Raw genomic sequence first — 72,089 nt, forward strand, 5'->3', positions numbered from 1 at the left:
GGAGGAAGGTCACAAGGAGACCAGGTATAACTAAGAATGAGAAGCACGTAAGGTGTTATCAACATATTATCAACCTTAACAACCACATGAGCTTGCTAAGGTGTGTTTTTCCAAGAGGGTACTGGGATTCTCATTCCATAATAAATTTAAATTTAGTCTGTCTAAGTACAGTGTATTTGACCCATCACATATATTTATCTATGTAGCTTTCAAGTTATTATTTATTCATTACCCTATAAATTTGATTGAGTTGAACTTAGCGTGAATGATGGTAAACTAGAATTTTCTTTCTTTTAAATCTGTCCAACACTTATCATTCTAAGCAACTATTGATGCTAGAAGAAAAAGTGTGAATGCTAGTAGGTATGCATGTGAGAGATACAGGACTGAAACCTATGATAAAATTTGTAAAATTCTTTATAGTTTACAGCATGTTTTTCCATACATTATTGTGTTTTACTCTCCAGCAAATGTCTAATAAATATAATGAGTAGGCTGAGGTGCTATGTGAGCCTTGGTCTCCTGAATGAAAACCCAACAATTTCCCAACATTGAGCTATGAAAGCAGAAGAATGAAGTGATATCAAAAGTGACTTGTTTTTCAATGGATAGGGTTCACTAATACATTACAATCCCTCTCTAGTTTGTGGATGCCAAACACCACAGAACAGGCTGCTGCTCCAGGGAGGATGCCATGAGCTGCAAAATAGATCAATTGTCTTTTGTTTGTCTCTACGCTTTCACTAAAGCAGTGTTAGGCTCTGGGATTGTGTCAAGGATGCTACGATAATGCTTAAAGCCAATTGAGGTACAAGAGTTGTTCAAAGGATATGAAGGATTTGGTTTCCAAGTTTCCTGCCTCATCCTGGTGTGAGCAATGCCTAAGAGGACAGTCTACTGTACAACCTTCCTCCTTCTTTGTGATGGGATAGGAAAAGGCAATGGTGATGTTTGTGTTGGCTATAGCTTTATCTCTTTCAAATTAAATGAGAATGCAATGTTAAAGAATTTAGCGTAAGGTGAGCAACCAGCAAATATTAGCTATTATTATTAGTACAGAGATAACATGCTTAAAATTAGAATGGTACACGGGAGTTCGAAAACACTGATTAGTCGCTGAATGTTTATGTCACTAGGTGTACCAAAGGATGTCATACTTTTGTTTTTAAGTTCGTCACAATTCTAAGTAGAAATCTAGTATATTAAAATATTATCTGGTATATGATCTATTACTTAAGTTTCTAATTCAGCTATTTGTAGAGATAGAAGGTACATAATTTAGGGAGTCTTCGTTATTTTTCTGCAACTCAAAATCTGTCTAATAAAGTTGTTAAAATGATACTTTAAAAAGTCAGTATTAAATATTAAGTGAAGGTCTGAAATATTAAGGAGTTATTTTATTTTTATTTGGAAAAAAAGTGTCTAACAACATTGGGTTTGGCTTGAAACTAAAGTAACTCAGGGTCTCCACTGGCTGGCTCTCACCTGCTGAGCTAGAGAAGCACCTGCTGCAGCTTCAGACCCTTAACCCCTTGGTGAAGAATAGCCCAGAACAACCGTGCTGCTAGCCATTGCCTTCAGATATGAGGAAAGCCGTTGCAAAGAGAATTGGAATTGTACCACCAACCCCATAGCAATGAACATCTTTTGAGAACTTCCTATGTGCCAGGCCCTCTCTGAACTTTACATGACCCCTCAATTCATCCTCCCAACTACCCATTTGGCAGATGAGCAAACCTAAATTTAGAGAGTTTACATCATTTTCCAGAGGTCACACTGGTAGTTAGTGCCCAAGGGACAAAACCTTTCCTGGGATGGACACTCAATGAAAGTTGAGTGAATGTTTCTATCTGAGTGAGTGCCTGTATCCCAGGAGCTTTGGAGAAAGTCTTGTTTTAGAAAATGTTGCAAGCCCTTGATTCCTGAGGTGCCTAATGCACCGGACTTCATTTTTACAAAGCTAGTTTGCTCCGTTCCTTTCCAATGTCCAAGTGTATGTAGAAAAGGCAAACAAAACCCCTTGAAATTACAAAGATGATTTAGTCAAAACTTGAGCTTAGAAATTCATACAATGCACTTTGTAGTTTGGACAGGAGTTTTTTTTTAAAAACTCCCTTAATTTTTCTTAAGACCTCAGGTTACAAGAGCACAGTTACAGGCACAAATTACACAATCTAAATACTTTATCCTCCTGGGTAAGCCTGATAAACAACCACGGTAAAACACAGCTGCTTGTTGATGTGAGTCCATTGGGAAGTAGGTCTGGATAACCTGAGATCCAAGTTTGGAAGTAGAAGAAATGTACAAGTTGCTATTTTACTAAAGAAGAATTTAAGTTGCTCAAGGTCATACATACTGTTGGTTGGTTGACCCAGGTGGCCTCTCTCAGTCCAATGTTCCTTCCATTATTCCTTCACTTTTTGGAAGCAAGTATTGCTTTTAGGTCTACTTTGCCAAACTAAGTCCGATGCTTAATTGTGGCTATGTAGATCATCAACGATCATTTCAATAACTAGAAAATGATTATAATATGGTTTCGAAATCATCGTTCCCTATATCGTAACCTGTAAGTGCTCGGAAGGTGACCTAATCCAGACCATGTAAAAGATAAGCACCCGGTTCTAAGCCAAAACTATTTTTATTATCAGACATTCAGATGGACTAAAACATTGTTCAGGCTGATTGAAAACTGCTTAGCAGAAATCTGACCTTGGAGCAAGAAGAGTTGGGTCTAGCCCTCAAAATGAAATGCTTTTCCCCAGGCTTTATATCAAACACACAAAATATAACAAATACTTTTAAAGTCCTCTACTTTGTTTTGGATAGATTAAATAAGTAGAAAGGGAGAGAGAGCAGTAGATCTTATGTAGGGGGAGAAAAACATCCCATCAAATGGTTTTGCAAGCTGCTCACCAGTTTAATGCTCTCCCAAAGAACATATATATTAGTTCCAGAAGTATTGTAATTCTAATCCCTTATTATTTGTTTCTAAAAATCCTCCATCTTGGATTTTAACTGGTCATGAAAAACTATTAACAGATGTTTACAGAGTACAAGGATGATAAGTTTATGTAACTCTGATAAACATTTCTTTCAATAATAAAGTTATCCCGTCCTTGTTAACTTCCACATAAATCCATACAAGTAGCAATGTTCTGGAAGATTTCAGTAAGACTCATGATGGTGAGACAATCACAACTTGAAGACAGATACCTGTGTATTTGCAAAATCTTTTTCCAATAGCAATAATCTCTGCTTTTCAGTAATTGCGTACATATATAAACTTAGTTTACTTTATCAATATATACAATATATGTATACATAGAAACAAATCATATATATTAACATATAACATTATTATACATTATAATATATCTATTTATTAAATTACAATATATTATAAATTATACATATTATATATGCATATATGATATGTTATTAGATATTATATACTATATACAACATGTAAAATTTATAATATATTATGTTGTATGTAATATATAATATATTATGTACAGTATTTTATCTATTTATTTTTATATATAACTTTGAGAATTCTGGAGGTAGAAGGGGCCTCAGAGGCACAGAAAGATTATGACCTGTCACGTCTACAACTCCTTAGTTGCAGAGCCAGAATTAGAACTCATGTCTTCTGATGCTCAGGCCCATGGGTTTCTCACACTATCATTCACAAACTCCTAATAATTTCATTGTCAGTTGTCAAAAAGAGGCACGATTACCAAAAAAAAAATTCCCTGCACATGTGCATAGGAGACATATATGGATATCTCTGCAGCATTGTCTATGATACTGAAAAATTAGAATCAATTTAATATCCTTTGGAAGGAGAAAAGATCAAATTGGGCTTATTCATTTGACCCAATACTATAAAGTATTAAAGTAAATCAGTTCATCTTCTGTGCGTTAACATGTATTGACTTTGTTGAGGAAACAAAAATTGCACAACATAATAGTAAGATACCATGAAGAGGAAATTAAAAAGCATCCATACTAAACATTTTTATGTACAAATATGAATTCTGGTCCACAAATTCTTACCCTTCTCAGCATGTCTTCATAGATTGGAAAAGCTACAAGTAATATGAATAGAAGTTAGGTTTATTACTACTAATGAAAAGTTTAATACTTTTCAAAACCCCTTTATGTAATTTCTTCCAAATCTTGAGTTGTTCGTGTCAATTTCCTCATGCAGGGTCTATAAATAAAAGTTATATTTACTTCCTTTCTGTGATGGTCATTTTATCTGGGAGAGAGAGCTCTCATTTTGAAGATCTTTTTCTCCTGAATTAGAAAATCCTTCATTAATAAATTACATAAAAAGGGATCTGCTTTAGTATATTGACCAAATTCAATTAGATAATGATAATGCGATTTGCTTCTTTGTGTTATGGACGTACTACTTCAAATCATTAAATGATAGAAAATGCTTTAAGTGGTTCCTATTATAGACTCTTACTTTACAAATGAATAAACAGAGGTCCAAAGAAGGAAAATTACTTCCCTAAAGATATGTAGCTAGGAATCTGTAGCCCTGGGATTAAGATACAGGCTGTTGACTAGAGCACTTTAAACTACACACCACACTGCTTCTCCTGCATCACAAACTGTGTCCATACACTGCCCAATCCCAGAGACAAATTAATCAATGATAGAAACAAAACAATCACCAAAAAACCCCAATACTAGTTAATAGCTATTATAATTTCTAATTGGCTTGCCAAGTTTACTTTTTTACTGATTATGTGGAGTTTATCTATGTATGTATCTCCAACATAACCCTGAGTTTTGCCATATTGTATATGTATATATATTTTATATACATTGAGTTGTATGTATATTTGCAGCATGTGTGTGTGTGTGTGTATCTGAAATCTGAAGATTGTAATGGTACATTGGGAAAGCTTCTTGTTGCCCTATGTTTCTGAACCTCCATCTGGAAAACAATATCTGATACATAATGTATATGTTATGCAATGTATATGTGGGCTATTTAAAAACTAAGAGCACTATAATTGTCCTACAATAGATTTGCAAGTCTTAATTTTGAAGATGCTGATGCCCAAAGGGGGAAAAAAATTGAAAGATTCATGATGCTGCTTAGAATAAGTCTCCTTATGGGATTTTATTAAAGGTACAGCATTTAGTAAATATTTTCGTCTGTGGAATCCTCCACTATTGAAGAATAAATATTGATTAGTTTTACTTTCTGGCCAAATCATTTTTATTCATTGCAGCAGTATTGTTAACAGTTAGAAATTTCAGCATTTTCCTCCTTTAAGATATGTTATTTTTCCAAGCCCTTGATTTTTGGAATTACACCAAACATTTCTGGACATACCATTAGTCATAGGGTAATTTTTAAAAAGTGACTCCTTTAATTCTGGTATGTTGTCCTTATGAATGCAATCCTTTTTCCCTGTTTAAATTATGGTCCTTGTATATTTTTAAATTAGTAAAAAGAATCTTTAGACTGTAAGACAATAAACATTTTTGTAGAACCACTTTGATCTCAGATCTTACATAATTACCATTATATTTCACAGTGAGCCAGCCATATATTTGACTCGACTGACATGTTTTTACTCTTCATACAAATAATCAAAAGAGAAAAAAAACACTTTCTTATAGAAAAACACTTATATAATGCAATTCAAGTTCTATTTAGTTCATTTTGATTTGTTTGTTTATTTGCTTTCTCCGGGGCAAAAATATACTATTTTTTTATTTTGGCTTAGAACATTAAGTCATGACTTCTGATCTTGCCAGATAGTAAAACTAAACAATTTTGGCTCTAGCCAAGTTTTGGGAAAACTCAAAAGAAATTTAGGTGCAACAGGGAGAGATGTTAGTAATTCCATTTGTTCAGCTCTTGCTTTTAGAGTATTCCCTGAATTTTGTTACTGCGTTGCTGTGAATCATTGCTGCCAACTTCCACCCTAGAGATGGCTATATTTCAGATGGGTGAAATGATACTTGTAAACAAGTTTATAATCATTAATAAAGCTTATCAAACAATTTTAAGCTCTTTAGAAACACACATTCACTATTATAGTTGCCTATTTCTTATTTAATTACAACTTTTAATAGAGACATGACGACTTTTAAAATGCAATTTATAACAATTCTACACTTAAGTTTTTTTCATGATGTTTATCTTGTTTTTGTAAGTTTCAGGTGTCAATTTATTTCTCCCTGGACACACTGGTTGAAATTTCACTGTTGACTATTCCAGTGCACCCTTTAAAAATCCCTGAGAATATTTTTCTTTCAGGTTGACAACAGCCCACTCTGGGATCCAGGTGCAATATTAACAGTATGATGATTTTTTTCCGTTTTCTACACATGGCTTTTTCATACACTGTCTCTCAGAGATGGAAAATTCTGCCTCTTTTTTACATTTTATAGTAAACTTTCATCAGAATGACCTAAAACCAGGTCTTTTCATTCTAGATGGCTCAAGATTATTCAAGATTCATCTGTAGTTTGGTTCCCTGAATATCTTGGTGATAAATTAATCTAATGTCTCTTTTTAGAGTGCCTACTTCATGCAGAACATACACCAGCCACTGTGTGTAAGCAGCACTAAAAAACTGTGGTTTCCAATAAATGAAATCTATAGATGCGAGCAAGTGTCAGTGGGTCCCTGAAAGAACGTGCTAGAATCTGAGTAGTTTTGAGGTTTGTGGTGCTGTCCTTTAGAGTCAGGAGAGTATCTTCTTTCCATAAGATTAAAATAATATGTAACGTTATTCCCTCTCCCCCTAAGGTTTTCCAACTGTATGGTTGCTCTTCTGACACAAATGCATTGGGCCCTCCCATACCTCCATTCAAAAAGTAATGAAAAGACCCTTGTTTCTTAAGAGTTTTAAGTGCTGCAGCTAGTATCCATGAGGATAGTGAGAAAACATGGAGAACACAATGTTCTCCCCAAACTGAAAAGTTTTAAACATTGCCTGAAAATAATAAACACAATACCTTACACTTTTATACTCATTTCAAGTTGGAAAAGTGTATACACATCTATCATATTGTTTTACTCTCAAAATTAGTCTTGTAAAGGGAGAAGGGCATTCAATAATTGAGTGTCTACTGCCTGCTAAACACTGTGAAGTGATGATCCATGATACACAAGGCAATCCAAAGAGGTTAGACTTTCCTTGGGAAGATAAGACATGAACAGAAATAAATACAATAAAGATAGAATGTATCTTGTAATAAATAGAGGGAGGAAGGGAGACTTAGAATTATGTTCCATACTATGCCAGGAAATGAATATGTATAATCTCTTAATACCCCTCCCAACTCTATAGTAGCAATTTTATCAACAATTTATGGACTAGGAAATCCAGGCTCCCAGAATCTAACTTCCTTGTCTCAGGAATGATTTCAGAAAAAATGCAGTATTAACACATCCACATTTTCTTCTCTTAACACCGACCCTTCCATTCCAACAGCGCTGGTGTCCCTCAGGACTTGCCCTCAGGGCAGGTAAGGAACTTGTCGGTTGCCCTTGGTGAGGGAGGCTGTTTGCTTTTCTTAGTTGACTTAGCCGAATAAGACCAGAATCACCTCTGCGTTTGGCGTCTGACGTTAGATAGACTAACAGACTGTGAGTGCCCAAGGGGGTCCTTTGGACGCGTAAGCCCACAGAGTGGCGATGGCGTCTCAGACTTTACGGAGACCTGTTTTACCTGTGAAGAAAACGAGGCTCAGGGAGGGGAAATGACTTGACCAAGGTCATACATTCGACGGTGGCAGATGTGGGATCAGAACCAGGTCTTCTGACTCCAGCCCAGTGCCTCCCAGGATCTAATTTATTAACCCCTGTGTTAGCTTTGGAATCTTTTATCCGCTTCCCTTTTTCCTGTCGTCTGAGTGGGGGATGTCATTCCAGTCAATTAGCAGCCTTCTCTCGTTTCAAAAAGGGAAGAGTGGATAAGGGGTTGGGGAAAAGTATGTTTTCGGCCAGTTAAAGGGACTGATTTATTTCACCACCACTCATCCAACGCCCGCTCGGTGCCAGGCACTGGGCATCCACGGTACAGCAAAGACAGCTTCCAAAGATTGAAACTGGGTCTCTCCCAAGACCGGGCGTGCCCTGGGCCTTGACTGCCTCCTCTCGGAGCAGTCTCCCGCTGTCCCCAGAGCCCCCCCTGCTCGAGGAACCTCCAGCACTGGGCGCCTAGCTCACGGCCTCAGCGCCCGCGCGACACGCCCCCGGTCACCACGGCAACCGGGGAGGTACTGACCCTTGACCCCGGGCCCCACCCGGCCCTGCCCCGCCCCGTCGCATTCCCGAGATCAAGATGGAGAAGGACAACCCGGAAGTGCCGCCGCCCGCCTGGTGCTAGGAGCCGCCGGCTCGGCTAGGCCGAGACCCGCGCCCGCCGTCCTTCCGCCAGCGGCCCACCCCGCGGTCCTTCCGCGCCGGAGCTGCAGCGTCCCCCGCCCCCGGTCCCACTCCACCCCACAGCGACCCGCCCCCGCCCCCAGGCCCGCCCGAGAGGAGGAGCCGAGGCGAGGGGGAGGAGGCGGGAGAGGTTTGCGAGAGGGAGCGAGGCCGCACGAGCCGCCGGCGGTTCGTATTACCGGGGTCGGGAGGAGGAGCCCAGCCGGGCCCGCGGACCAGCGCCGGGCGGGCGGGAGGCGCGGAGGAGGCGGGCGGAAAGCCCGGGGCTGCGAATTGGGGCGGGGGCGCCCTCCCACCTCTGCCGCCCTCCGTTCGGGCCTTGGCGGCCTGGCCTCACCTGCCCGGAGGCCTGGGAGCCACCAGTCGCCGCCGAGGGCCAGTCCCCGGGGCCGGCGGAGCGTGGAGGTGCGGACGCAAGGCGCGGGCCTCCGCGCGGAGGCCTGGACTGCGCGGCCAGGTGATGGTGGGCCCCTGTGCTTCTCCAGAGGAAAGGGGACCCCCAGAGCAGCTGTGCCCCCAGGCTGCCCCAGCAAGCCGTTTGGACATCAGCCGTAGGGAAGTCGGGCAGCTGTGAGTTTGCCTGTCTCCGTTAAGTGTCCTTAAGATGCAGTGATTTAAGGAATCAGGCTCTCCCTGCGGGAGGGGCCCTGCCTGCGCTGGTGAACTCGGTGCAGAGAAAAAGGACAGAATGATGCTTTCCGAGCAAGCCCAAAAGTGGTTTCCGACCCACGTGCAGGTCACAGTGCTCCAAGCCAAAGATCTTAAGCCAAAAGGCAAAAGTGGCACCAATGACACATACACTATAATTCAGCTGGGCAAGGAAAAGTACTCCACCTCTGTAGCTGAGAAAACCCTTGAGCCAGTCTGGAAGGAAGAGGCCTCTTTTGAGCTGCCTGGTTTGCTAATGCAGGGGAATCCAGAGAAATACATCCTTTTCCTCATAGTTATGCACAGGTCCCTGGTGGGTCTGGATAAGTTTTTAGGGCAGGTGGCCATCAATCTCAATGACATCTTTGAGGACAAACAAAGAAGGAAAACAGAGTAAGTTATGTAATTTATTTTGAATTGGGGGGAGTTTAACTATTATCTCATTTATGGATTTCCTGTTCTTGGAAATTATTTGTCTATCTGGGGCATTGGTTTTTGGACTGAAATATGACCCAGTTTTAAACACCATATTTGCATGAATCTGAAGTAAAAATAGCCCTTGTGAAGAAACATTTTTTAAGTGGAGTCTTTAATGATCCATTACTCTCTCATTTGTTTGAGGTAAACATCTTCAATAGTTGAATATTTTGCGCAGGATTTTAAGTAAACATTGTTTCACTGCTTAATAAGAGGACTGGACCATAGTGTTGACCAATTAAAACAACATATATGTAAATTGTTACAATCTTTAAACATGAACAGTTTTTCAGAAAATGGAACATCAGAAAATTAAGTCTGCCAATATGACGTCTTATATATATATATATATATTTTTTTAATTGAACTCTGAAGCTGTTAAGTGGTAAATTACCAAATTTAGAACTCAGTATTTTATTTCATCATTATAAACACAGTTGACTTTTATTTTAGCTCAGATTTAAGGGTCAGTACATCTTCATGGAGTCTAAAGCTATTAAAAGAAAAGTTTTAAAAGTATGTACAGATATCCTCAACCTTGAATGCAATTACTTCAAAGTTAGTTCTGTAAAGCCAGTGTGTTTAGACCATATTAAATGCTAGTCAGATTGGAGACAGTGATTAAATTCTTGTGATGAAATGATTTAATGACATCTTCAATAAAAACATGGGCTTTTTAATATGACTTACAAACTTAGGTTAGATGTATTCTAATTTAAAAAAACCATAATATAAGTTAAAACTAGGATATATGTCTTAAATTGAAAATAGTATGTTTTCTGAGATAGAGATACTCACCCCTTGCTTAAACTTATAATTTATCTAGTCTGAGAAAACATTAAAGTTGATGTAATTAGTGAGAAAAATATAGGTTGAATTTATGAGGACTTCAGATTTCAAAAATAGCTTTGCTGTTTCAGTTATAACTGAAATTTATTTATGCTTTTAAGAAGAACTTTTATAATAACTTTCTTGAAGTTCATGTTATTTTCTTATATTTTAAAACAGCCATCTCATGTTCTTTCTGTACATATCTTCCTGCAAGATTCTCTTGATTGGAGTTTTTATTGAAAAAAAAATTTTTAATCAGGTCTTTGGTTTAATATATGTGGGGTAAAAGGGTAGAGAGATAAGTAATACTAGGAATGCTGGAGGAAAATGGTAAATATTTAACTGAAGAGATGAAAATATTTTAAAAGGAGAGAAAAGGGTTTAAAGAAAAGTGTAAAGTTGAATATATATCAATGATTTTAATAACACTGTTTGATACCTACAAAGTAGCATTCAGTTACTTCTGAGGAGTTCTTCATCAAATTTAAACTGAAAAATGGATAATCACCAAATAATTTATTTCAAATTGCCAATTTTAGATGACCTTACTAAATAATATTTAGAAGTGTTTTGAATGTAAACTTTTAAGTATGTTGCCTCTTCAAATTTCATACTGCATTTTCCGTACTTTTAGTGTTAATGGATGATATACTACAGGCCTTCTCTGAAATATAAGTTTTCCGAGTGAAAGTAGGCCCAACTGTGTGAACCCAGAGATTCTGAGGATGAAATAAGCTTTTAAAGTTTCTTCTTGTTTTACTCCTTATCTTTGGCAGCATCACAATTACAATAAAGTTGGCTGTAAGCGATACTCCAATATCGTAGTCTCCTTACAGAAATTCTCTATTGGCTACTATATGAAATGGATTAGAACTTTTGGGAAGGAAAATGCTTTTAAATGTTATCAAGAGCGCTTGTGATGTTATTGCATTCAAAGTGATTTTCATATGTTATTAAATCCCTAACATTTTCTTTCTTTGTGGGTAAATGGGGACCACGTATTTGATGAGATCTCTTTATTGGTAATATTTCTAGTTTTTTAATATAGTTAATAGCTTCCTTTTCCAGCACAGCTGTACATATGGCCCAGTAAAAGACAGACTTGAGTCACCGGTGTGTTGCAAGAAAGATATTTAATATTCTGCACATTGTTGAGCCTTGTCAGCGTATTCCCAAGTGGTTTTTAGAAAACCGGTATGAGTGATGAAGGCTACCAGCTGATTTAGAAGTCCCATGGAACTGCTGGGTGTGACAGTTTCTACTCTTGACACTGAAGACAAGTATTTACAGCTTGTCTTCCAGTTGTGTTATGACAAGCCAAGAAGTGTGGTGGCTAAAACTATCATTTTACTTATTTTTATACCTTGAAATTAAAAGCCTTTTTTTTTCTTTCAAGGAGAGGGGAAGAGGGGCCTGAGCCAGAACACTTTGAGTGGGGCATGGAAAGAGAACTTCTGTATCTCCCACTTTAATGGGTGTCTGGGTCGGTTCTGGCACGAGATTTAAGGAAACAATACAGTATTTAATAATAGAATGGTAAAATAGTTCATGCTGTTATGTAATACCGATTGATTTTTTTTTTTTAACAGCAGAAGTGGGTGATGTTGATTTTTTTTTTTTAAATGCTCATGAAAAGTAGTAACTATCAGAGTCCCTAGAGTTAGGTATGACTCAAGCACATGCAGATTTTAGGACTTTTGTGTGCAGCTCTGCAGTGCACCTGCGTCCTGGCCTCTGGCACCCTTACTGCCAATCTTGTCCCATTTCTGACCACACAGTACCAATTGCTTGGGAATAGTTCCCACATGTGTGGTGGTTTTTGAACATGGACCTGTGCCCACTAAAAATTGAACAGAGGCCATATACAGTTTAAATCCAGCACTCCAGAGGTGAAAAAAAAATCAGCATTAATCCACTAAGCCTCAAATGCTATGTCTTCATTTTATCTTTTTGAAGCCTGGGAAAACAAGTGCTATCTCTGGAATGATTCTTGAAGGTCTCATTAAGACTTCCCTATTATATCACTTTCAAAACAAAGCAGCTAGAGTTATTTGTCATGCCTGTATTTTCAGTTGGTATATTAAAGTTCTTCGCAGTTGGGTTTTTGGAGGGTTTTTTTTGACGAGGAGGAAGGAAAATACGGTTTTTACAGTTTATATTCAAACACTGACTTGCTTTATCCATTAAAGCTTACCTAAGTCTTTATCTTTCCTTACCAAAGAACAAAACAGTGCAACACATACACACATACACACACACACACACACACACACAGGGTTGTAGCATGGCTGTTTTAAGAATATAGTTCTAGAAATGAAAATTCAGTAAACATTTATTTAGTGCGAGGCACACTGCCTTCAAGGAGCTTACAGTCTAGCAGGACAAAACCTACATTGCCTTCTTTGTTGGCTCTCATGTCTCCTGATTAAATACAGTGTCCTGTAAGGTACAACCTGGTATGCGTTTAACCTTATTAACATATGTGATTCATTAGATACAAAACAACTACTATTTTCATGCAGCTGTTATTCATCAATTTTGGCTATTTTCCTTGTTGACTCCGATCTGACATTGAGAAGTTACTTATTCTCTGTGCCTCAGTTTCCTCGTATGTGAAATAAGGATGTTAGACTAGATGATTTATTTGGTCTCATTTCTAAAATTCTATGAATTTCGATTACCCTTACTCCCTTACATTTATTGGGTTATTGCTTCATTTTTTCCTCAGATTTGCTTTGATTTGTTATACACATGCAAACCCTATATGCTTGGAGTTTTTGTTTGGTTCGTTTTGTTTGGGGATTTGTGGGGTTGGGGGGTGCATTTCTTGCAAAGTGGATTCACCTATTTTCTATATAACCTGAGTTGTTAATAGAGCATTTCTCATGGGCCATCCATCGGAAGGATTTCTCCCCCATGGAAAATGCTCTGTTTCCCCAAACTGTGAGTTAATAATTGGATATATAACCTTGCTTCATTTCCAGGCTTTTCGAGTGCTCAACTTTGTTTTGTTGAAGGTTCTCTATTCCGCAGAATTTATTGCTGTAATTTTTTATTTCTAGTCTCTGAGTTTTCAGATTTCACCATTTGCCTCAGATAAGGGATTTTCTCTATTTAGGGTCTCATGTTAATGCTTTCTATTATAAGATACTCTCTTTAAAAAGTTGCTTGTTTTGATGCAACTAGATCTTAATTGATTGAATTGCTTCAAATTAAATAGAAAATATTTCTCTTGCATGTTACTTGCTAAGATGTAGCTGGTATATGTATTATGTGCCAGTTTTCTTTTGCCTGGAAAGGCCTTTGAACCAGTCTTCCAATTGATAGTAAATGTAGCTTCTTCTGGTATATCCTGTAAAATTAGATCAGAGTTCCTTTTGTAGCTAAGAAAATTTAACACTTGCAGAGCTGTATTTAAATGATGACCTGTCTCCGATAATATACGGATATATACGGGATATATCAGATATATACGGGACGGATAATATACTTCATTGTTAAGTAATGTAAAAACATTGTGGAAACTCTCTTCTAGGCTGGAGTTTGTAGTTTTTTTGGCTGTTTGCCCTGTAGACTGACCATTTGTGACACCAACAGCTGGAGAGGTTCTCATGGATAAAAATACTGTAAACAAAACCAAAATAAACTTTGCTTCTTACACATCATTTAAAAATGGGCAGTGTAATTCACTGAAGTGACTAAAAGCATAGGATATGGCTCCAGTTAAAATAAGTTTTATTTGGTATTGTCACAGTACCACTAGTTAATGAAACAAATAGATTCTAAGAGGAAGCACGTAAGCTTTCTTTTTTCATCAAAAACGCTTTACAAGATTTATTACTATTTGTCACTTCTTGCATTTTATTAATTTGCATATTTTATTCAGGAAGAGGCTTTGACCCATTTTATATGAATGCAAATTATATGCGATTTTCATGATTAGCAAACTATATGGAGTAGTCTCCCATATTAACAAAATTCTTTTAATAGCTTTTGCAGAGGAACTATTTTGAGATAGAGGCTAAATATTTATTATTTTATTAAAAAATTAGTCATTATCATTTTATGGTGCTCAAAAATAGTTTGTATTGATGAATTATTTCAGGGTCTCTATCTTAGTGTCTTTTAATGCTAAAAAATGTTCTTCAGCCATTAGCAACACTTACCCCAGATGGAAACATAATAGGCTATGTATGGTTGGTAAGAATTTTTGATGATGAGTGATTTTCAAATCATGAAAGAAAAAGTTGTGTAAATAGCTTTTCAAAAAAGACTGATTCCTTCTGTATATGCCACATGACAGAGACTTACCTGTTTTTTAAATGAAGCATTGAATAAAACCAGAAGCACTCTGGCTGACAATTTCTCGTTTAGTGCTTAGATTGCCTTGATGTAGAGTAACTTTACCGAAAAAGCTGTTTGTATACAACAGAGCTCAATAATCCTCTCTTCATTACATGTTACAACCCAGTTTTTCCTTCTCTTTAAGGTGGTTTAGTTTAGAATCCAAACAAGGAAAAAGAGCCAAAAACAGGGGTGAGATAAAGGTCAATATTCAATTTATGAGGAACAATATGACAGCAAGTATGTTTGACTTATCAATGAAGGACAAAACAAGATCTCCTTTTGCAAAATTAAAAGATAAGATGAAAGGTAGAAAAAATGATGGGACATTTTCTGATACATCTTCTGCAATCATTCCAAGTTCTCACATGCCTGATGCCAATACTGAATTTTCAAGTAGTGAAATACAGATGAAATCTAAACCAAAAAAGCCTTTCCTTTTGGGTCCTCAGCGACTCTCTTCAGCGCATTCAATGTCTGATTTAACTGGGGCCCATGTATCCTCGGAGAAGCTGAAGTCTGGCACCGTTGCTCAAACGCATCTTCTCGGACACCAGATAGGTTCCTTTGGAGCAGTTCCGGAAAGTGGTAAGTGACTCATGCATTCTTTCTTGTTGATCCTCTGTGGTTTGAACTACCCTCTTAATTTTTAAAGTTTGACTTCAAAGTTAGAGAATAAAAATTGGAGTTTCTTGTTAGTATTTTCTAAATTTAGTCATCAAATATTTATTGAGTACCTACTGTACTCAAAATTGGTAAGTATATTAAAGGCAGAGCTTGTCTGCATCAGTACTGTATTTATATTATTAGAGAATAAAAATGAGGCTTGGTTTCTTTTCATGGCCTGGCTTCTTTTTCTTAACTGCCGTTTCTCCTGTCTCAAAAGCCTGAAGCATAAATGAATATTCCGTTTCATCAGAAAGTTCCTAGAAAAGAAATCTTTAATGTTCAGAAGTAAGAAAGTAAATTTAATGCTAATGATGAAAAAAAGTCTGAGAATTTATAGCACTATGATGCCAAGCAGAACCTTTAGTTTTGACATTATAATTTGTTTATGTGATTGTTTCTTTCTGAGCTGAGTAAATTACTGATTGTCTAGCAAGATACTAATTGTTATTAGCCTACGTACCGCTGTACCTTAGCATTTTAAGGTTGTTTTCCTTGATTATTTTAAAAGGTTAATATCTTTAAATAGCTAATTGCTCTCATTCTAAAAACAGCAGTATGCACACAGAACATGTCAAATAGTGTGATGTAATGTGTCACTGATTATGTACTAACTACAAAATTGTTTGCAGGAAGTCTCAGATCTCCACACAGAAGAACATTAAGCTTTGATACTTCTAAAATGAACCAACCTGACAGCAGTGTGGGTGAAGGTGAATCGTCTTTCGGAAGACAAAATGACCCATTTACAAATGTGACTGCTTCATTACCCCAAAAATTTGCAACACTGCCAAGGAAGAAAAATCCATTTGAAGAAAGCAGTGAATCGTGGGACAGCAGCATGAATTTATTTTCAAAATCAACTGAAGTAAGAAAAGAAAATAAAAGAGAAAAAAGGGAGAAAGTTAGCCTGTTTGAAAGAGTGACTGGAAAAAAAGACAGCAGAAGATCTGATAGACTTAACAATGGGGGATCTGATAGCCCTTGTGACTTGAAATCACCTAATGCATTTAGTGAAAATCGTCAGGACTATTTTGATTATGAGTCAACTAATCCGTTTACAACAAAATTCAGGGCTTCAAATATAATGCCATCTTCAAGGTAAGCTTAAACGGGGGGAAATTGTGCTATTTTGGAAAATATTGTACTTGAAAGTATCAAATATCCTTTTTAAATTCCTTTTATTTTACTTGAAAAATAATTCTTATCTTATTTTTATAATTAATTTTGGAGCCGGGCAGTGTTGCATACATCTTTGGAATTGAACTTTTTATCTTAGAAGGATAAAAGATTCTTAATCCCCACTGTAGTTTATTTCTACTTATGTTAGCCAGAAGCTCACCGAAACTTACAGAGAAAACAGCATAGCTTTTGATGAGACGTAGTGGGAGTGAATCACCAGTGGGAGTTAATTCAAGCCAGAAATTTAGGTGATAAGTTGTGTTTCTAGATGTTATTTTCCGGAGATTAGTTATGGACCAATAGCAGCCTATGGACTATTCTTTAAGAAATGCTGGCTTCAATATTAATGGTTTTCATAATAGGTGTTAACTATCCTTATTAAATGGCTATTTAGAGTAGTTTTTATTTGTGAATGTTTATTGGAATTCAGTGAACCTTGTGGGTACTATAAATACATCAAAGAGTATCTGTAATGATGACTTATAGTTATAGAAATAATCTATCATGATAAGGTTTAGATTTTCAAAATCTGTTCTCAGTTATGTAATAGTACTTTTCTATTTCCTTAGTACAGGTTGGAACTGTATGGTTTAAATAAAATGATAGATTTTGCAGAAGTGAATGGTGGAATAGCTGATTAAGGAAACCTCAAGCAAAGAGTAAGGTGAATTTATTGGAATCTTAAGCAGTCATCATGGAAGAGCATGGTAGACTGTTTGCCATGTAACATAGACGTTCTTTCCTAAGGCAAGGACGTATGGTGTTCAAACCCCAGTGGGAAACCTGGCTCAGTAGCTCTGTGACCTCTCTCAACCTCAGCATCTCCATCTTTGAAATAAGGAAAATGATATCTACTTGATAGGATTGGGAGACGATAAATGATAAAGTACATGGTACAAAGCCAGGCCCCAAATAGGGAACCCATAAACGGTGGTTGCTGTTTACATTGCCATGTCATACTTTGTTCAAGAACAGTGCTTTGTGTTGTCCTACTATAAACAGAAAATAGTACTAACAATTGCCCTTTTAGGCTTGTGATCTCCTGCCTGTCTTCTGATCTTCTAAAACATGCATTTAGAGTTTTCCAGGGAAAGTTTGTGTTTCTTTTATCAATAAATGGGTATTTGCTGTGGCTTTAGAAAGTATTGTTCAGTTTTCTTTATAGACTGTACTCCAAAGAAATACGTTTTTATCATATGGTATTAATATTTTATTGAAGAGTCCATGGTTTTTTCATGCTATTCTCAAGCATTTCATTTTGGTATTTTACATAGTGTACTTCACATATTGCGGTTAAGTCTTAAACTACAGAGGTAAATAGAAATGTATTTGCTTTTTTCCCCTCTTTAACTGAACTTTTTTTGAAGAGGATTACTGTAAACAACTGAGATAACTTAGAGATTGGATAATTTACATAATGTTAGAGTCAAAGAAAAGCAAGAAAAATGGGAAACAATAGGAAAATTTTTAAATTATGGCAGCATATGGAAAAATAGGTATCCTCAAATTTTTAATTGCCTTATACTTGGGCTTATTTACGTGGACTTAAAAATTAATGTTTTAAAAGTGAGTGTGGCATTTTGTGAAATTCAGGCTTTGTTTTGGGTTACTTCGATATTAATACTGTATCAAAATTAGAGCTGTTTCATGATATTTATATAAAATGATTGCAAATGTGTGAAAAACAATAGGTTTTTTAACTTTAAGAATTTCTCTTCTTCATATTCATGAGATGCCAGCTATAAGAACAGAAACATTTGTAGATTCCTGAGAAGTTACTCTTCCTTTTTGTGTCACAAACCGTCTTTGTGATAAATGTAAAACATTTGCAATAAAGGGGTAGGTCTAATTAATAGTATAAAAAAAGAAGGATTGAATATAAATAGATCTAGGAAGAGAGTGCAGTTCAAATTCTTGGAAAGCAACTTTGTCTCGAGTGGAATTAGGAAGGATATAGTCTGAGGTAGTTTGGTCTATTCACATTTATCCTCCCAGTATCATTCCTCAGTTACATGGGACATTTTAGATTTCTCACCTTAACATCTAAACCAAATGCACTTTGAAGCTATAGACTCACATCACTAGGACACATGCTGTGAATTATTTTTTTCTGTAGTGCTAAATAGATCCATTTACAGAGTCTCCTGGACTCTTTTTTTTTTTTAATTTATTTTCATTAATTTATTTTTTTGGCTGTGTTGGGTCTTCGTTGCTGCACGTGGGCTTTCTCTAGTTGCGGCGAGAGGGGGCTATTCTTTGTTGTGGTGCGCGGGCTTATCATTGCAGTAGCTTCTCTTGTCGTGGAGGCACGCGGGCTTCAGTAGTTGTGTCACGTGGGCTTAGTAGTTGTGGCTCACGGGCTCTAGAGTGCAGGCTCTGTAGTTGTGGTGCACGGGCTTAGTTGCTCCACAGAATGTGGGATCTTCCCAGACCAGGGCTTGAACTCGTGTCCCCTGCATTGGCAGGCGGATTCTTAACCACTTGCGCCACCAGGGAAGTTCTCTCTTGGACACTTGTGACTGATGTTTTCTTTTTTTTTTTTTTTTTTTTTTTTTTTTGCGGTACGCGGGCCTCTCACTGATGTGTCCTCTCCCGTTGCGGAGCACAAGCTCCGGATGCACAGGCTCAGCACCATAGGCTCCGCGGCATGTGGGATCTTCCTGGACCGGGGCACGAACCCATGTCCCCTGCATCGGCAGGTGGACTCTCAACCACTGTGCCACCAGGGAAGCCCGATTGATATATTTGAGAATGCTGAACAAAGTGAAGGGTAAAATATGTAGCTGTGGAACTGGATTTTGTTCTTTAGTGAGCTGTCTCCGCTATGATTGCAGGTACACAGGAACCATATTATTACCCTCTGGGTGAATAATGTGTATGATTACAACCGTAGAATTTTCTTTATGCCAAAAAAATTTTAAATACTAAGGAACACTTTCTTGAAAGTTAGTTTTTATTTCTTTGTAAGTAAAGTCCATCTGAAGAAATCACCTATTAATCACAAAAATTACTGCATTTTGGTTCTGTTCTTGGAATAGATCCCATAGTCTTACATAAAACTGAGAGAGGAAATGAGTTAGGCTTTTTGTTGGGTTACTTCTACAAAGAGCAGGGCTCTTTGAAACACCTTTCCCTGCAGTTACTAATTCTCAGTCTCTTTCCTCTTACCTAGCCCCACTTCTTTGAAGCCTCTCTTACTCTTGTAGGAAGAGGTAGCTGTTCCTTGTGCTGCAGCATGTTCTTACCTAATCTTCCTTTCTGTGGGCATCTCATTGTTCACTAATGTGACCAGCCACTTTTTTTCCCTCTCACCTCCATGAACAACATGAGGGCAGGGCCTGCATTTCATTCATCTTTCAACCCTTCATCTCCAGCATGATGGGAAGTAGCTGGTATTGGAAAGCATTTTTTGATTAAATGAACACGGTATAGCAGATGGATTTCCTAAAATGCTACTTTCATTCTCTCATTCCCTTAGTCTCCTGCTTCCAGCTCAGTGTGGGCTAATAACACTGAGACACCTGCTAACGCCAACAACAGATCCATAAAGGCAGGTGTGTGCATTTTTATATACAACTAAACATGATTAGAAATCTAAGTGAGTTTTAAGGGACTACCAAAATTTAATATTCATATCCTAATTAACATATTTCTGGAGTTTGTTAAGAACTCTGTATTAATTAGGTTAGGTTATCAGCTGCAATAAACAACCTCAGATCTCATTGGTTTGCTCCAGTAAAAGTTTATTTTTCCTTGTTGTCACAATTGAATTCTCTGAGACGGGGCTGGAAGAAGTGGCTGCTTTGTTCCATGCTATTGCTCAGCTCAGCAGTTGCTCAGGAACCAGACTCCTTCCTTCTTGTGATGCCACCCTTTAACCCCCATCCTCCAAGGCCGTGCAGCAGGGAGAGAGAGTGGAGGATCACATGTGGGACGTCTTTATGTGCCAGGCCTGGCAGTGGTACCCATTACTTCCACGTGTGTCCCATTGGGCAGCGCTCAGTCATGTCCCAACCTGAGTGCAGCCAGTTAAGAAACATGGTTTAGCTGTGGACCCAGAGAACACTGAATTGGGTGTGGTGAGTGTACCATATTGTGTGTGTCCTGGATGCCAGTTCTAAGAAGTGTGGACACTGTCTAACACTTGGCATGCTGTAAAAGTCCTACTACACGTGTATGTGAAAGGGTAGCTGGGATTATAATTTTCAGGAAAATGTTTTCTTAATTTACTATTGGTATTGAGTTGTTTGTATTTTAAAATTGCTCTTCCTCTTGCTTTTTAATTACAAATCACAGGTAGTTTAGCAGAATCAGTATCAACTAATTTGTTATGTGGTTAACCCTACAATTTGTAAAATAATGATTTTTTACATCAGCAGTAATTAACTTTCCAAAAACAAACATTCCTGAATGTTTGTTATACCATTTTCAGTAATTTGTTCACAACCAGTTCTTCTTTAATACTGGGTTATTTTCCCTCTGGAAAATGGAAATAGGTGGGTATGTTCACCAAACCAGATTTCCCTTTTTTTTTTTTTACAGAGATGGAGCTAGACCGTTCACTTAGGTGGGGACATGTGACCAAGTTCTGGCTTATTGAAGACTTAGTGGAAGAGATGTACGGTGGGCCCTCCATATCCCCAGGTTCTGCATTCGTGGAATCAATCTCGGGTCGAAAATATTTGGGGGAAAAAATTCTAGAAAGTTCCAAAAAGTAAAACTTGAATTTGCTGCATGCTGGCAGCTACTTACATAGCATTTACATTGTATTTACAGTATTCACATAGCACTTACATTGTATTGGGTGTTGTTAGTAATCTAGAGGTGACTTAAAGTATATGGGAAGGATGTGTGTAGGTTACATGCAAATACTATGGCATTTTATATAAGAGACTTGAGCATCCAGAGAGTTGAGTAATCTCCTGGGATCCTAGAACCAATACCCCACAGATACCAAGGGATGACTGTATACCAGTTTCAGGTCTAGTCCCATGAAAACCTCCTATACAGTCCCCCATATTGCCTGTCTTCCTCCATACCCTAGGCTGAAGGTTGCCAAATCTGGCTTGCTGCCTGTTTTCGCAAGTAAGGTTTTCTTGGAGTGCAGTTCGCCCATTTGTTTATGACTGCTTTTGTGCTATAATGGTAGAGTTGAGTAGTTATGACAGAGACTGTATGACCTACAAAGCCAAAAATATTTATTATTTGACCTTTTACAGAGGTAGTTTGCTGAACCCTGTACTAGCTGGATGGGGGTCTTTAAGAAGGGCAGAGCCATAAGATAGGGACAACCTGCGTCCCTGAATGCATTTGGAAGGCCACCTGATAAACAAGAATAACTGTTGAACCTTGTCTTGAATGATAAATTTTCAGAATATTGTTACTGTGATTTTTGCATTTATTTATTATAGCACGTAGCATCATTATTATTTATCATTTACGGCACAGAGGCCATAGTGCCTCTTGTTCTTTTTGAGAAAGCCTAATTCAAAAACCTTTCAGAACCACTGGTGTGCAACACCAAATCCAAACTCTTGTTCCTAATTTTCAAGGATTATTGTATTTTAGGCTTTTCTTAACTACCCAACTTTTCTTTTACAATTCCTCACCTTTCTGTGCCAGGTGAGTTCATTTCCTTACTGCACCTCTCTACCCTGCGGTCCCTATAAGCCTGGCCAACTCTATTCCTTGGCTCAGCTGTGGAATGCACTCTTCACTCATCTCTAAGTGTCCTAAGCCTAGCTATCCTTGATGTTGAAAACTCTTTAATCCTATTTTGATTGATAACATAGTGTTCCCTTCTGTGGAATTCTGCTGATATAGAACATAATTGCTGTACGATGTTCATTGTGTCTCAGTTTTAGTTGTCCCCACTAACCTGTATCAACTGCTGAACAGTTGTGCTGAATCTTCTTTTGTGGGTGCCTGCAGCACCTAGATCACTGCATGTCATCAGTGCTAGAATCTTCAGTGAGTAGGCCCTGAAATAAAAGTCAGCATTTAAAGAAAAAAAACTTCCTGCTGATTCTCAGGCTTAAAAATTGTTGATCTAAATTATATCATCTATTTCATAAAAGTTCAGTAAGTACTTATTTATGAATAGGAATCAGGAGTCGTGCTGGTAAAGTCATAGTTGAATGGACAGTTTAGTCATATTAGCTTTGTCTACAGGGCCCTAACTAAGTAAAGGGATCAGTGAGGAGATCGGCTTGACTAAAACGGGGGTGTGGAGAAGAGTATGAATTTGGTTGAATGGCTAAGAAACATCTAAATTTACTTAGGCGTTGAAGACCAGGCAGAAATGTCTGACTGTTAAATATTTATGACATCTGTGGATGGGTTGTTTTTCAGGATTCAGGTAACACCAAGGCATCAGTAGTGATGAACAACATTTAAAAAATATGCTTGTGTTTGTATGCTACCTATAATAAATGAAGAGACTACATTTGTGAGGTATATTCTTATGAGGTTCCAGTTTAGGACTGAAGATACCTCCTGGTTAATTAAGAGAGTTCACTAATATAAGGAGAAAATTTGTGGTGTATGTCTTATTCTGAAATTTAAAAAAATATAGTCAGTAATATAAGCATACTCTGTAGGATGAGCTAATGTTGTTTGATGTTAGAGGTAGCTTATCAGAGAGCAAGACCTTGCGGGAGATATTTTTACCAGAGAATTTTGTTTTGGGAACATCCTTCTATTTATGACCTGCACAAAGAACACACTTTCCCTTCATTATTTTCTGCCTTGTTGCAGTTGTGAATATACCATGTAGCAAACTCTTAGTTGCGCTACAGAACTTAATGGTATGTTGTATAATAACATGCCTAGTATCATTGATTTTATTAGAGCATGTATGCATATATTTCCTTTTGCAGTATTTGCTGTGGAAGAACCTGTCTACTTCTTTGCTCTGAACTTAGGCCAAAGAGGTATTTTTTAGGGCAGTACATAAATAGTGTCTGAGATGACGATCTCATATTTATCACTAATATTTTATAATTTTGCATGATAGTATGCCTTTTCCTTTCTGGATCAGGTTAACCTACTTCTCTTTTCCCTTCCTCCGTCCCTGCTTTCTTTAATCAATTCCGGTGATGATTGTACCATACCTTTCTTAAAAGCTGCAAAAGAGTTAGTTATCTAGAATGTATATTTAAATGTGTCTCTAATTTTCTCAAATCAAAAATCACCATAAGCTTTTAAGCATGTAACCATTATTATGAAGTTGTATAATATGTCCATAAAAAAGACTTTACTGTAGACTTATATTTTTATTTTTAAAAGTTATAGTAAACAGATGATTCTAAAGAAAAGACCTATATTCATAGTTTTAAAACCTTCATTTTTATAATGCTCCTTATGGACATTTTTTTTTTCCTGTATAAGTTTAAAGCTCAGTCTTTGGCTTAGTAAACCTTATCCTGCATAAGGTTTACTTTAATAGCAATATTTATTTTTTATCCTTATTTGTCTAATATTAAAGATAATCTCCCTGTTATTCATAGCAGCCTATAAATCTTTTACACAGCTGAAAATTTGTAGCTTCATTTATGAGACAGAAAACAAAAACTTGACATGAATTTTGGAGCCATTAATCCATTAGTGCCCAGGGATTTACAGAATGTGTCTAATGAAACAATGACTAGGAGCATGAAATATGCGATGTGATTAGTTCCCTTAACACTAACTAGAACTTTTATGCTTAACTCCCCAGGTACTACTTGAAACTTTTTTACCCTTTGTCATCCTAATACTCATTATAATAGCTTTCATTAATTGGTACATCTCCCCATGGGTTAATTTGCAGACACCAACCATGCCATCCTTTTGCTAACTTGCTAATGCAAATTGATATTTATAGACTTCAAAATTGAAAACAATAAAAGCTCTAACAAAAAGACAGACTTTGCTAAGTTATTATCATTATTATTATTTTGAGCTGAGAGATTGAGATACACAGAGAATCTGTGAGAGAAGAAAACAAGCCAAAAAAATCCACAAAAACTACTGTAGGCTAATAAACTGATGTGAAAATTTCTCAATTTACAGCACTTGACAGGTGCTAAAAGAAAAGCATCTTTAATTTTAATGTGTTGTTAGGACCTCTTTAGAGAGACTGTACAAGTTATTAACAAGGTCCTCTGAGACAGGAGACGGGTAATTAACAAGACCTATGGAGATATAGTTTAGGTAATTAACGAGCTCTTAGGCACTGGACACAGGATAACACATAGCGAGTCCAATAGTTAAAGAGAACAGGTTGTTATGATATGATCAAATACAAGATGTAGTATGTAAGTCTTCTTGAAGTTTCTGATAGGAGAGTATTAAGATTATATTCCAGTGACCTTAGTGTACTAATTTTTGTAAATCATATATAAATTTTTTGCTTTAAGATAGAATTTGAGAGGATTATTTGCAAAATCAGCAAGCAGAGAAGCTTGTTACATGTAGATCAATAATCTTCGTTAATTGCCATTAATGAACATGTATATTTTAAGAGCAGTACATTGGGGAGACATAAATTACGTGATTCTAAATTTAGACTTTTATTCTGTTTACTTTTTACCTGTGGCCTCTTGGCTAAAATTGTCTATTCCAAATTGGCAGTCTACTTTCCTTGTCCAGTTTAAGACTGTCAGGATCTAGGGCAGAGAGAAGACTGTCCTTCCTCAGTTTGTTTTTTACATAATATGCAAAGGTCCCTCAAGTCATGATCTTATGGTACCTTTAAGTCTGAGACTCGAGAGTCCCAATTTCAGATACTTGGTCTAATCATTTCCAGTGTAAATTTGAAATTGTTGGAGTATGAATCGAGTTCTGGTTCAGAAAACTCCCAGTCAGCACACCTTTATTATAAACATGTTATACTCTGAAGATTAAGAATATGAAGAAAGCCCTGCAGGTCTGATTCATTCCATTGCTTCCGACGTGTGGCTGCTCCAGGCCATCAGTATGACTTTTTCCGAATTTCAGATCTGATAATCAAATGATATTTTCATTTTTATTATTTTTGGATGAACAGCAGTACTTTAATAAGATAGAGCAATACTTGCTATAGACAAGGACAGCAGAGGTTATTAAGATATAAATCCTGCTCTTAGAGCTCCTAAAAGCAGTCATGTAAATGTTAGGTCTGAATTCCATGCTCAGGACTGGACATTGTATAGGCGTTGGGGTACTTTGAAAGACTTTTCAGTTGGGTTGTGATATGATCAGAGTAATATCTTAGATAACTCTATAGCATGGTGGTGGGGTCTGCTGGGGCCAGGAGTGGGAACAGGGAGGAGGCTTTGGGGCAAGAGAACAAGTTGGGAAGTTACCGTGATTGTTGAGGTGAGAGTTGATGGAGGTCACTTGACAGTAAGGATGGAGAAGAAGGGGACCTCTCTGAGATACATTTCTGGGCTAATATAGATGGGATTTAACCATTCTGCTTGTGTGTGTGTGTGTGTGTGTGTGTGTGTGTGTGTGTGTGTGTGTGTAGAGGGGAGGGATGGTGGGGGACTAGTAAAGGAGAAAAAACAAGGAGGATTATTCCAATGATGTGTCTTCAATCGGTGTCTTCAATTTGATGAATCACAGTACTGTAAAAACTGTATTACAGCAATGTCAGGTCTGTAGTCTTGAATCAAACTTGGCATTTCAGTCTTGATGGAGAGGGCTATGTTTTTTTGTGTTTTTAATGAGGTGCTGTCTTGTTTATTTTAGAATTTTGTTTTTAGAGAATAGGAATTATGTGTTTTGAGTTATTCGAGACAAGCAAGTTAGTATCAACATAGTAACAGTTCTTGAGAACTTGTTTTTGAAAGCTGGAAAATATTTTGGCTTCTTTGAACACAAGAATGTGTTCTGTAACTGCTTGTGGACTTAATGCATTTAAAATGTGTTCACCTTAACACTGTAATTACTCCATGTATTTCTCTCCAGTGGCTTTTGGCTTTACCAAACCTTGCCCCCTTTTGTTAGCTTCTCACTAAGAGAATAACTTCTTTCTTTTATACTTTTCCCTTACTTCTGTATACCACTTTTCCAAGCCTCCTGCTTCTATATTTAGAACATTTCCTTTCGGACTACTGTGACCATATCACCTGTGGTTACCTTTTTTCATAGCAGTAAAGCTTTAATTTTTAAAATAAGGGTGCTGTTCCTATATATTTAATATATGGTGGTAGTGTTACCTGATTATTTGATGTGTTAAATATAATTCAGTATTATTATATGACAATAATTATAATGTAAATGTGTAAGAATTAACATAAATATTAAACTACAGTATTATGTAACTATTTTGAATATATTATACATCAAGTAAAAATGTTTTATGTATTTTATATATTTATTTTAAGCTTACATATCTTTTTGACAAAAGTGCTAATACCACTTAAATAGCAATTACATGGATCACCTTGTCCAGGATAAAACTTAATTCAAATTGCCAGTTTTTAAAATTATTTTCACAAACATGTCTGTAAAAGTCTACTAGGGCTAGGGGTTGGATTGGTTGAAGATAAGATTCATAGGTTACTAGTAGCTTCATAAACTAGGGAGAGGGATGTGTAAGCAGTGACCTGTAATCCAGGCAGAGTGAACTGTGTTGAACACAGCATTTGCTGCGGGAAGGGAGAGGAACAGCTTGCTAGAAATTAGGAAATGCTTCTTCAAGGAAGAGGCCTTTGAACTTTTGTTCCTGACCTTTGAACATGATTTTTTACGTTGGGGAATGAGTAGATAGACAATTGTTTTAGTAAATAGCAAGAAAGCTTATTTTAAAAATTATGAGATGCGTTTGGAAGGAATGTTTTATAAATTGTGACTGTGTACTATTATATCATTAGTTGTCTGCTAACTACTTAGTAATTTTACCATTGCTTTTCTAGTTGGAACTATAGTCTTTGTCTGTTGTGTTGTTCCCTGCCTGGTAGGTTCCTGAGGAAGTATGTTTGTTACTTTAGGCTACCAGGAGCCAATTAGTGAGTGCCCTGCAGCAGCTCTGCATTAAGTATAACAACCTCTTTGTTATGGAGCCTGGTGTGGGAATGGGGGTATTCAGGTTAATCACATATTTTGTTTACTTGAGGTGTACAATATTGTTTCATGTAGATTTTTTCACTTTAAAAGAAATTAAATGCCCCAAATAAATTTAAAATGGAAATCATACCAAACATTTAATATTTGATTCAGAAGGTATATTTGATTAACTACTTCTACCTGAGGATTTTTCAGTGTTACATGAAAGTATAAATATAGTAATAGAATATCTAAATACAGTACTAGTAGAATATCCTAAAGCGAGTATAGGATAGGTTTAAGAATTCAGGTTTAGGACTCAGGTCTGGATTTGAGTCTTTGGAATAGCTATATGACCTTACTTAGCCTTTCTAAGCCTCATTGTAAAATGGAATAACAACCTTGGTATGTTGTGGAAGAGATTAAATGATGTAAGGCACATAAAGTGCTGAAGGTAGGTTTGCCACATGGTAAACCTGGAAATGGTAGCTCTTGCTATGATCTTATTACAAAGCATCTACAGAATCTGTAACAATTGGTTTAAATAAGTTAAATGAAATTATTTACAAGTAACAATAGATTCTCAACTTTAAAAACCGTAAATAAAAGAAGTTAGGAGCTCATGTTTTTCACTGACTGATAAAGGACATACATTTGGTAGAAAACAATAAACTGGCTAAACGTTTTCTTCAAGATGTATGTTCAGTAATAATCTTTGATGAAATAAACTAAACCACATTGAAATTAAGTAAAAGTATTCCCTGTATTTAGTAGAAAATTTATTTTACGACTTTCAAGGCAAAGGTATTCTAATCAGTATTGCTATAAAATCCTGTGTCCAGAAATTATCGCATAGCACTAATAAGGACAGTACAGGGTAAATATCTAAGCTGTAGCTTTACCTTAAAGGATGATGAGGTTTTCATAAACTCACATGACTGAGTTCAAATTAAATTGTTCAAAACTATCATAGTAAGAAAGATAAATGCCGCTTACCAAAAACTCCTCAGAGACCCCTTTGGGAAGAGGGTCCCTGCCTTAGGAAATTCACACAGGTAGTAGTATATCCCTTCTAACCAAGGTTTAGAAGTTGGCTCTTTCATTTCTTTGTCAGTGAAAGTACACTCTTTTGTCTGTTTTTTTTTTGTTGTTTTTGTTTTTGTTTTTGCGGTACGCGGGCCTGTCACTGCTGTGGCCTCTCCCGTTGTGGAGCACAGGCTCCAGACGCGCAGGCTCAGCGGCCATGGCTCACGGGCCCGGCCATGGCTCACGGGCCCAGCTGCTCCGCGGCATGTGGGATCTTCCCGGACCGGGGCATGAACCCGTGTCCCCTGCATCGGCAGGCGGACTCTCAACCACTGCGCCACCAGGGAAGCCCCTGTCTTTGTTTTTTAACCAAAAGTATAAGATTCTACTCGAGTAGTCTCCGAGCTCAGCGTTCTGAGAGATAGTATAATGTATAATTTCCAGTAAAATCATTATACTTATCTTTTTTGGGGAGGGGGCTGGAGAGTGTATCTTAACACAAAACAGTAAATTCTTTTCTAGCAAAATTTTATTAATTTCGTAGCCCTGTGAAACCAGCTCTTACTTGCCAAGAATGTTTTAAGGCTGGGCTTTTCAGCCTAGGGTGTAGCATGGCCAGAAATCCCCCAGTCACCCCAGCAGCTCTGCTTCCAAGGAGGATACACAGGAGTTTGGGGTTTGTGTCACCAAATGGAGGGTCCCCAGGAAGTCTGGCTGCCTTGAGTGCCTCTCCTTGAAGGGTCTGCAGAGATGGCAGGTTAAGGAAGCAGTTGCTTTCTGGCCAGGGGCCTCATTGCAGGGTGTTCTTGAACATTGGAGGCCTTCCTGGTGACCAGAGGGCACCAAGGCTTCTTTTCCAGAACTTGGCTTCGTCCTGGGTACAGAGCCAGCTTGTGGTACTTTTGGCCAAGGGTGTTGTGAGCCAACTTGCTTCACCCTCCACCTTCCTGGAAGAGTTACCTCTGCCCAGGTTGTCCTCAACCTCTCCTCATAGGAAAAGGCTGATCAGGGATGCTGGGTTGGCCTTGATCGCAGACAGAACCTGTGCTCTGTCAGGCCCTGTCAAGGGCCCTGGTGCCTTGTTCTCATCGCTTCTGTCCAGTTTCACTGTTTGGCTTCCAGGGTAAACAGAACTTGCTTTCTACTCCCCTGTACCCTCAGATAGACTCTAGTGGATATATGGCAGACAGTGGACCAGGGTCTACTCAGAGCAACAGGATAATCACAACACAATTTCCCAGAGTGACAAGGTTCCTAAAGATTTAAGGGGAAAAGATTCTTTTTCTATTAAGAGAAGCACAATTATGATAGAGAGTAAAACGTAAAAATCTACCTGAACTTTTAAGTTAAATTTGAGATGTCGAGGCAATTTTATGCTTGTTGTCAGATTTATTCTCATGGATCAGGGGTACTAAAGAGAACAAAGTTTGAGAAGCTTACTTGTAAAGAGATGGAGAATTTTTGGAATTCATACAGATTATGTTTGGAAATTTGTGAATTGTCTGATTGACTGTATTTTAAATAATCATTTCTTTCCTTCACCAGGAGAAAATAGTAAGTTAAACTTGATTGAACGTGATATTCTTGATGAAACATGCCTTAATTTCATGGATATCTTTCAGTCTTCAAGTTTTAGGACTTCTTCAACAGTACCGTCATTACCATTTCATGATGGAAAACCAGTTAGGTCTGAATTTGCTGTCCATGATCTTTGGTGTCACTGACCACAATTTCCTAATTGTCTTGCCTACGAGATCTCATAAAAGATATCCTGTGAGAATAATAATAAGTAAATTACTGTTAATCCCCATAGACATTTATAAATTAGGTTCTGTTTTGCCATCGCGGTATTAGTGTGCATGCCCAGTCCCAAGAGAGATAATGGAGTATTTTAATCTCTAATAGCATTAATTTGATTTGGTACTCACTCCCCACCCCACCCCCCCACAAAAAAAAAACAGGAAAAAAGCAGTATTGAGTTGCACTGTGGCTCTTAAGCCCTATTTGCATGTGTAATAGACATAATTGAAATGTGCTAAAGGTTGAGTTTACTAGTGGAAGCTCTCTTTGGACACTTCATTTTCTAGGGCTTTTATAAAAGGAACCATTAAGAATATTTCTTTAAACTCCTTTAACATTGAACCTCTATGGAATAAATGTTTTCAGGATTTACCAGAGAATTGTCAGTTGGATCTGTATTGTGGTCAAATACCTAAACTGGTAGACTTGGTTGGTAAACTGGCTAAACTGGCTAGTTGAATGGATTATATTAGAAGTCACCAATTTGAAACTTATTTCAATTCATATTGGCAGTTTTAAGTATCAGAGTAATTCTTTCTGTCTTAAAAAGAATGGAAAAATATTCCATTCATATGCTGTCAGGTCTAGATGAAAGTGATCTTTGTTATTCAGAAAAACGATATCCTCTGCTCTTTGGGGACTTGAAACCTTGTTGTTGAAACCTGTATTGACCTACTATTGATTTACTCAGTCAACTATTAGCCCAATTTTTATGAAGCACTGGCTGTTAATTTATTCAGCATACATTTGTTAAGCATCTGCCATACCCTAGGTACTATGTCAGATGCTAGGGCTGAAAAGATTGAGATATCATTCCTTCCTGTAAGCAGTTTGTAGTAGAAAGAGGTGGGGAGGCCAGGGATTAGGATAGATACCCAAAATGCAAACTTAAAAAAAAATTCATCTTTAGAGCAGTTTGAAATCACAGCAGAATTGAGCGGAAGGTATGAGATTTCCCATATACATCTTACCTGCACACACATAGCCTCTCCCATTAGCAACCTTCCCCACGAGAGTGGTACATTTGCTAAAATTGATGGACCTACGTTGACACGTCATAATTATACGTAGTCCATAGTTTACATTAGGGTTCACTCTTGGTGTGGTATATTCTGAGGCTTTTGACAAATGTATTAATATAATGGCGTGCGTTCATCTTTATAGTATCATACAGAGTATTTCTAATGCCCTAAAAATCTTTTGTGCTCTGCCTATTGACTGGTCCCTCCCCCCAAACCCTTGGAAACTGCTGATGTTTTTACTGTCTCCATAGTTTTTGCCTTTTCCAGAATGTCATATAGTTGGAATCATACAGTCTGTAGCCTTTTCAGATTGGCTTCTTTCACTAAGTAATATGCATTTAAGGTTCCTCCATGTCTTTTCATGGTTTGAGAGTTCATTCTTTTTTTAAGCACTGGGTGTACTAGTTTATCCATTTACCTGCTGAAGGACATCTTGGGTGCTTGCAAGTTTGGGCAGTTATGAATAAAGCTTCTATAAACATTTGTGTGTAGGTTTTTGTGTGGACATACATTTCACCTCCTTTGGGTAAATACCATGGAGTGCAATGGCTGGATCTTATGGTACAAGTTCCTGTTGCTCCAAATCTTTGTCAGCATTAGGTGGTGTCAGTGTTGCGGATTTTGGCCATGGCAGTAGGTGTGTGGTGGTATCTCGTTTTAATTTGCTTTTCCTGGATATCATATGATGTGGAACACCTTTTTATGCCTATTGCCATCTGTATATCTTTGTATCTGTTGGGATCTTTGGCCCATTTTTAAATTGGATTGTTTTTTCCTTATTGTTTACTTTTAAGAGTTCTTTGTATATTTTGGGTAACAGTTCTTTATCAGATATGTCTTTTTCATATATCTTCTCCCAGTCTTTTCATTCTATTTAACAGTGTTTTTCGCACAGCAGAAATTTTTAATTTTAATGAAGTCCAGCTTATAAATTCTTTGTTTCGTGGATCCTGCCTTTGGTGTTGTATCTAAAAAATTATTACCATACCCAAGATCATCTACATTTTCTCTGTGTTATCTTCTAGGAGTTTTATAGTTTTGTGCTTTACATTTGGGTCTGTGATCAATTTTGAGTTGATTTTTATGTAAGGTCTGTATTTAGGTTCATATATCTGAAATTGGAATAGCACTTCGTCATACAAAACATTCCATTTTAACTCTCTTTTAATCCTAATTCTTTGAAATAGGTGGTAAAATGTCTATTTCTTGATTAAAAATAAAATATGAAATTTAGAGCAATTTAATAGGTTGTACTTGGGTACTGGGGTGGTGGGCAGTAGGTTTGGAAAGATAAGTATAGTCAAGCCCAATAGGCTTTGAAAGCCAGGCCAAGAAATTTTGTTATTGTTCCAGAGGAAGGTGGAGGCCAGAAGTTTTTTTTTTTTGGCAGTACGCGGGCCTCTCACTGTTGTGGCCTCTCCTGTTGCGGAGCACAGGCTCCGGACGCGCAGGTTCAGCGGCCACGGCTCACGGGCCCAGCCGCTCCGTGGCATGTGGGATCCTCCCGGACCGGGGCACGAACCCATGTCCCCTGCATCGGCAGGCGGACTCTCAACCACTGCGCCACCAGGGAAGCTCCAGAAGTTTTTTGACAGAAGAATAATGAGGTTAGACTTTAGCTTTAGAATGTCCTACCCAGCCATGTTGCATAGGCTGGATGGGACAAAGGAGTAGTGACAGAGACTGAGAGGAGGCTATTACAGCAGTCCGGGCTGTTATAGTCTAGGTGGTCATGTGGTCTTGTGAGCAGAAAGGTAGCTGTGAAAGTGAGTAGTGAGGCAACAATGAGAGATCCATGTCCAGAAGCTGAATGGGGAGAACTTGGCAGCTTATTGATGAGGCACAAGCTGGAGGCTGGAGTCAGGCACAAGCTGGAGGCTGGAGGGGTGCCTCTGAGGCTTCACCTTTGGTGATCAGGAGACTGGCTGTACCAGAAGGAAGAAACAGACAGAACTGATGGAAAAGTCAAGATGATGATTGGTTTGGGAGAACTTTGAGACAAGTTAAGTGCAGGTAAGATATCCAGTCTGAGACTTTAAACAGACATTTGTAAAGGCGGTATTGCAAAGGACAAAGTGATTGTGGTTGAAGATCAAAGATTTAGCAGTCATCCGTCCATTTAATGGTGGCAGTTGAAGTAGTGATTTCCAAGGTAGAGTGGAAAAAGAGGTTTGAAAACAGAACGTTAAGAAATAGCTAGTGTTGGGGCTTCCCTGGTGGAGCAGTGGTTGAGAGTCCGCCTGCCGATGCAGGGGACACGGGTTCGTGCCCCGGTCCGGGAAGATCCCACATGCTGTGGAGCGGCTGGGCCCGTGAGCCATGGCCACTGAGCCTGCGCGTCCGGAGCCTGTGCTCCGCAACGGGAGAGGCCGCGACAGTCAGAGGCCCGCGTACCGCAAAAAAAAAAAAAAAAAAAAGAAATAGCTAGTGTTTCCCACCTAGGGTGAAACGGGGAAGAAGATAGGTAATCAGAAACATAGGAGAAAATTTAGGCCACCACTTATCACAGAGGGGGAGAGTCTCAGAAAGAACAGTCATCAAAGGGAGCTGAGAGGTTCAAGAGAATGAGGCTGTTACCTTAAGTAAAAATCGCTTGTTGGCCGTGAGTATCGGTGGCGGGGGGATGTGTTTCAGGTTATAAAAGGTGAGGCAGTGAAGTAACGAAGACAGCAGGAGTTACTTGTGAGGGACCTGGGAGGGATTAGAGATTGGCAAAATAAAAGTGGTGGAACATCTGAGGGGTAATGGACTATAAGTATGCTCTGGTGAGACGGGTGAGGAAATACAAACAGGTTAGGAAACAATTGGGATGACAGTTGGGGTCCACAGAGCAGGTCTGATGGGGTGACGGAGTGGGAGAATCGGAAGGTGAGATGGATCAGTTGGAATTTCAGTTGGATGAGATCCTTCTGTGAGTGATCGCATCCCACCTTATTGATTACTGTTCCTCAGTTGAGAGGAACTCCGTTTGTGAAAATGTGTTATAAATTGTAAGGCAGTGTATAACTGTGCAGTGGTACTATTCAAATCCCAGTCACTTCAGTTATACCATTTCAAAAGTGCAGTTTTTCTTTGGCTTCCTTTCTTTCTCTCCTATTTTAAATTACTAAGTGAATAGTTTTTGGCATTTATTATATATTCTTGTATCAGTTAAAGTCCTAGCAGGAAACAAATGACACACTCAAAACGAGTAATTGAAGTAAGTTTAGTGAAGATATCATTTATAGAGGGGTGGCTAGGGTTAGGACACCAAGGAAGGGATAGTAGAGCACTAGGGACCAGCAGTATCTGGAAGGGACTGCCATGCTTAGGTGTGAGGGAACAGCTGTGGCTGTCTGTACAGAAGCTACTGGTAAAGCTGCAGTGCAGCAGGGGGACTGAAGAGGTTGGTAGGATGGGGCTGGAATAAATACCCTGTCTCCCCTTATTTCTGTCCTCCAGTCTCTTGCAGGTGCCTCCCAGTGGCAGAGCACAACTGGAAGCCAATGGGCAAGGGGACCCAGGTGATGCCCTTTCCAGAGATCAGCCTTCTGGGGTGCAGGGAGGGGCAGAATGGAGCAGGAGAGGCAAACAGGAAAAAATTCAATACCTGTTGCTTTTCAGCCTTCGTTCTATCTCTTTAAGATTGTCTAAGTCTTGCACTTTTCTTAGTCATTCTGACTGGAAGAATCCTCAGGAAATTGTGTTGGCCTGCTTGAAACCAGCTGTCTCTGAGCTCATGGTTAAAGTCCACTAATACCAGTCGTTGCTAGGCCGGTGTCATTACTCTCTGCCCTTGCTTCGCTGTAAATGGTGTATTTTTCTTTTCTTCTTTTCAGACTCATTAAAGGTTTTGTATTATGTTATAGTTCTCAGTTTACGCCCCTCCCCCTCAACTACATTTGTCACCAAAGTGAAGCTCCAGGTCTCCAGAGCCCACTCTGCCAGCTAAACAAGAAGATCAGTAGGATACTCTCCTTTGAAAAGAATTCATGTCCGAAGTTCTTCTGTGATAAAGTTATACTTATTGCCTATACACCATAAGAAATTGAATGGTGTTTAAGAAAGTTACTCCTCCACTCTGCTTTCCTCTCTTTGCCCCACCTCCCAGACAAGCAGGACACCTCCTGAGTTTTGCAAATAACTTGAATTGACTTATTAAATACAAAATGAGTCAAGTTGTAGGCCAAAGTGGACTTAGCTTTATAATTCCAGCAGTAACAGGGCTTGGAAAGAGGTATCATGGAAGATGTAATAATAGTTGTTTTTAAATGCCTTGGAAAGAACTTCAGGTGTTGTTACGTGACTTCTCCTTGAAAGATTTAAAACCCTAGAGCCAGGAGTTTACACAGTCTGCCTTGTCTTATACTGACAAGGCAGCTAGTTAATCAGTTTTAATAGATCTTGCTCTTCTGTGGGCTTTTTTTTTTGTCATGACAGACTTTTTCCCTGTTAATAGTCTCTTCCCTTTCTTAGGTATTCTTGCTCCAAAAGAGAGCAAAAAGTTTTAAAAAGAGAAAAGGAAGGACATAGAAGAAAACTCTGATCACTGACAAATGCTTTAGTGATTTCTGTAGTGGTCAGTTTTATCACTTTATAAATGTTGCTTTGCTTTTCTGGCTTATCTGTGGAAGGCTAGTCCATAGCAGAAATTGAAGGACAGTTTCAAGTTTCACCAATTTACTTACTCAGTATTTATCCTCACTTCAAAGTAAATTAGTGTGACGTTATTGAAGAGATACTAATGATGCCTTGAAATACATTTGAGTACTGTTAATTTTAAAATTTCGAGTTTACCAGGAAAAATTCTTTAAAAATTGGAAATATCACAAGGTAAAAAATAAGCTTTTATTAAACCTAAAGACTTCAGAATGTTAAGGTAAAGCATTTTATTAGTTTAAATTATTTTTTAAAATATGAATTTGAAAATATTTTTATCAGTCTCAAAGTTACTTCAAAATCCTCTGCTGCCACCAAACTCTTTCAGTTCCGATTTCAAAAATTAATTGTTTTGAATTCTGAAGTTTAAATTTGTGTAGACTTTTTCAGTGTGAGCATGTCTAAGTTTATTTTTATACATGATTAAAAACACCATTTTCCTTAACCTGTCAACAACTCAGTTGAGCAGACTACATTATTCAGTATCTTGTCTGGCATGAGGAAGCAGTCCAAGAAGCATAGCACAAATTGGTGCCGCACTTGGATAGAGACATTTCCCCCCAAGCTAATTCATCCAGTTCAGTTAACTTTTTTTTTCCCACTTAAGGACAGATCAAAAAAAGCAGCTGTGAATGACTGAGTTGGTCACGTATTTGACACGTCAGTTTGTGAATATAAAGCCGAACACAGGAGCGGGGTCCTGCCTTTAGATTCCAGACAATGGCCAGTACCAGAGCCCTGGCCTCAGATCGCTGCACTGGGCTGCTGGAGAGTGTGGGCGAGCTTAGGTTACACTCAGGTACAACGGCAAAGAGCTGGGGCTCGCTGTGCTCCATACCTCTTTCCCTTACAGTTGTGACCATTCTTGAGAATTCTCAGACACTTTGCAGGTTGTCACTGAGTTTCACTTTAGCCCCATAGGCTGAAGACGTTGGATAGTACCTATGGTTAGGTTCGTGATTTTGATAAAATTTTTGTCCTAAATGTCTGTTCCTTCAAAACTCTTATTACAATTAATATAATACCAGCATTTCTATTTCTCAGTTCAATAATTTCTTCCTGAGACATATAATGAAATTTATACAGTCATAATACTGTTTATTCTTCAAGGATGTGATAGGATAGATATGAAACATCTGAATAACATTTATGAAAGATTAAATTTGTCAAAAATGGCCTGTTGCTCTATGGATCAGCTCTAAGAGCCTCATCTTCTGCATGACAACCCTTCAGGGGCTCCTTCCCATGCCGCTTCCTGCGTACCAGTCTGCTCCGTGTCCTGCAGTGGCACCGCTGTCCAGCAGCCCCAGACAGCATGTGTCTTCAGAGTTCTCTTTCTCTGGCCTGCCGAACCTAACCATCATGTAATTTTAAGTTCTACTTTTTCCTTGACTTAGTAGACCTTCCTTGACTAATGCTGCGATAGAACGTTTCCTTCCTCTGGGTGGTCTAAGAGTTTAACTCTCAGGGGTGCTCTCCCCCTACAAGGGCATCTCTCCTGTGTGCTTACTCAAAACATCTGATTAATCCATGCGTCCTGTGTGTTCAGGGCTTCAGCAGTGCAGCCTGTGCTCACTAGGTAGATCTATGAGCAGAAAACAGGGCTAGGACTGTGTCACCTCCAACATTCATCCACTGGACAACCTCACACAAGCTACCTAACCTCTCTGTGATTCATTTCCTTCTTTTGAAAATGAAGAGCATACCTACCTTAAGGGTTACGAAGATTAAATGAGTTAATTTTGGTAAAGTGCTTAGCACAGTATCTGGCACTTTCTAAGTGCTATGCAAATGTTTATTAAAATAATTTACTGAACATGTTCTGTCTGTTAACCACTGTGCTAAGTGTTTTACATGTGGTCAACTCATTTAATCTTCCCAGTAGTCTTACATGGTAGATCCTGTTACCATCCCCATTTTACAGAGGAAGGAACCCAGACACACTCAAAGGCAAGTAAGTAGAGGGCAGAACCAGGATTTGAGTTCACACCACGTGGTTCCAGGGCCCTCAAGCACTTCTCTGCCTGAAACCAGTACGGTGTGCCGTTACACTGAATGTAAATCAGTTTGTCTTCGAGAATGTCACAGTCGGATGGAGAGAGATGCAGCAGAATGCGTTTCTTGACCTATTAGAGAGCAACATGCTGTGAGATCACGGGACAAGGAGAGATTAGTCCCACTGGTCCCTGATGTTGACCTCCTTGGACTGATAATCAGGGAGGCTGAGAACTGTGCATGTTATCAGCTGCTCCCTCGGCACTCTAGGCCTAGGGGTACCACGTGATAATGTATTTTGGGTTTGTATTTGTTTTCTTTTAAGCCACTTTTCTGTCAGGCTTTTGAGACTTTGCCGGTACAGTGACTCTAGTCTGGGACCATACAGAACACAATAAAGACGGTGAGGTACAGGGAATGAGAAAATGTGTCAGCCGAGTCGGCCTGTAAATGGTGCATCGTAGGTATTTAAAACATGTTTCAATCTTCCCTACCATGTCACCCAGCTCTACTGAAATACCAGATTTATCCACGGGAGTTCTAGGTAGAAAAGGTCAGCAACCGGTTCTGGAAGCTAGTACTACAAATCTTAGTCATAACAAATGAAACGTTGGATATGTGAGAAATTCTCTTGAGGTGGTTGTACATGCCTGCATGCCCTGTAGATTTACAGCTGGGGATATGTACTGTAATAATAGATACTTTTCAGTGTCCAGACTTTTTGTGCATACAGTCAAAAGTTTTAAAAGTGAATTTCTTCAAAGGATTCCAGTTATTTGGCTGATAAAGCACAGATAATGAAAAAATATATTTTACAGTTAAGTCTTTTTTTTTTTTTTTGGAATAAAAAGGTTCCTAGGACAGTAATGCTTTGTAGAGGTTCTAATGGCTAATACTCTTAAGTGCCGGGTAAAAATTAAACTTGAATAGCGACGATGAAATATTTACTCACCAGATGGCTTTGAAGTTTAGCTTCTTTTTGGTTCCAGTCCCCTTCCTAATGGACATGTTTCAAAGAAGAAAACGATTATAGCATTCAGCTGTGATGTTTTCGTCCTCTGTGCATGCAAGAAATCCATTTTGTTTTGGTCCATTTGGGTATTTAAATTTTGAAGACCAGCTACTTAGAAATTCATTAATGACAGAAATGGTTCACACAGCTCCGAATTCATTCTCCTTGATAGGATAACATTTAAAGGTTAATTTTTCTAATACCTATAGAAATAATTGTTTTAAAAGATTGCTTCCACTCTTTTAGTCTACAGTCTTCCCAACCTAAATTTATTTAAGTCTCTATAGTTTTATATCAGAAGGCCTAAGGTAAGTGGGTGTGTATATAAAATGAATAATAACATTATAGAATCTAATCTTATAAAACAGCTCACTAGGTAAAATCGCTTATATTTAAAGATGTTTAGAAAGTACACGTTAGAGGTACAGTTCTTCAGTTCTAATAATACTGAAGGGTTTTCCTTCAAAGTTTAAAATTGTAGCTGCTTTGGAATGTTTCGTAAATATTGTTTTTCTTTTACATCCTGGATTAAGTCTCACTCACTCAGGTAATATAGGAGTTTAGAAATTGTTATTGCAATGTTGGTTAAAATGTCCTGTTTTATGTCTCCTCCCACGTGTACTATGATACGCTTTTAACATTTACGTTTGTCTTTTATTGCTCAGTTTTCATATGAATCCGACAAGTAACGAAGACCTCAGGAAAATCCCGGTAAGTTGCAGAGGGGGTAGAGAATTACCAAAAACCAAGCCACAAGCTGTCTTTCTGTCTGGGGCACATTTCTAAAAAGGCCTCCGTCTCCTTGAATCCCTCAGTTATCCACAGATTATAGCTTAGTATAATGATTTAGGGAGAAAGAAAAACAGCAAAATTCAAACTTTATCTTTAATATACCATAGGGTGTGACTTCTGTATGATCTATGGAAGTGTATGCAAACATAGTTATAATTGAAGCCAATTTAGAATATACAGGTTTTGTTTGCAGACTGTTTAAAAATCGATACGAAAGCTGTATGTCAGGTCAGCATTATAGTTGTGAAATAAGAGCATGTGGAGAAAGCTGCCATTTTGTTACTGTTGTTGTAAATCAGGTTGAGGGGAGAATAAACCTGCTTGTGAACATTTAACAGTAGGAAGAGCTTCCTGGCCAGAGACCCATTTAACCAGGAGCGTGTGTGAAAGATCCTTTAGGACACTTACCTTCCAAGTCAGAACAAAACCAAATATATTAACAGGCTTCGTAGCGACCAGCCACATTAGCTCACATATTTTGCAAGGATTATTCAGATATCTTAATTTCATTGTTATTTGAAGTCCAGTTTTCGACCTCTGTTCCGAGGTCCAGTACATCTTCAGTCTATTCTAAATACTATACTAAGCCTAGAGAGAATAAGTTGCTTTACAAAAATATGGGCACATGTCTTGGTAGGAAACTAAATTCTCACTGAATAACAGAAATAAAGCCTTTATTCCAAGAGGCTGGTGGTTGCTCTTTGAACCATCTGTCCTTAATGTGTGTGATCCAGATGTGTAATAAGAATTTTTGGAAGCAATAGCATATCACAATCTTCTATGGTGTGATAGGCTGAGAAGAAACCATGGTGTTGTGTAAACCATTCTAAATGCAGTCATTTGTCTTTAAAATGGTAGAAAACACTATAGAGGCAGAGGACTTTGTACTGTGTTTTTGCTGTTTTAATGTACATGATGTGTACGTTTTGATGTTTCATAAATACTCAAGTCTTTATATTATGGCAGACTGGCGAGAAACGTCAGAATATATGAAGTCAGCCTTTGATCAGATAGTAAAATGAATTCTATCAGGCGGTTACTTAATCTCAAACAAAATGCGACATCAAAAAATCGATTTAATGTGCAGCTATTGTTTATTAAGTAACCTTAATTACAATTTCTATGTGCTTGTAAATGTACTTTTCCAGATCTTGTAATTTATTGCTGTAAAAGCATCCTTAGAATTCTTTAAAGAAATAAAATGTGAAAATTGTTTTAGTTCAGGGATTTAAAGGTGATAAAAGAATCCTTGATGTGTGATTATTTTTCTCTGGAATACTAACTATTCTAAATGACAGTTAAAGGATTACTAGGTGTTGTTAATTTACTGCAAGATACAATTAAGAGGAGAAAGCTCATCCTCATACTGATCGTTATTGAAAAAAAGTATTTGAACAAGTTTTATGTTGAAGATTATAAGATGTTTGAAGTAATTTACCTTAAGTCCTTTAATAATAGCTGTCCACCAAGTTATATTTTTTTCCGCTTCTGGACATAGTATTTTGTAATTAAGTTTGTATGTCTTATATGCTAGTGCCAACACCTGTCTGTGAAAGCAGTGTTTAAACAGGAGCAGTAGCCAGTTGAAAGGGCAGTGTGAGCTCTTTAAGGCCTAATTAAGAACTGAAAGGGAGATGAAGGGAGTAGCACAAAAGATGTGAAAGTAGCTGAGATGATATTCCCAGAGCAAAGTTCCTCATTAGAACAATAATGAGATGATCAGAGAATGCCAAGCCTTCATCTTATCTCTCTCTCTCTCCTCTAGTTGCCTTGAATGTCAGTTAGTACCCCACCAATATTTGGTTACCAGGACAACCTTTCTTTAAATCTTCAGTTATTTTGAGTCTTGATAATTTGCTTTTGTTGAAATTTAAATATTGTAAAAAATATACATTTCCTAGTTTAAAAGGCTAGACTGTAAGTAAAGTAAAAATAGATCACTAGTAATTCTCAAAGTATTTTGCACAACTGTTATTTAAAATTCCAGTTAGACAACTTAATGTAATAATTCTGTTCACTCACCCAACTCTTATTTTCTTATATCTGCATATGGAAATTTTTAACAGAGTTTGGGTAGGAATGAAAAAGGATTGGTTATGAAACGGGAAGAGAGAAGAAAAATTTACATTAAATTTCAATATAAGAAGACATCTTAAAAACATATGTGCCATCTCTGTGGAGGGCTAGAGGAGAAACTGTTGAGTGTGTAGGAGTCCCATGTTAGGTTATCTGAGTCTTTACCAGTTTGGAGATTTCTCAATTTTAGTTTTTCTAAGAATAGTATTAAAAGTATCTTTTGAAAAAATAATTCATTTTTACATTTGCCTGAGAGTTTTCCTCTTTAAGCAAAATAATTTTTGTAACCAGAAAATATTTTAATTTCCTACTGTATTTAGTTAATATTAATCTTTATTTTATTTGGAATTATATCAACAAACAGAAGGATAGATGTATTTATTGAGTATATTAGTCAATTTAAGAATCTTATGCCTAAAATTAGAAGGTTTACATGATTTTCAAATATGGGATAAAATGTGGAACTAAGCATAAAACTGTTTTTAATTATTTTATATTCTTTTCCAGAATATAGTTTATAGTACATGTGTTTCTAAGATTTTTTTTTGCCTAAAAACTTGATGCAGAAATTTGGGGTAAATTTTTCACATAAAAGGACAAATGGAAAGTTTATTGAAAAGGTCAGAACTGTATTTCCAAGAAATCTGTTTATCCATAAGTATTAGATGGTTGTGAGGGGGAAAAATAAGCCAAATGATGGATTTGTATATTCTAGATTATGGCTTATATCTTAAGTGCTGAACAATATTGTGGGATAATAATTGATTATTTTGAGAGATTAAATTTTAGATTGATTTGTATCATGGCATTAATTTAAACTCCTTATGTCAAAATAAGAATTTTTTGACATGTCTTTCATCCTCATTGTCTGTAGAGAAATGTTAAAAAATTATTTTAACTACATTCTCTGGTAGCACTGGTATAGTGTTAAATGTAACAATATAAATGATTTTCTAACTGCATATTATCACTTAATTAGTTTGGAGAAATCAGTTCATATATGTATAATTTGATTAAGAGAGGCCCAGTCTGATGCTATTATTATGTTAAATTAAGAAAAAAGGTAAAACAATCAATTGGTAATGAATCCCATTTAGTTTAATTTCATTAATCCCTGCAGTTCTCACAAGAACTGCTATTTTTCAGTAAATATTGTATTAGAAAAATTAAATCACATTAGTTGGACATAATCACTTTTTTAGAATGCAGTTCTGAAAAACCTCTTTGCAGACCAGGAAATGTTAGAGTTGAAAGGGACCTTAGAGAACATCTCATTTATCAGAGAAGGAAAGTGAGACTTAGGTGGGTTTCAGTCTCAAATTTGTGCAGAATTACTTAGGTTAAAGTAAGAAACTTTAGCTTATTTTTAATTAATGTTTAAAATATATTTAGCTCTATGGTATGTCTTATCTTTTCTACAGAAACCTGCTGCGTATAATAAATGTGAATAGGAATGTGTTTAGGAAAATCTAAGTTTTGTATCTCTAGACGACTTATGACCAATTAAACTAGTAAATATGTGTGTATACTTATTCTAACAAAAAGTTAATTGATCTGAAAGAGAAGAGAATAAACCAACACGTATCTCCAGAATTGTCCTTTAGTTGTCGTAAAACAATATCCTGAAATGTTTTGGGGGACAAAGGTAATCTAATTCATAAAGTTGTATCTATACCCAGTTTCTAATGGTAAAATGAGTCATTTTTAAACTTCCTCTTAGCATCCTCTCTATTCTGTTAATCTAGTAGAGGCTCCTCCTAACTTTTGTCTTTACTATTTAAATAGCTTTGTAACTAATCGCGGTCCCTCTAAATGATTTTACCCACTGCTGCCATTTTCCTAAAACTTAGCTTTAATCATCTTTCCTCTGTTTAGAAACCTTCAATGGGCTTTCTATTTCCCATAACACTATCAGACATCCTTGATGGTCTGTTTGGAACCCACTGTTTCAGCCTCTCTCTCTGTGCCCTGTCCTGAACCTTATTTCCCAGCCGTGCTCCACTGATCACCTTTATTAGCCACTGTGCCTTGAACCTTGCTTCCTCCTTTGAACAAGCAGAGCCACTGCTTGAGATGCCCATTACGCATTTCTGCCTGGCAAAATCTTTGAAGGCCTAGTGCAAGCTATATCTTCTCTGCAAAACCTGAGAGATTCTATGGATTGGAGAAGTTTTCAGCCAGGAATATTGTTTTGCCTTTATCCTAGAGAAGGGAGTGTGCTTGGGTAACACAAGCATCAAATTGGTATCTGTGCTCTAGCTTGTTTCTCTGGTGCAGCAAAGTCATGGGGCCTGGTGAGGAGGGGATAAAAAGTTACACTTTGGCTTTACTGATGAAAACTCCTGGATGCATAGCAAATTAAAATAGATCCTGAAATTGAATACAGACAAATTTAATTCTTATGACAAAAAAGGAAAAAAAAAGACCTTTCTACGTTCACCAGTCCTCGTTCTCCGTCCTCCACTGAATAGATTAGATACTATTAGTCCTTAAGAGCAAGGCCAATTTCCTCAGTCTTTTAGTTTATTTTCTTTAAAGCCAAATGGAAATGTTTGGAAAGAAAGTGATGAAAACCATTTTAAGTTGTTGAATGTAGTGATAGAACTATGTATAAGAAGGCATAAAGATTGCTACTTTATATTTTGGCATTATATTTTACATAATGAAACATCTAAATATTATGCACTTTAAATAGATGATGTTACAGTGCCTTTTTGATTGAATTTCTGAGAAATATTTTTCTTTTAATATTAGGATGCTTTGTAATAAAAATGAATTGAATCAATGCCTTTTCTTTGGTTTATGTTTGTACCTTTGTGTTAAGAGAATTTTCACCAATAGAATGAGGTTAAACAAAATAAAGTAAGTGAAATGGGAGAGAATGCAGATATACTAATCTTAAGTGTTAGCCTGACTGTAGTTGAACTCTTGAGTTTCCTGACAACCAAGGCAAAAGGGAAATAAAATAAATTGTATAGGTATTAGTACTAGGAGGAGAAAATAGACTAGTTACTCAGAGGAGAAAAGGTTCTATTTGCCTATAAGTTAAAACAGTAGTTACTACCATGGAGCTTCTTATAAAGGATGCTCATGGATTTAGTTCTGAATGCCATCAACATCTCATAGCAAACTGGAGAAGCAGAGTTAATATTGCTGTTTCTTGTAACCATCTTCAATAAAAAGGCAAAGGCATAACATTAAACTACAGTTTAGCGGAAGCAATTCCACGAGGACTAAAGTGATATCCAAATGTATAGTTTTCAGTAGCTTCTTATATTTCCTAAAGTTAATTCTTACAGATGTTTCGATTTTGTCTATTTTAATTATGTTTATTATTGAGCATTTTATCTCTTAACTTAATCTTAAATTACATGGTCAGTTTCTTATATTTAAGAATTTAGAGTTGTAATCAAGGCTTTGGTGTATCTGCTTTAGTCCTTTCCTCAGAACTGGCTAGCCGTTCTGTGAACTGTCACACTAGTTCTAGCCAAGGATAGAGAAGAGTTTGACAAGGGTTTGAAACAGTAGAACTTCAGAATAACTCATAATTTGCCCCTGATGTGCTGTCTGTTAAAGTGACCGTCTTTATCCTACTCTAGGACAGCAACCCTTTTGATGCCACTGCAGGCTACCGTAGTCTCACCTACGAGGAGGTACTGCAGGAGCTGGTAAAACACAAAGAGCTCCTTAGGAGGAAAGACTCCCACATCCGGGAGCTGGAGGACTACATCGACAACCTCCTTGTAAGGGTGATGGAGGAGACGCCCAGTATTCTCAGAGTGCCGTACGAACCATCCAGGAAAGCTGGCAAGTTCTCCACTAGTTCATAAGCCAATGGTACTGCATTTATAATTGGGGAAAAAAGAAAGGAAGAAAGAGAGAGAAAAAATAGAAGAAGAGCTCGTTACTGAGAGAGACCACACTATCAGGTTTCATTCCATACTCTCCTTCATTGTGAAGAACTGTTTCACCTGTAAATATTAGCAGGGACTATCAAGAGTGACCTTTGAAGTGAGCTAAATAATTTAAACCTTTAAAGTGAAGATGGGCCAGATTCTCGTGAACAAGCAGTTCCTTAGGATTCACTTAGGTGCTGGTGCCAGCCCGCTAATCTGCCATAGGCCTAGGAGTATCTTCAGAAGGACATGACTTATTCCTCAGGAACAGGTTTCTCAGCAAGCAGAACTGATACTGTGGTTGGTTTCTCAGAAGTCAATTTGTACAGATTTAGCTGCAGGAATACTGCTCATTGTAAACACTACTAAAAAAAAAGTTCATATTTTATATACATATATGTACATGAATAATCTGTTCATGTATCTTTGTATATAAAATACATGCATATACCTCATATATACATGTGTTTTAGAACATTTAAAGACAACTGGTTGCCTCTAAAATTAGGATACCAATTAGGATTTCTTAATTTGAAAATATGTGTGCTCTGTCAATGCAAAACAAATCGTCATTGCTACTATAATGGTTTGTTACACAGAAGCTGCTTCAAATCACTCTTGACTACGTGAACCTTGGTTTCAAAATAAGCTGCTACTATATATTATTCCAGCATCAAATCTTTTCTCTTTTTCCAAAAGTAATGATCTAAAGCCCCTTTTTAAAGAACGATGTATTTTAGGAAACTTCATTAACCTTGCAAACAGCATGAATTTCTTGAATTAATTTTTTATCTTAATATTTGAGTTTTGTTTGAGCTGTAAGCAGAAGATAAGCAAGTGTGATTTGTTGAGATTCTGAATGTCTTTAAAATATTCAGTACTAGCAAAGAAAATATTTGGAAGTTATATCTGAAGATAATTTGGAGCGGGTGGGGGAAGTAGGTGATCATTCTGATGCCTGATAACCCAAAGCAACGAACAAATTCTAGGAATGAAAAATTAGGCTCGGGTTCAAGTTACAAAAATAATGGAACAGATGGTTGCATTTGGTTTCTGAACCAAAATAAGAGTCACTAAAGAGGGGTGAGTTTTTAGAATAGATCTTTACTAGCACGACATTTTACACTATTCTACAGCCACCCTGTAAGAATAAATCAGTGTTACAGAATTGTGTCAGCTTTGTTTTTAAGTCTGCTCCCCAAAAATGTTGACTACTATCATGAATTTTCTTTATATATTTGTACAGAATTAGTCTTTAAAGTGAAAATGATATAAAAATATTACTAATCATCTGCTGATTTTTTAACTTTAAAAGTCTGAAATACATACTATGAAATACTGAATCTGTGTTTTCTATAGGAAATTTAAGATGAAAAATTCACCTGTATATGGAGACATATATTCCCCAATCTTTTACCAAATGCATTTCTGTCTAATATTTATCTCTACTAAGAATTCATTGAGAGTTAAATACAAAGGCATATAATAGTTTTGCTCAGTTTAATATTTTGAATCAGATAATACTTGGCCAAGCTTATATTCACAAGCTAAAATCCCTTATTATTTGTATTTTTCTGAGTTTCTTCAGTTTTTCTATGAGAGCATAAATTTTGAAATTCTGAAAATTTTTCTGAAATACAAATAATTTTTAATAGGAGACAAGGAGAAATAGCTTTCACTGACTTTTTCCTCCACTTCTAAATTTCTGTAATAAACCTCACAATGTGGTATAGAATTTTATTTTGAGGTCTTGGTAGTTCTTTTTAACGTGGTGCCATTTTTAGTTAACATTTATTAAATGTTGCACAATTCTTAGTATTTGTTTTTTCTGTTGTTAGTATAACTGAGGCTCTTCTTACACTTTTAAAAGTACTAAAATCCATGTGTTTGCAGTATTATGACATTATCTGCAGATATTTTAATATGCTTTGGCCAAATTTACTCTTTATAGAATGAACCACGATGCCAGTGTTGTACTGGGGATATGTTTTATGTAAATAGAGCTCATGAAAAAGTATGGTTAAGGGACTGCCATTCTTTTTATGAGGAAATTCATTTTTAAGGAGGATTCTTTGCCTGTATAAAAACTGTTAAGGATTAGACTTGTCCATACGTTAATGATTTGGTTATAACTGCATCAATATTTTTAATTCTGAGACAAGAATTGTATTGAAAACTGAATCTGCATTTATCACTGCCCGAAATGTTCTGTTCCGACGTTTATGAACTTTCTTTCACTCGTGACCTGGAATCAAACTGACTATATATATATATTCATAATCAATCGGTCAATATAAGGAACTAAAAACAAAAAGTAAAAATGAGTTCCTATGTGAACATAACAGTGTTGCCTGTGTTTGTGGGCAGAAGTGCAAATAGAGTAGTTTTAATTTTTAGCATTGTAGAAAAAAAGGCCAAAAGATCACATTAGTTTATTTTTGCAAACTATAACTTTTAAGTATTCTAATGGTATATTTTGTTAGTAACTTAGACAAGGAAATAAAACATATGTACTCATTAAATAACACGCAGCACAATAGACTTATAGACAGAGTTTACTTTTGCTTTTATGCTTAAAAAAGGCATGTTCAAAAATATTTCCACCAATAAGAGGATTTTTTTTAATTGCAGAGTTTATAATAGTCTCAAACCTGTCTTAAGCTTAACATACTTCTGTTACATAATTAAAAGTATTTCTGCTAATATTTTTTAAACAGTATAGTTTTACAACCAGCTCCCCTCCCAGTTCTAAAATTCAGCTTCAAAGTATTGAACATAACTGTCCTACCACTTAGGCTTCAAGTTCATTTATTAAATACCAGGGAATAAATCTTAGAATTGTATATAAAATGATGTGTCACCCATTCATGAAAAATATTTAAGTATTGCTTTTTGCTGCTGTATTCTGCATTGAGCCTAGTTTTGTCATCCTCCCATGAATGTATTAGTATCCATAGATTATACATAACTACATCTATTGCTTTTAGCAGTAAGTGAAGATTTCGTTGTAATTTTCCAGCTGTGAAAATGTTGCCTGTATTTAAAAGGGTTTCATGAATGGAAACCTAAGTAAAACTCAGCTCGCTAGTGACAGACTTGCTTTCCTCACATCCTTCACTGACTCCTCCGCCCTCACACCCCACTGCCTACCACCCCCATAAGGGTGCTTATTCTTTAGCAAGGAGAATCTCAAAAAAAAAAAAAAAATTGCTGTCTTTAATATATCTAGAAATTGTTACGCTAGAACTGTTTTTCCTCTTAGGTTTTTAGAAAAAGCAGCCTACCTTGGATTTGTAAAACAAGGTGAAACTTTCTGATGTCTGTGTGCTCATATGTCTTATAGATATGGTTGGTGTCACGTGTGTGTGTAAATGAAATATGAAGCATGCTCATTCCCTCGATCTCTTTGAAGTAAAAGGGAAAGGATCGCAGTGCTGCTGGTTCATGATTGTACATGGAAGGGTCTGTCAGCACACACTGAAAGCCCCCGTTTTCACAGATTTATAAGTTTAATAATCCAGATGCAATCATTGGAGGTATTTAATATGCAATAGGTAGCATCTTAACTAATTAATCTGCATAAGAAGGGTTTTCTGGTGTATTTAATAAGAAGTGTAGAAGCTCTTCAAGCATTAAACTGGAGTTGACATTTTATTTCATTTATTTTCCATGTCAAAAAATACACTATTACAGTGGAATTGAAGTCTGTAACAAATGGTACATTTGGACCTGTCAATCTTCGATCTTAGGGGTGGTTTGATTTTGAGGTACAAAAAAAAAATGCTGCAGATCTAGAAATGTATATATTTAGCAGGTATTTGAAAGATACAAGCATTATTTATAACTGAAGAGTATTACACTTAGTAAAATGCTCTAGTAACTTGTATACATTTTTGCAGGTACAAACTCCAACGTATGTAAGCATTATGTAACATGACAGTTGTATAATTTATGTAATCTGATGCATGAATCAGAATTTTTATATATGATTATTGGTTTATTATAGTTGATTAAAATGTTTAATCTTAATTTGGTTGTCATAATTTCTTATCGCAGATAAAACAGCATGAGTATTCATTTGTACATGAGCCCTCCTTGTCTTTTAAAAGTACAGTAGGATGCCTCTTATTATTTGATGTATGGCAGCAGGTATTCTGTAAGACCTACAGACTCACTTCACTATGAAAATAGTTTTGAAAAGTAAGGTTTAGCGTGGACACTGTTTATAAGATATCCTTTGTGTATAAGATATCCCCTCACAGGGACAGAACTTACTGTTTGGTAGCAAATTACATCTGCATATTTATACAGAGGCTAAGACCTATGCTGAGTGCTTTCTCTTTATGCGTTATTTCATTTATTCTTTACAACAGCCCTCTACGGTAAGGACTGTACAAGCTTTCAGAGGAAATTGAAGACAGCTAACAAAACAGCTATTTGTGGAACTCGAGAGTAGAGTAGAGTTGGCAAAGCCACGGCATTTCTCACTAGTTTTTAGCATCCAGCTCATGGCAGAGACCACTAATTCATGCCCACTTCCAGCCCTCTCAGCCTGCAGTCCAGGTGTATGCCTGTCCATCCCAGATGCTGTCTGAGGGAAGCAGGAACCTAAGGGCCTGGGATGATGGTGTGGGTGTGGGTGTGGCAGAGTGTTAAGCAGTTGTATTATTCTATAGATTATGAGACATGATCCACACGTAGTGGTCCTGAAGGTAAGTAATCCACTCTTGGAACAAGGGAGTTCTCTGCAGGCCAGAACACCTTCCTGGTCCTTAATTGCCCTCAATTTTAGAGGCCCATTTATTGTATCTTTTTACTTCCCCTGGTATTTCTCTGGATTGTTCCCCTTTCTGCCTATCTGCAGCACACACGTTTATTTTTTGTCTACTGAGACAAAGATATTTGAGGTAATTTGAGGGTAGAGAGTTATTATTCTGTTAAAGTGGCCGTTTTCCACATAGGTTTGTTCTAATGCTGTGCCTCTCTCAGAAAGGCCAGATGGAAATGAAAGCGAGGCCAGGGTTGCTAAACCTGATCATCTCAGAGACTGAAAATATAGATTTTATGTGAAATATGATTTCCACGTGTTAGCAACTGATTCTTTAAAAAAACAAACAAACAAAAAACCCACAAAACCGCAGGCCATTAGTACACAGTCTTTTCCTTAGTCAGTGTTTCTGATGTACCGTCATCGTCGTCATCATCATCATCAGAACAGTGCAGAGTGTAGTTGTTTACTTCCCCCACAGGTGATCTTGTGTTTAATCAAAACCTGACTTGGCCAAGGGGCATGCAGGGCATGTGTGATGTGTAAGACGGAATTACAGCTCAGGACTCCTGGGAGGGAGTGGGGAGAGGATAGGGAGTAACTCTTCAGTGACTCTAGAGTTTCAATTTGTAAGATGAATAAGTTCTGGAGGTCTGCTGTGCAACATGGTGCCTACAGTTAATGACACTGTATTGTGCATGTAAAAATCTGTTACGGGGGTAGAGCTCATTTGAAATGTTCTTACAGCAGTAAAGAAAAAGCCTTTCTCAGGTATTCCTGCCCCTGAGCCTGGCAGTGCAGATGCTTTTCAGAGAGAGAACAGCACAGTGAATCTGAGTTACAGTACAAGGGCCACCGCTCTGGTTTTTAGAGCCTTTTAGAATGTTATCTAGTATCTGATACATACCTTTTTATGGTAATTATGATTTTTCAGTATCTTATTTATGACGGTCTTGCCTTTTGGTAAAAAACTGTATAAAAACTATTAGTGTCCCAAAGATCAGTTTAGCACTTAATTAGTGTCCCAAAGATCAGTTTAGCACTGTCCTGTGTTAGGGTCACATCACGTATGGTATGTGACAACTTCCAGTCATCTAAAGTCAATGTGTTGTTGTGTGTGTGTTTTTTTTTTTAGGGTATAAAATACATACTTCAATTGAAATATAATGGTCATTGATTCCGTAGTTTCTTTGATTTTGTACATCCACTATTTAAAATTCCACTGTACTTTTGGACGCCAGCCAGATGAGGAAAGCTGGATGGTTAGATCACTGGTTGTCAAAGTGTTGTCCCCAGAGCAGCATTGGCAGTATCACCTGGGAACTTGGGAGAATGAATGCAAACTCTCAGGCCCGACTCCAGACCTACTGCATTAGAAACTCTGGGGGTTGGACCCAGAAAGCTCTATTAACCAGCCCTGCAGGGTTTCAAATGCACATTCAAATCTGACTACCATTCAGATAGAGACCCACCCCCACCCCCCTTTTTTCTTAGTTTAATGTACTTCAGAGAATTTTTTTTTAACTTAATGTAATTTTCCTTGCCAGTCCTGAATTTATTTATGAACCTGTTTTTTTAGTTTTTTGATAACATGGATATTTTGTGTTTTAAAGAAACTTAAGTCTGATGAAACTTAATATAGATAGAATGCTTGTAAGATAATGCATAACGTGTTATGCAGAGTAGATACATAGTTAATACCGTTGATTCTTTGATATCTTGTTTTGTTTGTGCAGTAAGATTTGCTGTTGTGATGGGGAAGGCAAAAATGCACATGGGCCTTAATGCGAAACTGCCATAATGTCTTCCTTTGTTCTGACGTGGCGGCCAAGCTTGATTAAGGAGGGCATCTTTCTCAGCCTCACAGAGGCCTTGAAGACTGAGGTAAAAGATAGTAGTGTAGAAAGGAAACAGAAAATGGAGCCACGTATGGAATGCGGTAGAATAAAAGTTTTGAATGTATATGTGAAATTGGGCAGTGAACCTTAATATAACAAGTGAAGCCAACTTGTGACTTGAAGTGAGAGGTTCTGTTTAACAGGCACTTTGTAACTTTGCTAGTTACAATCATTTTGTCAAATAGTTCATAAAAAGCTTACATTATTTTCACAATCAAAACTGAGTCGAGTTCTCGTGTCTAGGGAAATCTAGAATGAAACGTAAGAGTCTTGTTAGGTCTTGCATCAGATACTGGAAACACTGGATGATTAGGAAAAGACCATTATGCATTAGGTTAAAAATAACGTAATTTAAAATAAGGGTGGTATGAGAGAGGAACATCCAATAGCAGAGTATTTTATTGGTTTTTATTCCTCGGTGGAAAAATGGCTAGAACATTAACAGTGTAACATGGATTCAGAGACGTCTGGACACTGGCAAAAGTTGTTGGGTTTTTTTGTCTTGTTTGTTTCAATCATCACTCTCAAACCCTCAGTGGAAACTTCAGTGCCAAACATTAGATTAGCCTCTGGCAGAAAGGGATCTAGAGAGCACGGGTCATTAAAATCACGGCTGATTCTGAATCCTCAACTTAAACTTGTGCTTTCAGCCTCTTTCAGCAAAATTTTGCTAAAGTTAGACAAAGAGTAAGAACATTAGCTTATGAATTTCATTTCCTTTCCTAGTTATGAAGGAGGCATTAATGAGGGGGAAATGGCAGGAAAAGCCTGGGGAATTGGGTAGGGAAGGCGGCAGTGGGCCAGGCTCACAGGAAAACTAGTTGCCAACCTCAGATTAATTTAGGTGATAACCTGAAACCATATAGGACAAGCACTTTTAAGAAATAAGTCATTTGTCATAAACAGTTGACTGATCCAATAGCAGTATTTAGTGTTTTTATGTTTACATTTAAAGATATTTTATTAATATACTGTTACTGAACATCTTTCGTGATTTATAAGCTATAAAATATTTTAATCCTTGACTTATTTTTTTACCAAGCTATTCACTTAATGCTATGTGGTATGTAGCACTTGAGACCATCTGTTAGGAATACTTGAATAATATGCACACTGTGAAGATATGTACAGCAAATAAAGCAGAAAACACATGAAATAATAATAGGAAGAGTTTGTGAAGACAATCCTTGCATTTTAACTAAAAAAAAAAAAATGTCTGAAATCTAGCAGGAAGTCTTTCCAAAACTGAAGCTCTTTTCTTATTCTGGGCAAATTGCTCTGCTGAGTGGCCTTAAGATGTCACTTTGCCTTTAAGTGAATAGATCTTAAATAAAAATATTGGCATCAGTACTACTTAGAATTGTCCTCTGAGCATCCCTCATTAAGTGTGAGAAGTTACTGCAGAGTAATGGTGGCAGCTGCATGGGAACCAGGGTAAGCAGGCTGTTTTGTGAAGCGGGCCCAAGAGGGAGGCTGGGATTAGGACAACCTGGGTGTCTTGGGGTCACCCCTGGAGGACGGATTTGGGGGGAGCATCAGGTTGAATTTGGTAGTCTTGGAAACACTGAGCTGGGTGCAGCGAAATCCTAGGCCTTGGATGGTACTTTAATGCTGTTGGAGGTTGAAGCTATTTCTTTCTTTCCTTTGAACTGGTGGAGGATGGGAGCAGGTTGGCGCCCTGGGTGGGTCTCCCCAGAGCAAGGGACCTTGTGAAAGATGGAAAGGTTTCCTAAGTCACTCAGCTGCAGGTAGACATCTGGATGCTTAGTCCACCCTTCTGCTAGTTGGGAGTGATTCCAAGGAGCCTCGCTCACTCCAGGAGGCTTATTGTCACTTAAGGGTCACACCCCCCGATGAGCTTGTAGCCTAGACACCTGTCATGATGCCGCCTGCCTCTAAGAATGGGCCGGAATGGTATATATGTGGGACAAAATTTAGTTCCCGCCAGGCCACGGGAATGTCTGGCCAACGGTCAGTCTTAAGCCTGGTACTCACCCTTTAGCAGTGCCTTCTCTAACTGCTTTCAACTCTTGTGTTCTGATGCCTAAACCAGATGTCCTCAGAATCAAACCTTCTCTTTGTTTAGTGATTGTTACCTTTGGATCTCACAATAGCAGGAGTAACCTCACTCATTGGGTGGACCTCAAACCCCAAAGGCACATCTGTCAAAAGCCTTAATAAGACCACAGCTATGTACCACATCTATGTACCACATCTTAATTTCTGATTGACTACTGTATAGAACTCACTATTTGGGGATATTAGCATATTATTTCGACCTTTTGTCTGATCCTTACTCTTTTTATCACAGACACCCTAGGTATTTATTATTATCCACCTAAAATAATTTGGGACTGTTCCTTCTGTTGATTTCCGCAGACTGGCCAATCATTTTATAAATGCCTTTCAGTTGTCTTTGTGCTGAGTTCTTCCTGTTTGTGGAGGGAATCAACCAGTTGAACAAGCTTCATCTAAGTTTCTCTTCCATTTGGCAATCAGTAGTATTCGGCACTCTCTAGTAGCTGAATGAATTTCAGTATGCATGGTAAACTTACCCATATTTCTCTTTGTCCTGACTCATTTATTTCATCGTTTTGAATTGTATGTTATGTTTGTAAATCACCTCAGCTCTTCTGTGGGACGGGGCATCATATGAATAAATTTTTTATTTGGCATTTCTTCCAATCCTGCTCATTCCAGTGCATGCAAAGTGCCCCATCTGATCTTTGCTGACCTCCAGCAAACCACCGTCTTGTACAATTATTTGTCCTTGTTTTTGAGTCTACTAGTTATTTAAAAACTATATACAAAGAATTCCTGGCAAAGACTTTGAGCCTCTGGTCCTTGTATCCCCAACATTGATGCGTAGCACAGTGCCTGGTATTTAGTTGGTACTCAATAACACTTGTTGAATGAGTGATCAGATTATTTTTTATTAAAATCCATATTATTGTTGTGAACATCTGTTACCAACAGTGATGTTATCTTCTAAGGGAGCCAGCCCCTTTGAAATGAATAAAAATAAAGGTTTTTAACAGGCAGTGGAAGTGGGATCTAGAGGAGACATGATTGCTACCAAAACCTTGCCAGTATGAACTGGGAACAGGCAGAAATAAATGTTCGTGTTAAATTATAGGCCGTCTACCAGAGTTCAAGAAGCATGCTTAGTCAACTTCACTCCTTCCTTTACTTTAGTGGGGGCTGGTCACCTGCAACTCTTCATGTTTGTTCACTTGTCTACACGCCCTGCTCATTTGTATGCAAGCCCAACAGAACCAGATAGCTGGTCACCTTTGCTGCCCTCCCATTTAGAGTTCACGTGTCACATTCCAGGTCCTCAGTAAGTGCCTGTTAGAGGAGGGAGGGGAAGGAGGACTTCAGTGGCTGGTGCTCTGAAATATGGTGTAAGAAGTTTGTACTTTTTCTTTGTATGTGATTCGGTTGGCAGCATGCTGAGATTTTAATTATCTGTACTTTAAAATATTGCAACCATGGCTATTATAAAAACACTTTCCATTGTCCTTGATGAAGGGAGGAGTTCTCATTCTAATTTGGCTTATATTTGTAATTAATGAGAAAGAAACCTTGAGTGGTCCCTAATTGAAAACAGGGAGTACATTGATCCACTTTTGTTTAGGAGTCTTATGGAAACTTTAGATATAAAAACAGTTTTCTTAATTATATCATGATACAAAAATAAATCATTTCAATAAGAACACCAGGCAAGATAGGCTTTTCTAACTGAAGTGCTTCCTTTAATATACATGTCTTTCGTTGAACAGTTAGGAAAAATGAGTCCAGAATAAAACCTCAGTGCAGTGCGGGAAATAGATTTCATCTTGAGCGTTTCATTGCTCAGTCAACAGCTGCTGTGCCAAGGAAGTTGGTGAAGCCTCATCTGGGCTCTCCCAGCCACCCATTGACCCATCCTTCATTCCATCCTTCAACTCAACAAACTGAATACCTGCTATGTGCAAAGCATTGTTCTAAAAGCTAATGATAGAGTTGAGCAAGATGGACAAACGGAAATAGGGCCCAGATCCATCAGTGATGTCTACCAAGGGCTCATGGAGTCCATGCCCCGCCCCCATTTTTTAAGGAGCATTTTTGAATTTTTTAAGGCCTATTCAAGTTGAAGTAACCAGTTAAGTACTCTCAAGTTAATCATAGCAGCACCAACTGACTGCACTTGAGTGTTACTTTCTTGTGAGGATAGAACTTCATGTCATCTGACAAATACTGATCCTAGACAATGAGGTAATGGTAGATGTATCTGGTAGCATGAAGAACTAATCATGAGCTCATATGCAGTTTTTCCATGACTCTCTTTGTTAACCCATGAGTTTAATTTTTTTTTAAATGTAGTTGAAACCTGAGAGGTGTTCCAAGCAAGATTGGAACAAACAAAAAAACCACGGAATTATCTCCAGTATAGGGACACTTGGATAATTAAAGGTAATGATGCAGATGGTCTATGTTATCCTTTTCTGAATTGCAGAGAACTCATTTTCATTCACCACTTGGGTTGCAGCCGTATCATTGAGAAATGAAAGATGAATGAAAGTAAATTGTGTTTAAGAAACCTTCATCAGCATTTATGACACGGGAGTTTTTGGTTTGGAGAAAAATAAGTACCAACTGCTGAATGGATTTAGAATTGTATTTAAAAGGATGTTTTTTGCCAGTAGCTTCTAAATCAAATAAACTAACTGAAAAATTTTCATACCCAGGATCTAATGAGTCTGATTTAGCTTTTTAATTGAGAGTAATTACCTTCAAAAGACGAAAAACAAACATCAAAGCAATGGGAAAGAGGTGGGTCAGTCAATAAACAGACTCAAGGCAACTGAATTCCATTTGGAAAAATATACAAGTTCAAATCCACACCTCACTCTTTATACCGAAATTAATTCTATATGGATTAAAATTTTAAACGTAAAATATGAGATGTATCAAAACAATGTGGGAGTTTTGTTCTGTTTTGTTTGGTTTACAGCAGAGAAGACCTCTCTATTCAAGTCACAAAACCTAAAGCTATAAAGGAAAAGATAGATATATTTGACCACAGACAACTTTTAAAACATTTGAACACCACCAAAAAATCCAGTAAACAAAATCAAAAGGCAAATGGCAAAAAGGGGAATAGATAGCAGCACAAATGACAGACAAAGTCTGATTTCTCTATAATATAAAAAGCCCTCATATACCCGTAAGAAAAAGACCACGAGGAAAATACTCAGAAGGCAGACAGAAGAAAAATCCAAATAGCCTTGTGAACATCTGCAAATTAGAATAGACGAAGAAGGTGCCATGTTTTACGTATCAGGTTGCTCAGCTGTGTTAAAGCACAGGCTTGCTAGGAAAAGGGGACACGGATACTAGATCATTTGGGGTGTAACTTGAAGCAAGCTCTTTGGAGGGCAATTTTATAATCTCTATGAATATCTTAAATGTGCATCCCTTTTGATCCAGCAATTTTATTCCAGGAATCTATCTTACAAATATTCTGGAAAATGTATACAAACATGTATTTGTCAGGATGTTGACTGCAACACTGTTGTTAGTAACAAAATACTAGAAATTGGCCGCTAATCAAACACTTTATGTTGTCTAATGGAATAGTATGCAGCAAGTAAAAATCACAAGATCCATGCATAAGCTGGTATGCCAAAATACCCAGTTACTTTGTTAAGGGGGTAGAAAAAGGCAACAGAAAAATACAGATAGAGTGCTCTAGTAATTTGCATTTTAAAATACGTATGGGTAGGTATGCATTTGTAGGAACATTGCTGGAAGAATATTGAGATGGTGGTTATTTCTGAAGAATACACTGGGTTTGCACAGGAGACAAATTAGTTTCTCATAAATCCCTTTTGGTTTGTTTTAATCTTTCATTATATTCTTGTGCCATTTTCAGAATTAAATAAGATACATTTTTTGATTAATTTAGGAATATTTGACTTTTAGCCTGATTTTAGACTTCAGCCACCTTTATATGATTTGGGGGTCTGTATCAGAGCCTCAAGTAAACCACTGCCCTGCTGAGGTGAGTGGTTCACCATCTGGTCAAGCAGACGAGCCAGGCTCCTCCATTTGCAAAACCGCCAGCTTTCCCACTCGCACATCTGGCATCTAGAACACGTGGGGCCCTTCCCGTTAGAGAACAGAATCCCCCTGACCCAGGCTCTCCATGAAGATTGATGCTGCTTCTGCTGGAGAACCACAGTGGAAGGTGCTGCCCATCGTGTTTCTTATGATACATTTCTGGTAGAATTCAGCCCAGGAATTTCTTTTTTAATTTTCTATAGGAGTTGGACAGTGAAGTTCTAGAATTGACTTTCTTTACCACATTGCTTTCTTTGCCTAGAATCTCAGCATCAAAATCAGTGTTCAGGGGGCTTCCCTGGTGGCACAGTGGTTGAGAGTCCGCCTGCTGATGCGGGGGACGCAGGTTCGTGCCCCGGTCTGGGAAGATCCCACATGCCGCGGAGCGGCTGGGCCCGTGAGCCATGGCCGCTGAGCCTGCGCGTCCGGGGCCTGTGCTCCGCAGCGGGAGAGGCCACAACAGTGAGAGGCCCGCGTACCACACACACACACAAAAATCAGTGTTCAATTCATAACTGGCTTTTTGATGACTGTTTTAATCATCTGCTTATGACCAAGGTATTTATTGAAAATCTTGTTTTGGAGAAACCATGACATCAGTGTAAATTGTAAAGAAAGAACAGGTTTAATGCTACTCTGACTAGAACCTCTTCTGTCCTGTAGGTGAGATGAAACCTTTAAGGTATGTTTTCCTTCTAGGAAAGACAGTATCTCCTGCATAGTATTCTTGCCAAAGATAAATTAGTTTGAATCTAATCATGAGAAAGCAATCAGACAAATCCAGAACCTAGTTTATTCTAATCAGTTATCTTATAAAACCTCAATGTCATGAAAAACAATAGACAGCAAAAAAGAAAGGTTGCTACAAATTAAAATAGTCTCCTGAGATATAACCGAATGTATTGGACAATATTATTGCCTGAATATTAGATTCTGGATTAGGAACAAGAGGCCAAAAAAAGATATTTGGGGGACAATTGAGAAAATTAAATATGAACTATATATTATTAAATAAAATTAATATTAATTTTCCCAGGTATGTGATGATTATGGCCTTATTATTAGGAAATGCATGTTAAAATATTTAGAAATGAAGCATTTTGGAGTTTGCAACTTATTTTCAAATGGCTTAGGGGAAAGGTTACAGCTAGAAAGCTAAAGCAAATGTTAACAAAATGCTGACAATTTGTAAATCTAAATGAAGGATATATGGGTGTAAACTATTTTTCTTTCAACTCTTCTAAGAAAGTTTGCAATTTTTAAATGAAAAAAATGGAGAGAAAAGATCTAATTTGACTCATAAAATCATACTGTTGGAGAAACAGACTCACAGAGAACAGACCAGTGGTTGCCAAGGGGGAGGACAGGTAGGGGAGGGGTAGAGTGGGAGGTTGGGGTCGGCAGATGCAAACTGGTATATATATATAGAATGGGTAAACAGCAAGTCCTGCTGTAGAGCACAGGGAACTGTATTCAGTATACCCTGTGATAAACCGGAATGGAAAAAAGTATAAAAAAGAACATGTATATATATACATATATAAAACTAAGTCATTTTGCTGTACAGTAGAAATTAACACAACACTGTATATCAACTATACTTCAATTTTTAAAAAATCATACTGTTTGTAAACAGTTACAGCAAAAAAAAGAAAAGAAAAGAAAAATGACTTTTTAGGTTAGGCTTCTTTGTGCCATCCTCCTGATTTGACATTTATCCCTATTATTACCAGGTGAGGACATTCTCTTGGTAACGTCCCTGCCACTCCTAATTCCTTTGGCCTGTTCTGCCTAATGGGCAGCCCCCGCCTCTCTGCGGCCTCCATTTCTGCACTCTGGTTTCTGCCAGGCTCCTTGACCTGCCTCCTTTACACCTCATCCCAGTGGAGAGTGTTTCTATCAGGGTCCCAGGTGGCTTGTTTTTCTCAACCTTTGCCCCCGACCCCCTAGGCTCCCCAGGTGTCTCGTCTTTCAGGCCTCTCCCCCTCCTCCTGCCTTTGTCTCATTAAACTGAAGCGGTGCCGCCTGGCCAAGTTCTTCCTTCCTGGGCCTCGTTGGGTGGGTTTTCCCTTTTTCCCCCTCTGGGGCTGTCATGAATTTCTTGTCAGCATCTCTGGCCTTTCCTGCCCTCCTTTCTCCCCAGGCTGGCCCTGTGGCTGCCCCAGGTGCCCGGTTCTTAGCTGTGATGGAAATTGCTGATGGCCTTTTCAGAAACCAGGAAGACCCGATTGGGACAGCCTGCACACCTTTGCAGACACAGATTCCAAACATGGGTGCCCGTTAGGTTGACTGCTCGAGCTGGGGCACGTGTGTGTGTGCGCGTGCGTGTCTGTGTGTGTGTGTGGCGTGTGTGGCTGTGTGGTGTGTGTGTGTGGTGTGTGTGTGGGGGGGCTGTGTGTGTGTGTGTGTGTGTGTCAGCCTATGTGGCTGGAAGGGGTGCCTTTGCCTCTTCCTCCCTGGGGGCCCTCCTGCCCCTTCTCACCCTGGTGTTGACCTTTTCACTTTCACACTTTGAAATTTAATGCCAAAAGCTTTCCTGTCATTCCACTGGGATCCCCAGGACCCCCAAAACAACACCCAAAACAAATAACTCTTAAACAGTCAAGGCTAATTTAATGATTTACGTCCTGGGTCCATTCAAGCGAGGAAGCCAACTCATGGATCAGTTCTTACCTGGATTTCCCAGATTTGAGCTGTGATCTGGCCGGTGAGGTTGGACCCTTAGTATGGTGACTATAGTATAAAGTGTATTGTGAAGAGAAATGAAGGCTGGAAAATTATGGGGACCAAGAGACAGTCATGCTTTGGGCCAGAACGTGCAATCTACAACTTATTGCTGACCTTGGTGAAATACTTCAGCAAATGAGCAGTAAACACAGCTACAGGTAAGGGGGGAGCAGTCACACTGCCTTCTTCTCTTTGCTCTTGGATATTCTTCCTTAAAGTTTCCAACAGTTGAGAAGCAGAGATGAATAAAGATGGATGGAGGATCCGAAGAACTGAGTTCTAGCCCTGACCTGGCCACTGATGAGCTCTAAGTTCCTAACCTTCTGTTTCCCCATTTCATAAAAAGAGGAAGTGGTTTGGAGGGCTGGTAGATTTGATGATCTCCAAAGTCTCCCCCAGCCTTAAAAGTCCACGTCTGGGGCTTCCCTGGTGGCGCAGTGGTTGAGAGTCCGCCTGCCGATGCAGAGAACACGGGTTCGTGCCCTGGTCCAGGAGGATCCCACATGCCGCGGAGCGGCTGGGCCTGTGAGCCATGGCCGCTGAGCCTGCGCGTCCGGAGCCTGTGCTCCGCAGCGGGAGAGGCCACAACAGTGAGAGGCCCGCGTACCGCAAAAAAAAAAAAAAAAAAAAAAGGCCACGTCTGGAGTTTTACATTCTTCCCCTCTATTTTTTACAAAGTGCCTTTTAAACATCAAGAGGAGGTCTTACTGTTTTTTGTAATTTGAGAAGCTCAATTTTGAGCAGTCAACCCTGATCTGAACCCAGGGCTAAGATGATCCAAAAGGAACCCTGTGAAAATCAAAGACCGCAGTGTGTGGGAGACACCTGCAGAGCATCGACACCCAGGTGTCTTCCTTATTGATGGGAAGCTCAGGGGAGCGACTCTGCAAACACCCTTGGACGCCCATGCCTGCGTGTCTGCATTCTACACCAGAGCCCTGCCTGGTTTCATCACCTCTCCCTAAGTGTTTGACGATGGTGACTTTGATCTGAGCCCGAAATCCCAAATCAGAGTGATTGTTTGTTTAAAATTGTCACACATCCGGAAATTCTAAAACCCAAAACAGAAAGCACTATAACAAGAATTTTTCTTTCTAGTCTGTTAAGGTCATTAAGGAGCCCTGTCCTGATTCAGATAGCTGCCTATGCTTAGAATTACTGAGTTTCCCCAGCAACAGGTTACAGAAAGAGTATACTAAGTCATGAAACAGAGCAGAAGTAAAATGAAAAGGTAGGAAGAAAAGTATGACCAAGTAATTCCTTTGACAATTACATAATTTAATCTAAATAGAAGGCAGATTTAAAACATGGATCTAAAGAATGAGGTGAATTTTAAATTTGGAGGGGTATTTGCTAACACATATTCTGGTTACCACAATAAGAACAGAGCTGAGAATTCTAGCCCTAGTGAAGCCGGTATCATTTTAACACCACATTCCCTCTATTTTACTAAGCATTCACCTCCACGGGTGTATGTCTCTATAGAAAGGCAACAATTCCCACTCTGCTTCCAGAAGGAAAAAGCCTTTGGAAGCTTCCAGCTTCTCTCGACCCCGTCCCCCGCCAAGAGGGGGCGTGGCTTACCTGATTGACAGGTTTGGGAAGGGAGGTGCGCGTCCTTGGCTCCGAGGCGGTTTGGCCACAGGCTGCCTGCCTTCTGGGGTGTTCGGTCACGCAGTGAGCTCACAGATTCACATCTGTAGGGGGACTTCCAGCTGGCCAGAGCCGCCTATGACTGGGGGCCAACTCCGTCTAATTCAGGGTGAAGGATTCAGAAGCCCAATCTGTATTCACAATGCCGCCATGCCCTCTAATTTCGCTTTATCTTGAATAAAGCTGATTTTTTTGTCTCCAGTTGTCTGACTCCTCTGTGTATCTCAGGCAGGGAAGAAGGGGGTGTTATTTATTGTGCTCGCTGCAATTTCAATAGGTACCTACGGGGAGCCAGGTTCATTTCCAGGAACTGTCTATGAAGAAGGCTAACACTTGGTCTTTGTCCTGAGAAATCTGCAGTCTAGGATTATGAAATTCAATTTCATTAGGTGTATTGTGGATGGGGTTCTTCCTCACTCTTTTTTGTTTTTTAATCTCTTTGGGTGTTATCATTGTGTCCTATAAATCAGTAAACGGCGTTGCGTTTCTAATGTGAATTACGGCAGAGCTATTTTGGTCCTCTTTGTATTACACTTGGGTTTTAACAGCTCACGGAGAACAAATTTGATTGTGTTTATATTTAAATGTTCTTAATAAGGGAAACAGAAGGATTAGATTCAGTAAAAACAGGAGCAGCATTCTGAATGTGTTTAAACAAGTCTTCCCCACTGATAAATAGAGCTATTGAGCGTCATTTTCAACTAGACTGACAAGAAAAAGTCGTCCGTTCCCCTAAAGAATTTGTACAATGCTCCAGGCGAGTTACAGCTGGATCCTCTTAAAGAAATCAATCTTTCCTAGTAAATGACTCATAAGACCATTTAAATCTATGAAGCTTTTCAGTAAATTTATTCAATTAAAAGGATTTTCAATATTTTAGAAAATATTAAACTACCCATAATATTCTTGCAATGGCAGAATGGAAAACAAAACACAGCACACACCCAAGCAGCCCTGCTCCAGAGCTGACAGCCTGTGTGTCAGCAAAGCCCTTCCAGCCTTCTGACAAGTCTCATGTAGATTGATGCAAGTTACTTTGGTGTGTTAATGCTGACAAATTTACTGATCATTCATGATAATCACACCTGCTGCTTTAGGGAAAACATTTTTTAAGTTCTAAGTATTGGAGGATTATATTATGCCATACTGAAAAGGAAAAAAACAACTTCTGTAATGACAAGGCAACATCAGTAAAGACTCTGGACCAGATAATCATAATATGCTCTTATTAGAGTAACCTCTCTGTGTCCAGGGTGTATTTCACCTCAAATTGGGACTGTGACTTTCTTTTTTAGTCACTTGAAAAAGTTCACTTTACAGACTATGCTTTGGATTTCTATTGGGTTGGCCAAAAGGTTTGTTGGGTTTTTTCCATAAGATGGCTCTAGTAACACTTAGTTGTCGTTAACTTCATTCGAAGCAATTTTGTTAGATTGTATGCGACAGCTGTCATATCAGCATGCATTTAAAAAAAGACATCAAAATTGGTGAAGTTTTGTGTAGCCATTTTTTAAAATTGAAGATGGAAGAAAAAAATCAACATTTTTGGCATATTATGCTTTATTATTTCCAGAAAGGTAAAAACGGAACTGAAAAAGTTGCAACTGCGTTTTGCAACTGAAACGCAAAAAAAGATTTGTGCAGTGTATGGAGAAGGTGCTGTGACTGATCAAACGTGTCAAAAGTGGTTTGCGAAGTTTCGTGCTGGAGATTTCTCGCTGGACAATGCTCCACGGTCGGGTAGAGCAGTTGAAGTCGATAGCCATCAAATCGAAACAGTAATTGAGAACAATCAACGTTATACCACGCGGGAGATAGCCAACATACTTAAAATATCCAGATCAACTGCTGAAAATCATTTGCACCACCTTGGTTATGTGAATCGCTTTGGTGTTTGGGTTCCACAGAAGTTAATTGAAAAAAACCTTCTTGACCATATTTCCGCATGTGATTCTCTACTGAAACGTAATGAAAACATTCCGTTTTTAAAACAAATTGTGACAGGCAATGAAAAGTGGATACTGTACAATAACGTGGAATGGAAGAGATCATGGGGCAAGCAAAATGAACCACCACCAACCACACCAAAGGCCAGTCTTCATCAAAAGAAGGTGATGTTGTGTATATGGTGGGATTGGAAGGGAGTCATCGATTATAAGCTCCTTCCAGAAAACCAAACGATTAATTCCAACAAGTACTGCTCCCAATGAGACCAACCGAAAGTGGCACGCAACGAAAAGCCTCCAGAATTAGTCAACAGAAAACACATAATCTTCCATCAGGATAACGCAAGATCGCATGTTTCTTTGATGACCAGGCAAAAACTGTTACAGCTTGGCTGGGAAGTTCTGATTCATCTGCCGTATTCACCAGACATTGCACCTTCGGATTTCCATTTATTTCGGTCTTTACAAGATTTTCTTAATGGAAAAAAATTCAATTCCCTGGAAGACTGTAAAAGGCACCTGGAACAGTTCTTTGCTCAAAAAGATAAAAAGTTTTGGGAAGATGGAATTATGAAGTTGCCTGAAAATGGCAGAAGGTAGTGGAACGAAAGTGTGAATACGTTGTTAAATAAAATTCTTGGTGAAAATGAAAAATGTCTCTTTTTATTTTTACTTAAAAACCGGAGGCACTTTTTGGCCAACTCAATACTTATGTAACTCATTTTTCTTTGAATTTGACAAAACATCCTAGTAGAAAGTACATTCTAGTGATTGGAATACTGAGCTGAATAGATGGAGGAATACAATGGCTAGAAAGGCAGTTCTCACCCATCCCGCCTTGCCAGTAGGTGGAATTTACAATTTAAGAGGTATAATAAGATTTTGGCTTTGCCTTGTGGTGTGTAGTGAGTCAACTATCAAATGGGGAGAATGATCTACCTTTCAGGTCTGAGGATGAACACAAAGAGATTTTAAAGTCTGTTGAGGTCCCCAAGAAAAATGATTGTGTTAATTCTGGAAGTACTCATTGGACTCAGAGCAATGAAGTATCACTTTCCATTAGGCTGGGAAGAAGAAAGTTGGACGATGCCAAGTGTTGGTGAGGATGTAGGAATCTCTGCATCTTCCTACCCCACATGTGAGAACAGAAGGCAGTGCTGTGCACAGTAAGCATGAGTGCCTTATGGCTCAGCAATTCTGCCTTTCAAGGTATGTCCCAAGCAGATGCTCATACAGGTTTCTACAGGACCGGTACGAGGACGTCCATTGCAGCATTGTTTCTCATAGTGGGATTTGGAAGCAGCTGGGAAGAGTGGGCATGGTGGGAGGTGGGGGGTGGAGAGGAGGAGAGGCATACCACAGATGCCATGCAGCAATTGGAAGTAACAGAATAGATATCGGCAATGCAACATGGGTCAACTTGGAAACATAGTCCTGACAAAAATCAAGAAACAGAGTAAGATCTATATAACAGCACTACTTAAGTAAATTAAAAATACATGCAAAACAGTATTCATTTTACAAGAACACATACAAACAAAAGTTTCGAGTCAATTGGAGTGATTCCATATGGTAGGGATGGGCAGTAGGAGTAGGGAATAAAGAATAAATAAACAGTGTAATTAAAAAATGTGCAAAAGGGGGTCACGCATGGAACAATAACTAGCGTATGGTGTAGTGGTGTACTATGAGCTGAGGATGATGGGCTCACACCTGTGCATTTCAAGTACCGCCCCTCCGCCAACTCTCTCTCTCTCTCTCTCTCTCTCACACACACACACACACACACACACACACACACACACACACACACACACGATTGCCAGGTGGTGACGTATGGGCCCAATCAGGGCCTATGCAATACATAAAAATGGTTTGAATTAGTTACTAAGACTTAAAATCCAGCTTTTCAACTACTCTTAAAAGATCCAGCCAGCTTGGGCTGAGGGTCTCAATCCCCAGCTGTGCCCGGCAACTGCACCATCTAAAATAAGCTTGTAGTCTCCCGGCCATCGAAGCCCTCACCCCACCCCACCCCTGACAGAGGATGAGGGTCAGCTCCCAATCACCTTTGCATTATGTGCTAAACCAGATGCTTCTCCCATTCTGTTTCCTACCTGGGCCTTGAGCCGGTGCTGCCTGACAGATGTCAGCTCCTTCCACGTCCTTTTTCCTGCCAAGTCCTCTCAGAGGTTTGGTTCAACCAGACCAAGTGAAGGAAAGGGAGGAACAGGGATAACTCCTAAAACTGGTTAAAGCATGTTGGGCGGGTGTGGGCCTTTCCCTGAAATGAAGGAGACACAGGTAGGATCAGGCTTGAGGGGAAATTCAAGAGTACCCCCCCTTTTCATCAGATGTTTCAGATGCCCTTAGGAAATCCAGATGGCGCAGTTAAATAAACAGTGGCTCTGTGAATGGGGAGTTCTAGGGAGAGGTGAGAGGTCAAAGTTGGAGGATAACCAATGGACACCAGCAACAGAAATGTGGTATTTAAAGTTCTGGGACTGGATGAGATGACCCAAGGAAAGTGCAGAAATAGAGAAGGGGAGGGAGATTTAAAAAAAAAAAAAAAAGAAAGAAAAAGGGAGGTATGAAATAATCTCTGTTGAGAGGGGGAATGTGAATGAAATATGAAAATTTAGGAGAATTCCCTGGCAGCATACTTTTATATTTTTCCTAGAGCAATAGTCAATTGGATAGAGCTCAAAAAAAATCGCGTTAAGTGCAAAATGCATGCTGCTGACTGGCCTGTGTAGTATGGTACTGTTTAGGACGATTGAAAAGAATATTCATGATTATTGAAAAGAATCTGCAAAACAATGCAACGTATTTTTTCATGAATCTATGAGGCCACAGCCTTTTGAGAGGGACCAGGGAGAGTGGGGCAGGGGAGGGGAGCAACGGAACTGTAACAATCTCTAATGTTCTTTTATTTTTATGATTTTTTAAAAGATTTTTAAAAATAAATATGATATTGAGCAGTTTTAGTGAAAGTGCAGATGAAATTGGGAATATTGGAAATCTGTATAGTAGCTCAGCTACAGCAATCTGTGTTGATGTAAAGTAGATGTAAACTCTTAATGGCATGTGTGATGGTTAATTTTATGTGACAGTTTCACTGGGCCATGGGAGACCCAGATACTTGTTCAAACATTATTCTGGGTCTGTTGGTGAGGGCTTTTCTGGATGAGGTGAACATTTGAAGGGGTAGACTTAGTAAAGCAGATTGCCCCTTCCCTAATGTGGGTGGACATCAGCCACTTCATTGAAGGCCTGAATAGAGCAAAAGTGCTGAGTAAGAGGGAACTTCACCTGCCTGACTATCTGAGCCGGGACATTGGTCCTGCCCACAGATTAGAAGTTACACCATCAGCTCCCCTTGTTCCCAGGCCTTCAGACTTGGACTTGGGCTACACCTCCAGCACTCCTGGGTCTCCAGCTTGCCAACAGCAGACTGGAGGACTTGTCTGCCTCTACAATCTCTTGAGCCAATTCCTTTAAATAAATAGATAAACAAACAAATAAGTAAACAAACAAACACAGCACATAATAACAAAATTATTCTTTGTTTTATTCTCAGCAAACTAAGAACCAGGTCACTCAACATGTCTTTTATTGCTGGTGCAAGTTTTTTCTTTTTTTCTTCCCTCAAATGCATTTTTGTCAAAGTAATAAATGCAAATAATTTTAAAATGTCAAAAATTGCTAAAAGGGAAAAAATTAAAAATAATAGTTCCATGCCCTCCTTGCCCACTGTCGAATCCTACCTTAGCTAGAGGCCCTTCTATTTCTTTCTTCTGACATGTAACTCCATTTCTCTCTATTAAATGTATAGTGCACTCCATCAGATCACGATGTCTAGGCATTTTCGATTACTTTTCTCTTGTGCAAGATGAGGTCAATTTTATCTTATACTTACTTCCATTCTCCTCCCACCCTCCCTCCCATCCTCAAAATACAGGTGTACCACAATTCTAGGTTAAATCCAGATGGAATGTTTTAATTAGGATTACTCTGTGAATCTTAGATTAGTGGGTCTTGGAGCCACGCTACTGGGTTCAAAACCAGTTCTGCCCCTCGGTGGCTGTGTGAGCTGGGCATTATTACAAGTACTTTATAAACAAGTACAAAATGGCTGCGTGAGATGTTGTTATAGATCCTTGATGAATTTGTTCTTTGGAGTGAATGTGTAGTTTTCTATATTTTAACCTTATAATTTTCTTAATTGAAAGCTGCTTTGCTCTGTGAATGCTTCACAGAGTCACGGATACATCTGTGCGTAGCGTCATTTCTAGGACTGTGCAAGCATTTGTGGAGCAAGTGTCTGGAGACCCACTATGTGCGACGGGCCCGCTACACGCTCCAGGCATGCTGCTGGACCCTGAGGATCCTCCAGGGGTAGAGATGAGCGCAAAGTCCTTGTTCTCATGGGGCTTCCAGTCCGGGGGACGCCGGGGCTGGCACTGAACACACAGTCAGATAACCCAGCTCGTGATTACAAGTAGTAGTACGTCTGGGAAGGAAAGAATGGACCTCTGTGAGTCTGTAAAGTCAGGGAATCTACTTAAGACCAGGAATCTGAAAGGGCTTCCCTGGGGCGGTGACCTCTTTGTGGGTCCTAAGACAGAAGACTAAGCCCAGTGATGGGGGAAGGGCAGACGGAACAGCACGTGTGAAGGCTCGGGGCAGAAAAAGAGTTTGAATCTTTTCATTCAGTGCTTTGGCTGGGGTGAAGGCGATTGGTGGAGACTCATAAAGACAGCCAGAGAAGGAGCTCACACCCACACCTTTCTCCTCAGGTTGCCCTTGGTAACTGCATTTGTCACTCAAAGTCATTCTTGGTCTTCTTATGGCCGGATCTTATCAAGGTAATCCCAGTGGGAAGAGGGGAAAGGTGTGGTTTGAGTGGACAGTGGGGTTTGACTTAACCCCACACCTTCCTAGGGAATACCCTCCTTTGAAAAATACCCCTTAAAACGACAGACGCTTTTTTTCAGCTGGCGCTACAATACAGTGTTGTTGGTTGTTTATCAATGAAGCAAAGTAACCCCAAAGGCCCATCAAAGACAGTGAAGACATGAGGTTTGGTTGTGCCAGCCTGCTTGTTGGGGGGCAAGATGGCCCACATCTTGCAATGAACCCTCCACGTGACCTTGGGCAAATCCCTTCTTAGAGATGAGTTGTTATCAATGCACATTAGCCAGGCCCCTGTATGGGTTTCACGGAAGCCATTTCTGGACCACAGAGACAGCCCTGACAACCCCACATCCATCAGAGAACAGGTAAGAATATTTCAAAGGCAAATATCAAAGTGTTTGATGGGACCTTCTAAGCCATCAGTACTCAGTGAGAGCCCATCTTTTGCTCTGTCTTAAAAACCACAGTAAAATAGGCCAGGAATGTAGCGAGTTTTCTTTATTTTTATTTGTGGGTATGCAGACAGGAGCCAGCCACTCCTGGGAAATCGATGTCATTGAACATCTGCGCTCACCTTCCTTTTAAAGATGAGTAAGCAAATCCAATCCTAAAAGCAAAACTCTTCCCCAGGTTATCTCTGCTGTCTCCTTTGCACCCTCCTTTGCTACCTTGCCTTTGTATGTGACAAGTTACATTTATCAGGGCCCCGGTGCAGGTTTCATTCATGCAGGTTTCATTATTTATTTGACTTTTGCTTTTCTTCTGACCTTTGGCTTTTCCAAAGTTTCTCTGTAATCTTTGCTTTGGCCCCAGCATTGTGAGCTCCTTCTGGATGCCCCCTTGCCTGGGATTACTCTGTGTTTTCTATTTTATTGGTATTAGTCTTTACTTTTCTTTCCTCCTGAACTTCTGACCTGAATGTTCTGCTCTTATGGGTTCTCCTGTATGCATCTCTTTCTCCTTGGCTTTCTTCCTATTTTATTTTTCTCAGTGGTTTCATCATTTGGAAAAGCATCAAGGTAGCATTAGCATTACTAAACACCAAGTCTCCATCAGCTGGATTTAGTCACATTAAGGTCTAATCACTGAGCTAAATAGATTATGATTCCATACTCTCCTGCTTTGGTCTGTGACATGTATTTTCAGCAAGGTGCAAACCTGCCGCATAACCTGGGAAGAAGTTTTTTTTTTTTTTTAAAAAAAAAAGAGGATGCTAACCCTTTGGCTAAAATAATACTGTTGAGTATTTATTGAGCTGCTATTATGTGCTAGGCACTGTGCTAATAATTGAGCATAAACTAATGAATGAAATAAACATGAGCCCTGCTCTTAAGGAGCTGAGCTCAGAACTAATCCAGTCTGTTTGGTGGTGCGATCTAAAACACTGGACTGCAAATAAATCGGCCACTTGGTGTGTCTGTTTGGGGAAGCGTTGAGCAACCAGGGCCCTGCTTTGTTGTCATGAACTCCTGGGGTTGTGGGTAATGAAAATCCTCCTGAGAGAGAAACTGTGATCCCCCTGGACCTAAGCCTGACCAAGGGACCGAAGTGCAGCCCCTCCACAGGCCAGTGGCCAAGGTTATGGGGTCTGGCATCATCAAAAGACCTGGGTTCAAGCCCAGGCTCCCCTACTAACGAGTTGAATGGCCTTGAACTTGTTACTTACATTCTCTAAGCCTCATTTCCCCACAGTATTTCTGTGTGACACGAGCAGCTTTATAGTCAACGTGCTTAGTGTAGAGCTTATAGCACAGAGGATGTGCTCCATGACTGCTGGCTTTTGTTATCTTCTTTCATCATTAATTGCATTACTGAGGGAAGTTATTGAGTTGGTAGCTCCGAAAAAATTTTTTTCTTTGTTTTTTTTTTTGCGGTACGCGGGCCTCTCATTGTTGTGGCCTCTCCCGTTGCGGAGCACAGGCTCCAGACGCGCAGGCTCAGCGGCCATGGCTCACGGGCCCAAACGCTCCGCGGCATATGGGATCTTCCCGGACCGGGGCATGAACCCGTGTCCCCTGCATCGGCAGGCGGACTCTCAACCACTGTGCCACCAGAGAAGCCCAGCTCCCAAAAATTTGAGTGAAAGTGATGAGCCATGGTAACTCCGAATGATGGAGAAGCCAGCATAGTGGTTAAGAGCGTGTGCTCTGGAGCTGCACGGCCTGGATTTGAATCCTGACTCTGATGCTTCCTAGCTGTGTGGCCTTGAGCAGTCACTGAGGTTCT

At 38.6% G+C, this 72,089-nt stretch overlaps 1 protein-coding gene across 2 annotated transcripts; it reads left to right on the forward strand.

The window, feature by feature from the left end:
• Nucleotides 1-8,666: 8,666 nt before the first annotated feature.
• RAB11FIP2 (RAB11 family interacting protein 2) lies at nucleotides 8,667-48,742 on the forward strand. 2 transcript variants are annotated; one of them, XM_082854568.1, is made up of 5 exons: nucleotides 8,667-9,472; nucleotides 14,877-15,319; nucleotides 16,030-16,498; nucleotides 39,751-39,796; nucleotides 45,553-48,742. In XM_082854568.1, the coding sequence occupies exons 1-5, from the start codon at nucleotides 9,120-9,122 to the stop codon at nucleotides 45,781-45,783; spliced, it is 1,542 nt and encodes a 513-aa protein (XP_082710694.1). In that variant the 5' UTR covers nucleotides 8,667-9,119; the 3' UTR covers nucleotides 45,784-48,742. The 2 variants fall into 2 exon arrangements, with proteins under 2 accessions (XP_082710694.1, XP_082710695.1); XM_082854569.1 differs by lacking the exon at nucleotides 45,553-48,742 and adding an exon at nucleotides 41,643-41,670 and having other exon boundaries at nucleotides 8,669-9,472.
• The last annotated feature ends 23,347 nt before the right edge of the window (nucleotides 48,743-72,089 follow it).

Source organism: Leucopleurus acutus, assembly GCF_964270905.1.
Source record: "Leucopleurus acutus genome assembly, chromosome: 14".
In the NCBI taxonomy this organism is placed as follows: Eukaryota; Metazoa; Chordata; class Mammalia; order Artiodactyla; family Delphinidae; genus Leucopleurus; species Leucopleurus acutus.

What these genes read in the sequence shown, in the direction of transcription:
- RAB11FIP2 (XM_082854568.1), top strand. Translation starts at nt 9,120, where the DNA reads ATGATGCTTTCCGAGCAAGCCCAAAAGTGGTTTCCGACCCACGTGCAG. An exon ending in AAACAAAGAAGGAAAACAGA is followed by an intron (nt 9,473 to 14,876) that starts GTAAGTTATGTA and finishes CTTCTCTTTAAG; the next exon opens with GTGGTTTAGTTTAGAATCCA. An exon ending in AATATAATGCCATCTTCAAG is followed by an intron (nt 16,499 to 39,750) that starts GTAAGCTTAAAC and finishes TTTATTGCTCAG; the next exon opens with TTTTCATATGAATCCGACAA.